At 45.7% G+C, this 66664-nt stretch overlaps 1 protein-coding gene across 1 annotated transcript; it reads right to left on the bottom strand.

The window, feature by feature from the left end:
- Positions 1 to 12289: 12289 nt before the first annotated feature.
- TTC9 (tetratricopeptide repeat domain 9) lies at positions 12290 to 47163 on the bottom strand. The gene is made up of 3 exons (XM_082733363.1): positions 46031 to 47163; positions 18727 to 18909; positions 12290 to 16523 (listed from the first exon to the last, which is right to left on the bottom strand). The coding sequence occupies exons 1-3, from the start codon at positions 46440 to 46442 to the stop codon at positions 16444 to 16446; spliced, it is 675 nt and encodes a 224-aa protein (XP_082589489.1). The 5' UTR covers positions 46443 to 47163; the 3' UTR covers positions 12290 to 16443.
- Between the last annotated feature and the right edge of the window lie 19501 nt (positions 47164 to 66664).

The raw sequence follows: 66664 nt of genomic DNA, 5'->3' as shown, positions 1-66664 counted from the left end.
TCAAGGAGGGCTTCACTAAGAGGTGTCTTTTGATTAACCTTGAAAGAAGCTATAGTGCTAGCCATGTTATGAGATGGGGGAGAGGATCCTAGACAGAGGGAGCAGCCAGTGCAAAGGCCCTGAGGTGGGAACCTGCCTGCCTCCACGAGGGAATGAATCGGAGAGAGGCCAGTATCGCTGGAACAGATAGAGAATGGTAGCGATGAAGTCAGAGGATTCGAAGACCAGATCTTCCTGGATCATGTAGTTCATAGTAAGGACTTCAGCTTTTACTCTGAGTGAGAGGGAAGCCATTAGAGGGTTCTAAACAGAGGAGAATCAAGTTTTTTGTCTTTTTTGGTTTAATTTTTTTTTTTTTTTTAGTATATGGGCTGCCGAAGCGAGCACTGTTTAATTTTTTTTTTAAGGTTTTATTTACTTATTTGACAGACAGAGATCACAAGTAGGCAGAGAGGCAGGCAGAGAGAGAGAGGAGGAAGCAGGCTCCCCGCTGAGCAGAGAGTCCGATGCGGTGTTTGATCCCAGGACCCTAGGATCATGACCTGAGACGAAGGCAGAGGCCTTAACCCACTGAGCCACCCAGGCGCCCCGAGAATCAAGTTTTAACAAAGACACTTTGGAATTGACTGAAGAGGTCAAGGACAGAGGTAGCGCGTCTAGTTCAAGTATTGCTAGGGGAGTAGAGTTCATGTCTTAGACCAGAGTGGTCATAACAGGACTGGAAAGAAGTGGTCAGAGTCCATATATATTTTGCAAGTATCACTGACAGGATTTACCCGGCTTAACTACTGCTTTGTTCTGCCAACAGTGACATAAATTCCAATTCCGGGCCCCAGAACGTCCCTTGGCACATGGGCCTTCTTCCTGCCAGCCAGTCCTTCCAATGCGTGTCTCCACAGGCATGTTCAGCTCCTTTCGAGCTCTGAAGGCCTGTGAAATTCGTGCAGTGCAAGCATTTTGCTATCTGAGATATTTACTCCTCTGGATTTGGCTTCTCAGAGTCCTCATTCTTCTAAGTTTCACTTACTATAAATCCAGAGAGATAAGTGAATGACATTTTTGCAAAACGGCCTGATGACAGAGAGGATGCCTTTGAGCCGGGTGACCAGGCTAAGCCCTGAAAAGCTCATCACCCTCCTGCCAGTGGGCCTCGCTCGGGAGCCTGAGCTAAACACACTCATCTCTGAAGGGAGAAGGAGTGAGTCAGCAGAAATGAGGGGTGAGAGAAGGTGACACCTGCAGAGTTTAGTTTCCGCATTCCCACTTGTCTTTATTCTCATGTTTCTCCTGAGACTTCTCTGTAAGCTCCAGGGCTGTATGCATGACGTCTAGGCAACAGAAGAGCGACTTTCGGTTGCCAAGATGCCGACCCCTCTGTTTCTTGGGCATCACATCCCCTCACTAACTCTGCTGGGAGCCATTAGCATAGCAGGAGGGGCTGTAGAAAAAGAACTGGAGCTCTCCTCACTTCAATAGGGGTGGGGTGTGAATCTCTGCTCTGTGGCAACACGGGGCCTGTCAGATGTCTTGAAGCCAGCATGGGAACTATATTCCTTCAAGCCAGTGATGAGAAAACACATATTCCTTTTTTTTTTTTTTTTAAGATTTTATTTATTAATTTTGGGGGTGGGGAGAGGGCAGAGGGAGAGAGAGAATCTCAGACAGACTCCCTGCAGAGCACAGGGCCCAACGTGGACTCGATCTCAGGACCCCAAGAGGATGACCTGAGTGGAAATCCAGAGCTGGCCATTCAATCATTCAACCACCCAGCTGCCCCTAGGATAGCTAGTTCTTTGGCCATTGTCTAAACCTTCTGTGCATGAGAACCTTGCTTTTGTTTATCTGGCAAGATGCTCAGCTGGTTAAAAGACTTGGTTCACATACTTATGATGCTCTTATCCCGCTCGGTCAGGCTTTTCCTTCTACATGTCTGTGCTAACACATTTTTTTTGGCTCTTTGTTCTTATACATAGGCTCTTACTGGTGAGGCAGCTCTGGTTCCCAACCAAAGAGATAACAGGGAGATGTTTCAGAAGATGATAAGAAGGGAACTGGCTCTTTGTCTGGGCTCTTATTCCTTGGCCCATACCTATGATTCTAAGGCACCCCCAGGTTCCCAGCCCTCACACGTCTCCTTTCTATTCTATCTCATCTAAGATACTTCTACTCAAAGGTAAAAAGCATAAACTCATCCTGGATCCCTCTTGCTGCCTGAAATTTGCCCCAGAGCTGAATTTGCAACTGACTTCTTGCTTGCTTCTCTCTTAGAGGAGCAGCCCAGGTCCCCATAACTCTGATAAGCCAAGGAGTTGGAGAGTGAAGAGCATTTCTTGGTGAACCACACAAAGAAAATGGGTGGAGCTGCCAGGTCACACATTGGGTTGACGTGTGGCCTCCCCAGTAGAGCTCTAGGTTTGGGTTCCCTTTCCTGACAGTGCCCCAGAGATCAGAGGCCAGATTCCGAATGACTATGCAGCAATCCCAGAAGGAGAAACTGTATGGGGGCCTAAGTAACCAAAAGAGCTGGTGGGGGGAGGAGGGAAGGGAAGCTATGCCAACTGGTTCTGCCAAAGTTGGAAGTCATAGATTTCCTCTTCTTTAAGTGGTATCTGGTGGGATTATTATTTTTACTTTTAGAATACTCATTTCAGGAAAAATCAACCTGCACGGCCAGGTGCACAGGGAAGACACTATATATTAAACCTTCTTTGTCCAGCCCTTTCTCTTAGATTTGGACAAAAAACTCACGAGGATAAACTAGGGTTCTTGCAGGGACATCTCTCTCTGACCCCAGGGGACCTAAACGTGTCCTTTTCCTCCTCAGTGTGTCATCAACGGACATTTATTGAGTAACAACAACATGCAAGCATAGGTCCCCCTGCCCAGAATCCCCTTCCTTCTCCCACTTCCCTTTCCAGCCAAGGCCTGATAAGCAATCATTATCCTTCAGACCTAAGTTCCCTGAGACTTCTCTCCCTTGATTAAAACTGCCTCAAAAAACTCATGCATGTGGGGTCACTAATAAGTGCTTTCACATCTTTCCCTAAAAGCCACTTTTGACGTGGAAGGAAAGGAGGTTAGAGAACAAAAGGAGACAGAAGCTCCTGAAGAGAGTAGAGGAGGGGGCTGTAAGGTGGTCCCAAGGAAGGTAGCAGGCAGGCTCAGGAAGGAGAGGCTAGAGGTGTCAGAGATCACTGTAGCCAGCTTCTCACGTGCCAAAGATGCTCAGTACAGGATGGGATTATTTTGGAGGGAGGAAAATGAGACTGAAGCAATTTGGAAGTATGAATTATAAGAGATGAATTGGGGGTGCCTGTGCAAAAGAAGGACTTCGGGGTTAGCAGAAGGGGTTGGAGGTAGAGGTGGACCGTGGAGTCCTTTCCTGATTCTCAAGACATTTGGAGAAGTGGGAGTACTCAAAAGTCTCAGTAACACTTAAGAATAAGGTAGTTTATTTGTAAATAATATGTGGCTGGATAAACATATGGTCAGAACGGGTATCTGAACACAGGGCCAACTAGTTGACTCTGCAGACTGGCTGCCTCTGCTCAGGAATCAGACTGTGCTGTTCTCTCCCTACTCAGACCGTGGTCCATGCTCCGGCTGCATAGCTTCTCCTGGAATCTTATTCAAAAGGCAGAAGCTGGGGCGCTGCTCCAGACCTACTGAATCAGAATCTGCCTGTTAGCAAGATTCCCAGGTGATCTGTGGGCCCATGACAGTGTGAGAAGTACTAGTATTCCCAATCACCGAGCTCAGTCCCAGACTGTCCCACGGCAAGCTGTGTGAGCTGCTGGGATTTTAAATCTCTTTGTTCCAGCATAGAGCACCATCATGTGATGCTAAGAACCAGATTCCATTCTAAATTTAAATTAACTGTAAATTAACTTTATACTTTAGTGGGCTCATCTTTAAATAAAGTCTTTGTAGATAGACCAATGGCAAGAGGGAACCACATCACCGATATGCCTTTGACATATCAAATATTCCTGCCTTGGCTTATAGACTCAAGTTAACATCAGCAATATTCAGTATGAGCTTTTTTTTTTTTTTTTTAAATCACAAGACATAATTTCTCTATTAGTGGATTCACTAGACATTCCCTAATGGATAACTTCTATAAATAGTCTTATTTAAAATTCACCTATTGCCACCTGCCAGGGGATACAGGAGGATTCAAGCAACCTCCAGCAACTCTGAAGGGAGATCTTGAGGTCTCTGTGCAGTGAATCCCTGAAGGAGCGAAGGCCAGGCTGGCAATCATGGCTCCTTGGACACATCACTGCTCTGTGCCTCAGTTTCTCACTGGCAAAATGATCAAGATGATTGACAAAGAGGGCTCATCGAACAGCTCTCAGCTCCTTCACCTCTTTCCTTTTATGCTTCCTTTTTTGGATCTCAGGACATGATTCAACTAAGACGTCAGGTTCTTTTAACTAGAAGCTGGTATAAGCCCAAGCAAGTGCAGGATGAGACCCAGGCCAGGACAGCAGGGCTTAGTGGCTCAAAAGGTAGCTGTGGTCTCGAGGTGGTGGAAGGGAAATGGAGGAAGCAAAGGAATTTTGTCCTCCTATAAGCTCAAGGTCAGTTCTCAGAGTACCTGAGAGCCCTAGGTTGCCCAGGGGTTACACAATCCAGGCCACTAGTGATGAGGTGTTGGCACCTTCCTTACACTGAATTGTGTACCAAATAGGGATGCTGGTAATGCTTTTTTAATTTCTTCATTCCCTTATCATAGAAATTTCTACCATGCCTGATGGTCAGACACCCCAGTGTCTTTATTTCTGCCCCTCGATGTTCTCTAAAGCTTCTCCTTAAAAAAAAAAAAAAAAAAAAAAAAAAAAAGGCTTTCTTATCTTTTGTTAATATGTTTATTAACTCAAGCAAATACATGAAATAAGTGCACGGATCAGAAAGGGCCAATTCTGTGTGGGATCAGCAAAGATATCCTGCTACATATTTATAGACTATTAACACAATTGAGTGATTCCCAAATATCAGTCTCTGAACAAGTAACAGAATTTTAGCTTTTAAAAAATGCCATTTCCTGGGGGCGCCTGGGTGGCTCAGTGGGTTAAGCCTCTGCCTTCAGCTCCAGTCATGATCTCAGGATCCTGGGATTGAGCCCCACATCGGGATCTCTGCTCAGCAAGAAGCCTGCTTCCCCCTTCTCTCTCTGCCTGTCTCTCTGCCTGCTTGTGGTCTCTGTCTGTCAAATAAATAAATAAAATCTTAAAAAAAAAAAAAAGCCATTTCCTGAACCCCACTATCTGTATTTTTGAAAATGCTGGCGGGGTGATTCAGAGACCCAGAGAGATTTCTGACCCACCTCCACCCATTTATAGATGGGAATGAGGTAGTGGAAGCACACCGCAGACTCAGGGCCCTGCAGCCTGTGAAGGCAGATCCTGTGTGGGTCAGGCCTCCTTATTCACAGCTCTGTGATTCTCTGTGTTGCCCAGCACACGTGTGTGTCTCATCCTATCATGCTGAAAGTAATCAAAAAGTAAAAATGCAAGCAGCATTTTGGTAAGGTGAACATCATTGTGACAGAATCATGCCCTGGCTGGAAGATGAGAAGAGCCACCATATGTCAATATCCTTCCCAACAGTGCCAGCCCCAACCCTCCGCCTTCGCTCAGCCTGGACCCAAGGCCTCACTCACTGCTTTCGAGGTGAGGCAGCGAGAGGAGAGATGAAGAGTTCCTGCCATTTAACAATCGTGGCAAATTCTAAATCCGAGAAAATCATTTTCTTTGCGAGCTGGCAGACTCCACTTAGGACTTACCAAACAAACAAAACAAAACACAAAAACAGACCTACCGATAACCCTAGCTCAGGACTCCTGAGGCAACCATGGAAATTTCACTTCATGGCCCTCTAACTCCAGGTGACTGACCAGGCCCTGGGATCGCCTCCCTGGGAGCTCTTATCTTCCCCCTCACCTCAGTGGTCCCAGCTATGCATGTGACCTCAGACCTTCCTCGGCATCTTTGCCCTCTCCCAACACATATGCCGCTAGAATGTCCTATGGCTGCCTCCTTTTTTTTTTTTTTTTTTTAAGATTTTATTTACTTGAGACAGAGACAGGGAGAACACAGACGGAGAGTGAGAGGGAGAGGCAGACTCCAGAGAGAGGAGAGGGAGAGGGAGCGGAGAGCTCCCAGTGGGACTCAATCCGAAACCCTGAGATCATGACCTGAGGCTAAGGAAGATGCTTAACCAATCCACTCCCCCCAGTGCCCCACCTCCCTCTTTTTTTTTTTTCCCCCAACTCCCTCTTTCAATGCATTCCAATGCGATCCTCCCCACCCACATGAATCATCTTCCCATGCCTCCTGTTGGCCATTGCTCCCACTTTGTGGTCAATCGCCTAAGCTTGAAAATTGAAGGGAGGGTTCTAGTTGTGTGCTGCTGCACTCTCCACCTGGTTTTATGCCAGATTCAGGACAGAGGAACTGTTGTCCAATCTGTACATGGCACGAAATTGGGGAAATCAGCAGATACGGGTGACAGAATCATGATGAAAGCACACATTACAAGCTGGAAAGGACAGACGGAAATCCATGTAGTTAAACTGAGTAGGAATAAAACTGTGCGTGAAGATAAAAATACAATGTCACCATACTATATTATTCCATTTATATGAATTTCAAAAACAAGCTTTGTGTTTTCAAAACTTATCTACAGGGCTAGTGTCAGAATCCGTTACCTCCAGGGTTTCAGGAAGGAGACTGTTGGGAATAGCGCACGAGAGAACTTTCTAGGGTGAAGGCAATGTTCTATATTATGATTGTCGTGCTGGTTGCAGGAGTGTATTTATTTTTAGGATGTAACAACTGACACTTGAGGTCTGTGCATTTTATATACAGAATTATAACTCGATAACAAAAAAATTTGAAATCAGTGGTATAATGAGAAGATGGGGCCACATGTGTACCACTAGCCAGCTGTGAAGTGACCTGATAAAAAGCTAGGCACCTTTGCAGTCCAGATGTAGAGAGACAGTGAGGGTCCCCTGTTTTCCTGCTGGCCAGTATGGTTTTGTGTGTCGCATTTTACGAGGAACATGAATAGAAGGAAAAGCAAGGGCTGGTGCTGGACAGCCCGTGAGGGAAGAATAGTTGAGGGAACTGGAACATAGAGGCCAGAAAATAGAAGACGTTAAGAAGAGTCCAGATGGGGGAATGTCATTTTGGAGAGAAGACCTGGCTGGCACTGAAGAGGGCCAAAGGCAGGTCCTGGATGGAAACTACTAGAAGACAGGTTCTAGCCCAATATAAGAAGGTGGGTTCCAGGCTTGTTTGGGTGAGGCCCCGCAGCCAATGGCAGCAGGGCTGGGTCTCTGCACTTGTGGGATGGGGCCTGCCTGGGCAGCACGGAGGGGCGCAAGCCTCCGCAGGTGGGGACATCGCCTGGCACAACTTCAGTGTAAGACTGTGGGAACAGGGGCGCCTGGGTGGCTCAGTGGGTTAAGCCTCTGCCTTCGGCTCAGGTCATGATCTCAGGGTCCTGGGTTCGAGCCCCTCATCGGGCTCTCTGCTCAGCGGGGAGCCTGCTTCTCTCTCTCTCTCTGCCTGCCTCTCTGCCTACTTGTGATCTCTCTCTGTCAAATAAATAAATAAAATCTTAAAAAAAAAAAAAAAAAGACTGTGGGAACAGTCGTCCACTTCCCTGTCATGGGGCTGACGGACTCGCTCTTCCTGTGGGTGGGCACCACACTGTACCTGCACAACCTGGCCATGGTCATGTGCAACAGCTAGGATTCCATCCCCATGTCTACCTTCCTCTTTGGAGACACTTCTGACATGACCTCTACTGGCTTTGCACCCCACTTAGCCAGGAAGACCAACAAATAGGTCTTAATATAGTCTAGATACAAATATCAGATATATGACTGCAAAAGTGGGAGATTCTCTCCCATAGTGTGGGTTGCTTGATGGTGTCCTTTGAAGCACCAAAGTTTTTAATTTTAATAGAAAAAAAGTTAGTTTTATCTACTTTGTCTTTAAAAAAAAAAAAATTTGTATTTGTGCTTTTGGTTTCACGTCCAAGAAAACATCACCTAACCCCAAATCACAAGGATTTACACCTCCGTTCTCTTCTAAGAGTTAGAAAGTTTTAGCTCGTACATTTAGGTCTTTAATCCATTTGAGTAAATTTTTTGTGTGTATGATGTAAGGTAGTGGTCAACCTTCATTCTTTGGCATGTGGCTACCCCACTGTCTCAACACCATTGGTTGAAAAGACACTTTCTTCCTCCATTGAAATATCTTAGTATCCTTGAAAATCAATCTGCCATAAGGGTGAGAGCTTGGGGCACCTGGGTGGCTCACTGGGTTAAAGCCTCTTCCTTTGGCTCAGGTCATGATCCCAGGGTCCTGGGATTGAGCCTCACATCGGGCTCTCTGCTTGGCAGGGAGCCTGCTTCCCCCTCTCTCTCTGCCTGCCTCTCTGCCTACTTGTGATCTCTGTCTGTCAAATAAATAAACAAAATCTTAAAAAAAAAATATGAGAGCTTATTCCTGAACTATCGTTTCTGTTCCATTGGTCCATTATTTACCTTTATGCTAACACCACACGGTCTTGATTACCATAGATTTGTAGTAAGTAAGCTTTTGTAATTAGGAATTGAGGGTCCTCCAACTTTGCTCTTCTTTTTTAAGTCGTTTTGGCTATTCTGGGTCCCTTGCATTTCCATACAGCATTTAAGAATAGTTTGTAAATTTCTGTAAAGAGGTCAATTAGGACATGGATAAAGATTGTGTTGAATCTGTAGATCAGTTTGGGAGGTTAACATCTTAACAATATCAAATCTTCAATTCATGAACATGGGCTATCTTTCCATATAGTCAAGTCTTCTTTAATTTCTTTCGACAGTATTTTGTCTTCAGAGTTTAAGCTTTGTACTTCTTTTGCTAAATTTATTCCTGAGTATTTTTTTAAATTTAATTTTATTTTTTTCAGTGTCTGAGTGTTTTATTCTTTCTGGTTATTTTCTTAACTTTATTTTTGTTCAGGGTATATTATTAAAAGTAATTTTTCTGCCTTCTTTTGCTTTTTTAAATGCGGCTGCTAGAAAACTTAGAATTACTTAGGTGGCTCACATTTCATTTTGCACAGACAGCGCTGCTGTAGAGTAAGAGGCTGAGATCAGAGGAAAGGAAAGAACATAGGACAATGGGGTATACCCAGGGCACCCATGATATATGCCTCTGGAGGTACATTTGTGAAACGTGATGTAGAATTTCTGCCTGTTATGGAAGCCACAAGTCTTGAGGCGCTTCGGACTGTAATCACAGATAGCATATGCAGCCTCTCATCCCAGTCCTGCACAGAGGGGATTTAATCAGATACAACCTGTAAGGTCTTCTGTGACTTCTCAACCCTTGGGCTTACACAGGTGGTAAAAGTGACATTGACTGAGCCCAGGCTTGGAACACTGGGAAAAGGGTGAGAAAAGATAGCGTGTGATGACTGTCTCAAATCCTTTCATAGTATATCCAAGAAAAGGAGCAGTAGAGCCTTGCCATTGACCCTGAAGTTCACTCATCTCTCATCTGTTCTGCTCTACTAGCCGATACCCCCTCAGGAAAATCTTCACTGTTCCTAGGATTGGTACAGATGCCTCTTCCATGTATGCCCTTGGCATACACAGATTCAGAGTTGCCTCTCTATTTTTCTTTTTTCTTTACAGACTCAAAGCTTCTCAACCAAGAAAAATACTTCGTTGACCTTGGAACCACCTATAATGAAGTGAGGGGAATGATCAATACCGAGTGAATGAATGAATGAATGAATGTGTACTCTGTTCCTTCTTTCTCTAGAAGATAATAACTTCACAGCACTACTCTTTTATTTTTATTTTTTTAAAGACAGGTGCTGTGTAAGTGTATGTTGGCTCTGTAGACAGAATATTACATTTGTTGTCAGAAAACTGACCCAATTCCAGTTCTGTCTTTGTTACTGATGAGCTATGTGACCTTGAGCACTCACCTTCTCTGGACTTGATCCCTCAGCTGTAAGATGAAAGGTTAAACTAGTGAGCTTTCAGGTTCCTCCTGGTCCTAATACGCCGTGAGATGCTGAAAACAGGGCAAACTGGCTTTCAGCTGTGGGCTTGCTTCCAGATAAGCAATTCAACTGAACAGCTGAGATCCCCAACCTTTTGCAGGGGCCTCTGCCTTCTCCCCCTCCTCCCTGTCTTCACAAATATTAATAGCCAAGTGCCTCACTGAGTGTGGTTTTTAATAGAATCCAATTTCAGTCCATTTAGAGTGGGACTTTTCATGCTGACTTGGTAATTTGAACTCTGTCATGCCTGATGGGCTGAATGCTCTTTCCCTGTCTGTGTGGTCCGCTCTGGGCTGGGGGGAGAGGGCAAGTAGATATTGGGAGCAGGACACAGGGGCACCTTAATCAGAGCAAGTGCAAATCCGCTATTTCTGCCTTACAGCCAGTTTCGTCTTTCCTGCCCTGAGGCAGGTGAGTAGGATCCCAGGGCATTGGGAAGAAGCTGGCAGTGGCTACTCTGTTTCCTGATGGTCGTCTTCCTCTTGCAGCACAGAAGGCGCTGGCCTCTGTGTGCTACCACAGGAGGAAAACTAGGTTGATCTTTGGATGCGACTAGAAAACACTTGGTTCTGCCAACCAACAGAACTTTTCCAAGTGATTGTTGGGGAGTCTCTGACATGTTGGGAGAAGACATGTGAGAGAGTATGTGGCTTCCTCTGCCCCTTCCCCCCAACCAAGTCCTTGTCCTGTTTGATGAGAGAGTAATTCGCAGGCCTGTTGGAAGGTCCTTCCAGGGTGGGAAAACGGAGGATGAATGTCAAGGTATTACCTTTACCATAACTGAGGAACTGGGGGCTCAGGAGACGGGGGGAAGGAAATGAATGTTTATTTCATGCTTACTCGGTGCGGAGTACTGAGCTAGAAACCAAGTTATTCCCTAATCCTCCCAATAGCCCATTAAAGAATATAAAATTATCCTCATATATAAGGGAGGAAAACGAGGATCAGAAAAGTCATGCAACAGCCTCAAGGTCACACAGCTAGTAGATGTCAGAGCTGGTATTCAAACAAAGCTCTATCAGTCCACTCCTAGAAATCACATGGTTAGAAATGCCAGGTGCTCTGCACTGTCTGCTGGTCTACCTCACCGTACTCTTTTACCTGGTTGGTCATCAGAAACACTTCAGGACATTTAAAAAACTATAGTGTTGGGTGCCTGGGTGGCTCAGTGGGTTGGGCTGCTGCCTTCAGCTCAGGTCATGATCTCAAGAGTCCTGGGATCAGGTCCCGCATTGGGCTCTCTGCTCAGCGGGGAGCCTGCTTCCCTCTCTCTCTTTCTCTCTCCCTGTCTCTCTGCCTATTTGTGATCTCTGTCTGTCAAATAAATAAATGAAATCTTAAAAAAAACAACAACTATAATGTCTTGAGAGTCTGAACCAATGGGTCTAAGGCAGGGGCTGAGATTGTGTATTTTTAAAAAGCCACTCCAAGTGATTCTGATGTTCTGGAAAGCACAACACTGGAGCATGTGGCTTCTCTTCCATACCGAGTCTCCTAGGGTTTCTCGGTTCTCAGAAGCACAGATCCAGTCCAACCCTGCATTTTCCCCAAGTAGCATTTGCTGCTGTTCATTTGCCATTATTCATTCGTTTCAGACTCAGGGCTCAGTGGCATTTATCAGGCACTTATGTGTGCCAGACACTGTGCTCAAGATGCTGGCTGCAAAGAATAAGTAAACCCCAGTGTCTGCCTCAAGGAACGGTCAGCTAGTGGCAGAGACAAACATAAATAGGAAGTTCCAGTTCCTTGGAGCAAATGCTATGCAGAGGCAGGCTCATGTTGCTTTAGGAGTACCAACCATGGGGTCAAGCTAAGCTTTGGAGCAATGATTCCTTGGTCGAGTCCCATAGGAGTTAGCAAGGCAAAGAGGGGGTCGGAGGGGTGAGGCTTGGCCTGCTAGGCAGAGGGAACCTCATGGAAAGACCCAGAGACCCAGAGCGATGGGTTTGGGGAATGACAAGGAGCTGAACAATGGTGAAATGTAGGATACCTTTGGAAGAGGACCAGGAGGGAAGCCAGGAAGAGTCCGCGGGAGAAATTACATGGAGGACCTTGTGTGTTATGCTGAGTTTGACCTTTATCCTAAAAGTGGTGAGGAGCCATTAAAGATATTTAAGACGTGGAGTGACAGAATCAGAGTGTGTTGAGAGGGGGAGCTCTGACAGCAATGAGAGGGTGACCCATAGGCAGAAGGAGCTGGCAACAGAGAGCCAAATTAATTGCAGAATTAAGAATTTATGTGTGTCAAAAAGCACCATAAACAAAATTCAAAAGCAAAACACTTGGAAAGCATATTTGCAATGTTTCTTGACAAAATTAATATTCTTAATAAAATTACATATTGGGAATAAAGGTAAACATACCAATATCAAATAAACAGAAAATCACAAGGAAACAAGTACAAAGGGTCAATCGGCGTTTGAAGACGTTATTCACTCATAATCAAAGAAGTGTGAGTTCCAGTGACACTGACATACTATTATTTCCCTACCGGGCTGGTAAAGGTTGGTAAGTGACTATATCCACCGTTAGTGAGGGTGCAGGGAACAGGGCGATCTCAAGCCTTCAAAGAGGAGGGGGCGAAGTTTAGTACAAACTTTTCTCAGGGCAGTTGGCAACATATATCAAAATTCTTAAAGAGAGCCAAGCAATTTCCTTCTTGGATTTTATCCCAAGGAAACAGCCATAGGTGTGTGCAAAATTTAGCGACAGGAATGTCTGCTGCAACATTATTTACAATAAAGAATGGGAATGAATGAAATAATCCGTGTAAAGAGACAGGCTACCACGTGAGAGTCCGTCCGTATAATGAAGATGCTGTTGAAAAAGTCCGAGTGACACCCGCCCAAAACGTTTTGTTCATGATCGAGTGAGTGAAATAGCACAAGAGGCAAAAAGGTGTGTCTGATAGGCTACCATTTGTGACAAAAGAATATATACACATATATTCGAAAATGCATCAATGTTTCTGAAAGAATATACAGTACAAGTATTTGGAGGGAAACTGGATGCTGGCAGACAGGGTGGGAAGGAGATTTATTTCTTACTCTAGAGCTTTGTGTCCTTTTTGAATTTCATTACCTGTGTGTGTCTTACATATTCTAAAATATAAATACACATTTTGAAAAGTAAGTTACTAAAGAGTATTTACAGTGTAATCCAGTTTTTGTTAAAAACAAACAAACAAACCCTGCCTGTGCCTGTGTACATTTATACCCCCAAAGAACTGAAAGATAAGTCTAAAAGGACAGCGGTGTTTGTCTTGGGTAGTAGGACTACCCACCCCCCACCCCCACTAAATTTCTATAATACACATGTGAGGCTTTCATAACAATAACAAGGAAAGTATAATTTTTTTCCCCAAAGAGTCTATCACAAAAGTCCAAGCAGGAGATGACACAGCAGGTCAGATCCAGGATTAGTCTCCAGGTCAGCAGTGACGTCTGCAAACAAAGGGTGTCTTGAAATCACAGTCTGTGTTTTGAGGAGGGATGGGGGGCAGGAAGCTGAAGGTCATCTAAGGTGAATAGACCTGATCTTGCTTAACAGCTTTCTGAAATTGTTGTCGGACAAAATGCACAGCAATTTCAATCCCTCCACCCCAAACATCGGACAACACTCCCAGGCAAATTTTTTACTTTGGGAATCACTTAACGTTGGGTCACAGCTGAACGGATTCCAGTAAGCAAGTGTACGCAAACCCACCAGACAGGCAGGGGATCTGTGCCCAGGGATGTGCTCATCTAGTTCCGGGTTTCCACCTTCTTCTTTAGAAGGATGGCGACGGTCGTATCCACATCTGTCCAGCTCTGCCCCAACTTACTCACTGAGGCAAGACCTCTCTCCTGCTCTGGTTTGGAGATAGTTAGTCTGAGTCCTTCCCGATGGCAAGAAGATGAAAGGAAGACCCTGCTGATTTGAACCGGCTCTGCCTCCCCTCTCTGAAATCACCCGCATCCTTCAGACCCTGACAAGCAGTTTGCCAACTCCAAGCTTCCTGGGCTGGAGGCTTGGGAACGGGGGAGACTTGCACATATGCCTATGCTGTGTCTGACGCAGGATGGTTCTGAGTTGGGTAAATGTGAACCCGTTCTGGAAGAAAAGGGCAGAGGGAAGGATCTGGTGGGGAGTGGGGGGAGAATGTGGCAGCGATACCAGCATTTTCCTTTTCCTCTTCCCCAGTAGTGAGCTATAGACAGGCAACTGCGGGCCCCTGGGTATTTCTTGCACCTTCTTAACACCCCTGTTGGAAGCCTTTCAGCAGCTATGGGACTATAACCTGGACTGCTGGCTTCTGGGCCTCTCAGCAGTGATTAGATCCTGCAGGGGTGGAGTCTCTGATTGCACAAAGAACCCATAATTAACTTTGTGTTTCCTTTCGATCTCTACCTATAATTGTGAACCTTCCCCAAGGCTGGAGGAATGGCGGGTGGGTTTGGATATGCGCTGACATCAGAAAGTACAATGAATCATACACAGAAGTAACTGCTAGGTCTCAGCTGTCTTTTCTGGCCTGTCACTGCCTTGACCACTAGGGAGTCGGCGTTAGGGACCTTTTTAAACCTTGGGCTAAATGCAGAGGCAGCCCACATACCATCATTGGCCTAGTAAGGCTTTTCAACGGAATACGCACTGTCCTGCTCCCTAATGGTCGTAACAGCTCGATAGACTACTTCGTAGAGAGCAGCTAACTAGGGTAGTTAGCATTTAGAGCTCTGGGTAGACAGACCTGGTTCAGATCCTAGCCACGTCACTTAAGGCCCTATCACCTTGGGGGAGGGAATGTTTCTGGATTTTAAGTTTCCTTACCCACCTAATGGGAATAGTATCTCAGAGGGTAATTGCAGGAAAGAAATGAGATTATACATGTAAATGTCTGAGGATAGTGCATTTAATAAATGCTAACTATTAACATTATTGCATCTGTATATATTTTAATTTGTACAATCTTGTCTCACTAATCACACAAAAAAATACACGAAAGTGCTTTGAAAAATTTAAAGCATCATATAAATCAAAGGTGTCATTGGTGGTAATCTCATACGAGTATTTCTCAACTCTTCCATCCCCTTAAAGACCGGGACGGTGTCCTCCGTCCCACGGCCTATTGCACAATGATCGGCAAATGATAAGCCCTCAGTAAATGTTTCTTATTTGACTAAAGCAACACGGCAGAGCGTAAAGAGCATAGATATCAGGAGACTAGGCTGGGCTAAAATTAGTTTAAGGCAGGAGAGCTAGTCTGCAGTCATAATTTATTCATTCAACAAATATTTGTTGAACACATTCTAGGTGCTAGATATTGAGTCCAGATAATTTCATCAAAAGGAGGCTCTACAAGTTCCCACAAGGCCAAGTTCCCGGCCAGTCTCCGCAAGGCCAGCCCACTCCAACGCACAGAGGCGGCAGCCAACATTGTTTACCCCTGGACAAATGGGCCCTCGCTTTGGGGGAAGCTGTAAGTAGCTCTGACTCAGAGTTGGGGGAGGGAGTGACAGCGAGGGAGTGGGTTGCTTCCAACAGAAATGACAGGAGCTGTTGCCTGTGAATTTATTTTTATTTACACTGACTGAGTCCACAGTTCGACGCCGCAGGCTAGACAATGCTCCTTCCCCTAGAGGTCATCTCCCCTCCCCTCCGTCACCTACGTGCTCCAGCCCGTGGCCCTCCTCGCCCTGTCCCTCTGCTGTCACAGCGGCCTGCTGGGTGGGAGTATGGGAGAATGGTATTTGTGGTCACCCGAGGGCACTGAGAGTGGGTTTCAGAGGCATGTGAATCCTGGCAGTCTCAGATCCCCGAGGGGGGAGGAGAAAGCCAGGCCGAGACAACAAGTGGAGGGAGGGAGGCAGGGGCTGAGGTGGTTGGGGTGGGGGGTGGGGGAACCCAGTGTACAAATGCCCCGTCTTTTGGCTTAACCTGATGCTTCTGGTGTTTGTCTCTTCCCTGGATTGGTCACGGTGGCCTTGAGATGCTCTGGTCTGTCCGGAAAGTGTGCAGGGGTCCAGCCTGTGGGCTCCGTGCCTGCGACGGCACATCTCCCCGGCTCTGCCTGTGTCAGGAGCACTGGCCGAAGTCACTGCTGCATCAGCGTCCTGGGCCCTGTAAGAGTCCTCTCCAGCTGTCCCCGCAGAAGTGCGGTCCCTCTCAGTAGCGGACCTGCTAGAGAAGGGGTGTCTCCATGGCAGGCAACCCGCCAGGTTCCAAATCTGCCGCTCCTCCCTTTCCCACTGGGAGCAGACAGATTGCTGAGGGGCAGCCGGAGGAAGAGAGGGGGAGCTGGCAGAAGTGGGGAGAAGGGAGCAAAACCCAGGAGGGGCCCTTCGCCGGGGGGGCTGCCTGGAAGTCCGGCCTCGGGGGCGGCTGCAGCTGTCACATGGCTTCCTTCTCTCTCTGGGAGAATCGGCTGAGCTTCATCTCCGTCAGCTGGATGTACCGAATCACGTTGGTGTCTGCGAGGAGAGAAGCACACCTTAGGGAACGCCTGGCAGGCGTGGGGAGGAGGGCAGTCAGGTCTACACAGGAATCCTACGTAGGGCCACGCTTGTTCCCATCTTCATCTATTTCTACCTCATTACAATCATGCCAAGTCCGGATCCTGGTCCTCACTGTGACAGAGGGAGAACGGAGCCCCTGGAGAGATGAAGAGGCCCAGGGATGCCCACGGTTAAGGGGTGAGCCTGCCTTGGTGGTCTCCCACCGCCGGGGAGCGTCTACCTTCTTCACAGAATTGCCGTGAGGACCAAGATAGAGAAGTCCAAAGGTGCTTCATCCAATGAGCAGTAAATACTAACTGAATGTAAATGTTTTCAATGTTATTAATTAGCATTGTTAATTAATTAATGTTAAAGTTATACTTCAGGAAGCAGAAACAAATACTAACACTCAGCAATGCCAGCTCTAGCATCCAGCAGTGCTGGCAGATAGGACGCGCTCAAGAAAATTCTGTTAAATGAGTCCAGTTCTTAGTTCTCAAGTTGCTTCGAGTCTAGAACACATTTATATACAGAAAAAAACCCCAAAACAAAAACAAAAAGCAAAACTGTGACACATAAAAATAAAGATGTGGGCAGTCCTTAAGAATATAGAAAAAAGTATACATTTGGGTGTCTGCAAACTGATCGTGAAGTTCTTAAATTCTTCTTGGAAGGAGGATTGGATTTTTTAAAAAATCAGCTATGTGAACAACAATGGTAATACCAAGTTCAAATTCGTTGTTTAAATGTTACCTCCTCAAAACAGCATGGAGGTTCCTCAAAAAGTTGAAAATAGAGCTACCCTATGACCCAGCAATTGCACTACTGGGTATTTACCCTTCGGTAGTCATCCGAAGGGGCATGTGCACCCGAATGTTTATAGCAGCAATGTCCACAAAGGCCAAACTATGGAAAGAACCTAGATGTCCATCAACAGATGAATGGATAAAGAAGATGTGGTATATATACACAATGGAATACTATGCAGCCATCAAAAGAAATGAAATCTTGCCATTTGCGACGACGTGGATGGAACTAGAGGGTATTATGCTTAGCGAAATAAGTCAATCAGAGAAAGACAACTATCATATGATCTCCCTGATATAAGGAAGTGGAGATGCAATGTAGGGGGTTTGGGGGGGAGGAAAAGAATAAATGAAACAAGATGGGATCGGGATTAAGAGACTCTTAATCCCACAAAACAAACTGAGGGTTGCTCGGGGGAGGGGAATTGGGAGAGGGGGGTGGGGTTATGGACACTGGGGAGGGTATGTGCTATGGTGAGTGCTGTGAAGTGTGTAAACCTGGAGATTCACACACCTGTACCCCTGGGAATAAAAATACACAATATGTTTATTAAAAAATTAAATAATTAAATAAAACACACACATACACATAAATAAATGTTACCTCCTCAGAGAGGCTCTTCCTGATCCCCTGGTGTAAAACAGAACCCCCTTTACTCCTGATTCTTTTACTCTGCTTTATTTCCTTCCCGGCACTTACCACGACTAAATATTTTCTACCTATTTGTTTTTTGTACTTCTATGTATTTGTTTCCTGTCCCTCCTCCTCCGTCATGACACAAAGTCCTAGAAGGCAGCAGCTTCCTTTTGTTCCCCGCTGTCTACCCAGCTCCTAGAGCACATCCAGACCTGCTCAGTGAATGTCTGTGGGATGAATGAGCCGCTGAGCTGGTGGACAGGAATTTGAGCGAACGGTGCAGGAAATGCAGGCTCTGAGGAAGGGGAGCTGACCAGAGAAGTCAGAGCACCCTTCCCGCAAGTTGCTGAGCTCAGCACCAAGAGTATCCATCTGCATTCTGTCTCGCCAGCAGGACTGTGAGGTCCTCACGAGCCGGGACTCCATCTTCTCATCTACATCCCTGGCACCCAGCACGAACTGTGGCACAAAACTAAGAACTCAATATGTATTTATTGAGTAAGTGGGAAGAGTTGGCTTCTGGATTGGGAAAAAACCCCAGAGAATTCCATATTCTATTTGAAAAGAGGTGCCCAAGCTCCCTGGAACCAAGAGGCCAGGCAAATGCGTGGACTGTCCGTGCTCCTGGTTTCAGGTCCTGGTCCACACCTGGCTGCGCCCGCCATGACAGTTGGGCGCCATGATGGGGAGGCTGCCAGACGGACTGCCAGTAAGAAAACAGTAACTGCCACCTTACCTGTTGGCTGTCGGGTCCTTGCTTCTTTCAGGTAGTAGAGTGCTTTGTCATAGTCTCCAAGGTGGTAGAAGGCTACACCAGACCGGTAAAGAGCCTTGAAGTTCTCTCCTTCCTTCTTCAGGACTTTGAGGCAATATTCCTTGACTCGCTCGTAGTTCACCAGCTCAGCCTGGAGCAGGCAGGCTGTGGAGGAAGGAGAGAGAAAGGAAAAGGGTTATCATACAGCAGACTCTGAGTGTCTCTCTTTGGTTCTTTCTCCTTGTCCAGAAAAGGTGGAGTAGTGTTGGGGCTTTATGTTGGGGTGTATTGCTGTGGGATTTGTCACCGAGTGATCTAGGGTTCCAGGACCCCCCTTCATTGCCAGCAAGCTGTGTGACCTTGAGTGAGTTACTTAGCCTTGTATTATGTGTTGAATTGTGTCCCCACCAAAAAGATATGTTGGAGTCCTGACTCCTAGTACATCAGAATGTGACCTTATATGGAAATAGGATCTTTACAAAAAAGGTAATCAAGTTACAGTAAGATCCTTGGAATGGGTCCTAATACAATAAAGACAATGGGCGTCTTTATAAAAACGATACTACAGGGACGCCTGGGTGACTCAGTCAGTTAGGGTCTGCCTTCGGCTCAGGTCATGATCTCAGGGTCCTGGCGTCTGCTTCTCCCTCTCCCTCTAACACTCTCCATTGCTTTTGTTCCCTCACACACTCTCTCTCAAATGAATAAATTTTTTTTTAAAAATTCTTTTAATTAAAAAAAAAACCATACACTATAGACTGATTGTTTATGTTCCCCGAAAAATCCGTATGTTGAAAGCCAGTCGCAGTGTGACGGTATTTGGAGGTGAGTTCTTGGGGAGGTGGTGCGGTCACGAGGGCTGGAGCCTTGTGACTGGGATTAGTGCTCTTATGAGGGAGACCTTAGCGAGCTTCCTTGGCCTTCTGCTATGAGGACACAGCGAGAAGACGACTGTCTGTGAACCAGCGAGCAGACAATCCCCAGATGCTGAATTTCCTGCCTTGATCTTGGACTCCCCCGCCTTCAGAACTGTGAGAAATGAATTGTGTTATTTGGGCCGCCCAGTCTATGCTACGGACATAGCAGCTCAAACAGACAGACACACAGAGGAGAGACGATGTGAAGAAACACAGGAAGAAGATGACCGTCTGGAAGCCGAGCAACGCCAGAGGCCCCACAAGGTGCGGGAGAAGCACGGCACCGACTCTCCCGCACAGCCCTCTGAGGGAACCGAACCTTCCAACACCTCCGTCTTGGGCTCCTGCTTTCCAGAACGATGAGACAATGCATTTCTATTGTTCAAGCTGCCACTGAATGAGACTTACATTGGGGTGACCCTAGAAATAAGCCACAAGAGGCCCTAACAATGCCAACTGTGGCTAACACTTGTTGGGTGCCCACCGGGTGCAGGCTATTCGTGTCATTGCTCTGCTTGCATTCCCCGACATAACCCTCAGAACAACACCATGATGTACGGCCTACCGTTATTCCCATTTTACAGATGAGGAAACTGAGGCCCGGTAAGATTAGGTCATTTCCCAAGGGCACACAACATGACAGAGGCAAGGCTGGGATGGATGGATGGGTGGGTTGCGGGCTTCTTAAAAGCTTATTTATTTATTTATTTGTCAGAGAGAGAGAGAGAAAGCAGAAGCAGAGGGGAGAGGCAGAGGGAGAAGCAAGCTCCTTGCTGAGCAGGGAGTCCGATGTGGGGATCGGTCATGACCTGGGCTGAAGGCAGATGTTTAACCCACTGAGCCACCCAAGTGTCCCAAGCCTGGGACTTACATCAAAGCCGCCTGGTTCCAGTGCCCAAGTTCTTTATCGAGTTGTTGAGGAGATTTCCCAAAATAATGGCCATGAAATATTTAACATAGGGCTTGGCACAGAGTAGGTCACCCCAAGTGTCATTTAATATTATTAGAATTCTTTTCAACCCTGTGCCCCTGCCGTGACAACTGCCTCTCATTTTCTTCAAGTTCTCATTCATGCAAGTTTGTCTTTGCAGTTCTGGGGACCAAGGGCCTTCGGATGGGGCCAGTGCAAAAGCCCGCACAGAGCATATCTTGGGACCCTTGTCCTAGGCAAGAGGAAGCTGAGGCTGGCAGGTGCCTGTGGTGGGTCCCCCTCCTATTGTCCCTCAGCCATCTCTGAGTAAACCATCTCTCCTTGAAGAAGCTCTCTCTCACCAGCCATCAGCTGCAGGGCCAGAGCCAGGGCCAGAAAGCTCATGGGACCCGAGAGAGTGATGCCCCCTTTCCTTGGGTGCCCAGTGGCCTCCCCTCCCTCACCCAACTCCCCGCCCTGCTGAGCTACCTCCCCCTCCATGTGATCACACAGATGTTTAGTAGGCACTGAAGGAAGATTGTGTTATACACCTTGGAGGGATTACCAGAAAGGGGGAGGGAAGAGGCAAGGAAAGGCACCCCTCTGCTTCTTCAAAGTGACTTAAAAGAGATGTAGGAGGCAAGGGTACTTGGGTGGCTCAGTGGGTTAACTGTCTGCCGTTGGCTCAGGTCATGGTCTCAGGGTCCTGGGATGGAGCCCTGCACTGGGCTCCTTGCTCAGCAGGGAGCCTGCTTCTCCCTCTGCCCCCCTCCCCAGCTCATGCTCACTCTCTCTAAAATAAATAAAAATCTTAAAAAAGATAAAGAGAGAGAGAGAGATGGAGGAGGCAAAAGTGCTCTTCCCGCCAAGACCAGACTGGACGGTGGGGGAGAAGCCTGATGCCTGCTCCTGGAGAATCCTCCCACATGGGAGGAACCGTCCTCTCTCTGGGATACAGGCGAGTCACTGATTTAAATCTTCAGAGGTCTAACTTCAGCTGTTTTGATCCCTTAAATAACTTCCCAGGGATAAGAATCGCTGATTAGGAGATCAGCCCTTTCATTGGCCATTTTGGGGAAAAAGAAAAAATACTCACCCACATCCTTTTGGCCGACGGAGGGGGAGGTGTACCACACAGTCTCGGAAGTTGAAGATGTGAGAACCAGGAAGTGGAAGTGAATCAGCCCAGATCTAGAAACTGACCCATCAGGTTTCACAGGCCCCAGGGCAGAAAGCCAAAGGAGGAGACAGAAGCGAGGGACTGCTACCCCCTTGGGCGTGGGTGGCTGTAGTCACAGAAAACCAGGCTGGGCTGGCAGCCGGGCATGGGGCTGAGCTGATGCCACCAGCCCCCTCTCCTCCCCTCCCTTGGCTGTGGGGACCTCGTCCCACCCCCCAAGCTGCTGGATCCTGTCCTGGGGCTCACACAGCTCTGTGGACGGGGAGAGTTTTCTGTCAAGAGCGTCCTGTGCATGGACCTCCCGGGCTACCTGTGTGGGTTTTGGCTCCAACACTGGCTCCCAGGGCTAAAGGATTTCCTGTCAGGCTCCCATGTGCCTCATCTGCTGTCCTCTCTGCCCAGATGGGCAAACCTCTTCCCATCCATCTTCAGATAGACACTTCTGTTGGCTGACCTGAGCAGTGAAGGAAATGGACCTTTGTCTCTTTTAAAAACAGCTTTTGAGTGATTAAAATGAGGGTGGGGTGTGGGGACAGGAAGCAAAAAGGCCTGGAAATGGAAACAGATCCTCCTCCCCTAGGGGAGAGGAAAGGCTAGCCATCAGATTCTGGGAACCCTTCGCTGAAAATGTTTTGAATTCCCCTGTGGCTCCAGATCCAGTGGCGACGGGGACACCCGGCAGCAGCCCAGGTTTCAGACCCCGTGGGAGGTGAGGCAGGCAGGCTATAGGGTGTGGGGCCCCTGCTGGCACCACAAGCAGAGCTCAGGAAGGTGGAGCTATCTAGAGCCAGCGTGGGTCCAAACGAGCCGCCATCCTGAAGGTTGCTTGCCGGGCCGGGGGAGGTTGGGGGAAGTCAGGCAAGAAACCCCGGGGTGTTAGCCAGAGCTCCTCTGAGGTAGAGGGGGTAAGTGAAAGTCTGGAAAGCTACCCTCAGCCCTACCTGTAGGTGATTTTTAGGCATCCCTGTAGTTTGGGTGGGGAGCTATTTGGGATCCACATAACAAGCCTAGGGGAGAGGTAAGATGTGACGTTTGTAGGCACGTCCTTAGAGTAGAGAAAGTTCAGAAGAAGAGGTTGACCAGCAGTCTCTGAAGTTCCTGCTGCACCCCTAGGCCCACTACCCAGGGCCTGTGGGCTGCGGTCCCATCATCCCAGTGCCCTTGCTTCCTCTCCGCGGTTAATCCCTTACCCTGTGTCAGAGGTGGCATTTGGTACCTTATGGACCTTATACCTTTTCACGTTCACGGTACCCATGAAACAGGTTCAATGTTGATCCTTCTCTTACTGGCGATGACACCCGTTCCAGAGAAATTAAGTAACTTGCTCAAAGTCGCTCAACTGGGAGGTGGGAGAATTATGACATCCACCCACTTCTGCCAGGATCCCCAGAGTGTGCTCTTGACTATGGGTCTCTGTGGGTCTGCGTCTGAAGCCTTCCAAAACCAACGTAACCCGTGGTAAAAGTCACATCGCCTGTGTAAACTACGTTTCTCTGTGCTCCAAGATCAACAAGGTAAAAGGCAATGCCTAACTTCCCTGGGCACTGGGATCAGTTGTGAACAAAAACTCCCCTCCGCCCTCCGTCCTAGAGCAAATGGGCTGGTGGGGGAGGCAGATGTTCCAGTATCTTGAATACTACCCTGTGTCAACACTGACAAGGAGAAGGGAAGAGAGGGAGCACACGGACAGAGGGAGCCCTCTGCCAATACAAAGTATCCCGGGAGGGCTTCATGGAAGAAGTGGCATTTAAGCTGGCTCTGAGTGTTTCTCAACCTTAGCACTTTAGACATTTTGTTTATTTATTTATTTATTTGTGATTTTTTGGTTTGTTTATTTATCTGACAGAGAGAGACAGAGCACAAGTAGGCAGAGCAGCAGGCAGAGGGAGAGGGAGAAGCAGGCTCTCTGCTGAGCAGGGAGCCTGATGTGGGACCCGATCCCAGGACCCTAACCTGAGCCAAAGGCCGCTGCTTAACTGGTAGTTCCCCTACTATAAACATTTTAGGATGATAACTTTTTGTCACAGGAGGATGCCCTGTGCTGTGCATTACATGGCGTTTAGCAACATATCTGGCTTTTACCCACTACATACCAGTCATGACAGCCAAAAATACATCTCCAGATATTGCAAAATGTCCCGGAGGGGGAGGTAAAATCCTCCCTGAGAACCAGTGATCTAGGTGGAAAGGAGAAAACACTTTCTAGGCAGAACCAACAGAGGAAGAGATCGGGGGTGGGGGAGGAGGGGGAGGTTGACTTACTTGAGGATTTTTGAGGAACTATGCCTGGCTGGAGCAGAGAGACTGAGGGAAGGGTAAAAGGAAGGGAAGGTAGAAACGCCAGAGACCACGCGGACACCTGCACCCTTCTGGTTCACGTTAAGGATCTGGGACTTCATTCTTGGTCACAGTGGAATGATGAAATGCTTTGACTGGCTTGATTGAAGCAGAGGCAGAAAGACAGGGGAGAGGGAGCAGTTTAAGAGGCATCTAGGAGACAGAACTGACTCGCAATAGGGAGCTCCTGAAATATTTTCCCTCTCCTGTTACACTCGTGTGGCAGAGCCCTTCATCCAGGAGGGCTCAGACTACCATTTTGGATTCACTGATGATTCAGAAATTTCTTCCACGTTGTTGTAACCTGGTCTGAATTTGAATTAGGGTTTATAAGACGACAGCCTATGTGCTCTGCTAAATGGAATGGGTCCATATTTTAAAGAGTACTGGGCTGGGAATCAGGGGAGCTAGATTCTAGTCCCACCTTTGCCACTAGCCAATAGTGTGAAAATCAGTTTCCCTTTCTGGGCCTCCGTTTCCTTTCTGTAAAAGGAGGGACCTCCACTTGGCTGAATAATCTCTACTCTCCATTGCAATCGAACATCCTGTGAATACAATTGTTGGCCACTGAATAGAAGGACAACATTGTTTTCACCGGTTCCTCTTCAAAAGGAACTCTGTTTTCCCTACTACTTATGGCGAGGCATCTTCTGTTGGAGAGGGCAGTGATCAAAAGGGCTTCTGTAAGACAACTTTCTGTCTACATAGAGACTTTTTTTTTTTTTTTTTTCACAGCACAGATTTGAATTGTGCAGTGTCCCCAAGGCCAGGCTCTAGGGCAAGATCTTCCTTGAAGGGAGTAAGGTCTGCCTCTGCCTGTCAGTTTCCACAGAGAAGGCTGAGAACTCAGGAAGGCAGGTCTCCTGCTGGATGGAGAGGGAGCTTGTTCCCATCCGTGGCCTTGACTCTGGGTATATATTTGGATTCAAAGATGCAGTCATTGGGTGGCAGAAGGGGTACGAAGTGGGGAGACATGTCCACAGTAGACATGTGAAGATGGGCCTGGGCTCCCAGACAACCACACCCAGAAGCCCTTTTGAGGGAAATGTTATGGACCTTCTGGTCTCTGAGTCTTCTGACATGTTTAAATAAATGCTACAGCCTGGAACCCGCCGAGCCATGGAGGATTCAGACAGGCTGCTAGTCATGGCTGGGAAGAAGGACTAGAAGAGAAAAGCCTTCCCCAGGTCCCTACAGTGGTGACAGAAGTGGTGGACAGTGCAAGTTACAAGAGAAAAATACATTTGGGGGACCAGAATTGGACTGCCAGTGTCCAACCATCCTCGCACGTGGAGATTCCTCTTCCATGGTCAACTTTGGGTGGTTAGGGTACGGTTTTATAAAAGGAGCCCACAGGCTTTCTTAGCTCTGCAAAGGGGTCTGTGGCAGGAAAAAATCAGAGAATCAGCAACTGAAAGAAACCCACTGCACGGCTGTGCGCTCGGGACAGTGGAAATCCTATGTTGGACGTTCCCCAACAACCACACTGAGACCTCAGGCTAAAACAAGTCAGGTTCTACTGGCTCTGGCACCTGTTCTGTTTTTGTTTTTCCTGGTGCACGCAGGGCATCGTGACTGCCTGGGCAAGGTGCCGCTCGTTGGCAGGAGATGAAGGGACACTGGATGAGACCGGGAGAACAAGTTCATACAAACACTGGATTTCTTCCTCCGGTGATTCGCTACGGTTTGCCCGTACCGGCTGTCCAGAAAAGCAAAGCATGGGCTGGATGTGGGGGAAGGAAAGGCCAGATTGGGGCCAGGAGTGAGGAGAAGCAGGTTGCCTCACTTTATGGGTTGAACTGTGTCGTCCCCCAAAGAGATGTTGACATTCTCATCCTCAATATCTAGAATTTGATTCTACTTGGAGAAAGGGTCTTTGCAGAGAGCATTAAGTCACCATGAGGTCACTAGAATGGGCTCTAAATTAAATACCACTGGTGTCTTTATAAAAAGGAGAAATTTGGACACAGAGATGGACACACACCTAAGAAGGATGATGTGAAAAGACACAGGGAGAAAGCAGCCATGTACAAGCCAAGGAACCCCAGGCCACCAGAAGCTAGGAGAGAGGCATGGAACAGACTCTCCCTCACAGCTGGCAGAAGGAACCAGTGCTACCCAAATCCTGACCTTGGACTCCTAGCCTCCAGAGCTGGGATAGTTACAGACACCCTTAGGAAACTAACACACCTTGCAGGTCATTCCTTTGAGAGGCAGGCTCGGCAAGTGTCTGTCACTTACTGGGGAAAATTTTCCATGAAGGGGACAAAATTATTTGGTTTTCATATTTATTTTAAGGGGCATTTGCATAGTAGTAAAGCGGATGGAGTTTGGTGAAGAGAGGTGACACTGGGCATATCTAATAACTGGGTCGGTCACAGCCAAACTGAAGAGGCAAGGAGTATCAAGTCAGTTTCGGGGTGTCCTGGCTGAACTTCAAATGTTGGGTATGGAGATATAGTCCCGGGCCGCCGTCCAAGCTCTGCCACCTACCAGCCCAGGCCCTTGGGTGTGTCACTTCATGTCCCTCGGCCTCGGTCTTCTCGTGTATTAAATGGAGATAATAATACCTATTTTGTGGGAACGCTTGTGATGATAAAATGAGATAATTAATGTATGTTCTATGCTTCACACAGTGCTGGGCACAGAAACGGGTTCTCTTTAGGAACCCATTAGTCAAATACGGTTTCCCCAGCAACACGCACATTCACCAGAGAAAATTTCCATTTTGAGTCCTACACAGAGGGTATGACACATACACAAAGCTAGAGCTGGATTTAAAGCAGATTTTCAAGACTAGGTCAGCGACACGGTGGAGGGTGATCTAGAGGGTCTTTCTGCGGCAGAGCAATGGGAATGTGACCTGGGCAGCGAGAGGACAGGAATCTTCCTCGTGTGGCTCCACGTCCAGGTCTGCCATGGCCCACCCGATTCCGCCCTTCCCCGAGAGCGCTGATTTCCCCCTCTGTGTACACAAATGCTTGCATCCAGAGTTCTGAAAACAACTCTCTCCTTTGGATTTCTCATTTTGGTTTCATGGTGGGGATGTATACAAACTCACACTTGCTCTGAGTGTTTCCCAAACGTAGGTTGGACGCTTGGTTTTCCCGGACCCTTTTCCTTTTTGAAGATGTGTTTTCTCTATGGGAAGCAGCTGGGGAGATGCAGAGAACATTACAGAAGGAGCTTTGCCGCCAGGAAAGGGGGCTTAAAGGAAAGAATGGCGTGGGGCTCGGGGGTATTTTCTTCTCACACAGGAGCCGGCCTCTGAGTCAACAGGTGGTTTTACCCTCAAGCCCTTTACACCCCCAAACAGCAAACGGGAGTGCTGCTTGCACCTGTTCTCTCACTGCCATAGAGGAACTGGTTCCCCAGGCAGCATCTGGCTGACAGCTTTATGGACGGGGAGGGGATGGACCCAAAGTAGCTGAGCTCCTCTGGGGGCCTAATAATTCAGGAGAACTAGGAGCTCAAAACGCCAGCAGTGGCAGGAAAATGAATAGGCCTGGTTCCCGACTCTGTAGGGCTTTAGAGAGTCTGGGAAGGGAAGAGCGAAGTATTTTTAGCAGAGAAGTTGCTGGCCAGTTTTGGTGCCTCTGAGCTAGTTGATTCGAGACAATGTCCCTGGCATTGGCATTCACGTGTGCGTCCTTGGGATAAAACACTTCACCTCTCTGGATTTCGACTTTCTAGTGCATACGCATAAAAATAATTATGGTGGCTATCTACCTTTTCCTTGAAGGCTTGCTGGCAGGACGCAAGAAGTCTGACATCTGGTGAGAACCCTACAGACAAATGTTTCACGTTAAATCATCTGTGGAAACGTGTTTAACACAGAGATCCTAGACCTCATGCCCAACGATGAAGATTCCAAAGGGCCGGGGTGGAGGCCAGTAATACACATTTTTAAGAAGTCCCCAGTGGGTGTCTGTTGGGGCCTTCACCTCCTGAGCTGGTACTCTATATTCTAGCATTTTGGATGTAGGTGTCTTAAGGACCACGCAGTCGGTTCAACCAACTGTGAGAGCCCAGGAAAGCTGTGAGCTGCATCAGGGTCACCCAGAAGGCCAAAGAGGTCCCCGATGGCCAAGTCCTAGAGCTGGAAAAAAATCTGCACATGTGGGAAAACAACAGTTCTCAGACAGATGATCAGCTTGTGACATCTTGGGGTTTTTCTCTTCTTAGTCATTAGAGACTTCTGCGTGGAGAACAGCAGCCTAGGCCAGGGAAATGGGGAAACAGAGCAGAAGGCCTGAGATGCTCCAGGGTGAGCTCAAGAGAATCTGGTCCTGTAGGCCATGTTCATCCATCCCTCCAGAAGAATAAGAACAGATAAGTTTTATTAAGCCTAAATGGACCAGGTGCTGTTCTAAGCGTTAATTCATTTCATCTTGATCACAACCTAGGGATAGACTCTAGTATCTCACCCATTTTCTAGGTGGGGGAAACAGAGGCTTAAAGAAGTTCAGTCACTTGCTCAAGGTCACAAAGTGACTAAGTGTTCGGGTTAGGATTTGAACCTAAGCCATCCGGCTCCTGAGACTGTGCCCCTAAAGCATTGGACCCAGTGTCCCCCCCAGGATGCACAACTACCTAGAATGCATTTGAACTCGTGTTTTTCATGGACAGACTCGAGGTGTGAGGTCTGCTTCTCGTGAGGCACGAACGTGAGGTCCTGCGGTGCCAGACTGTGCTCTCTTCACATGAAGATTTCTCATCTGGAAGCTTCCTATGTAACTCTCTAGGACCCTCTACCCTCCTTGTTTCTCTGCATCGAAGAGGGAAACAAACAAACAAAACCACGTGCAGGGTTTCCACCAAGGTTTTTTGTTTTGTTTTGTTCTGTTTTGAAGTTCCAAAACCACCAGCATCTCCAACTCCATCCAGAGTCTACGAGTTAACCTCATAGGGCTGACACGACAAGTCTCAGCCTTTCCTCCTGAAACAATCCCCAACTCAGCTGGCGTTGGTAAGACTAACCCCCATGGTCTGATTTTTTTAATTGAAATTTTTGTGGCGCTAACTGTAGATTCACATACAGTTGCAAGAAATAATACGAAGAGCTCCCCTGTACACTTTACCCCGTCTCCCCCAAATGGTAAGTAACATCCTCTAAAAATATCGTGCAATACACTGACCACAAGATGGACACTCATACAACCCACAGATTGATCCTTCCAGCTTTGCTCGTGCTTCTGCGTGTGTGTGTGTGTTTGGTTTCATCCATTTTATCACATATGTAGCTTCCTCCGTCTACCTCCAAAGTTAAGTTACAAAGCAGTTCCATGACCACAAGCATCCCTCCCATCTCCCTTTTAGAAGTACGTCCATATCCCTCCTGTATCCCCAAGTCTACTTTACCCCCAACAACCACTCGTCTATTCTCCATTTCTAAAATCTGTCATTTCAAAGTATTTTATATATATTATATTACATATATAATATATAATATATATATGCTCAACTACCTAGAATGCATTTGAACTCATGTCTTTCACAGACAGATTCGAGGTGTGAGGTCTGCTTCTCGTGAGGCACGAGATTATATATTATATATTATATACAGTATATATTATATATTATATTATATATAATTATATATTATATTATATATTATATACAGTATGAAGCCTTTAGGAGCTGGCTTTTTTTTTTCCCACTCCACATAATCGCTTTGAGATGCATCCAAGTTGTTGCATGAATCGATAGTTCGTTCCTTGTACTGCTGAGTAGTATTCAACGGCGTGGACGTAGCCATTGTCTGACCATCCACCTGAGGAAGCACATCTGGACTGTTCCTGGTTTTTTGGTTATTGTGAATAATGCTGCTATGACCAGTCGCAGACAGCTTTCATTTCTCCAGGACAGATGCCCAAGAGGGCGATTCCCAGGTCAGGAGGGAAAATGTTCAATCACTCATCATTTAGCTTGGTGTTAGCTGTAGTTGTTTTCTAGAGGTTCTTTATCAAGATCCGGTAACTTCCTTCTATGTCTAACTTGCTGGGAAATTATTGTTTTTCTAGTACCTGATGGTCATGGCATCACGCTGGGTAGTCTTTTCCCAATGAGGTCAGATCTACAGGTACCACCATCAAATGGATCGTTTAGTTTTCCAAAGAATAAAATTACTTTTCACAGCCACATGCTCCTGTCATGCCCGTCACTGTAGCTCTTCATGAAACACGGTTCCTCTGTCCTTATGCCCTCTGCATCTTATGTTTGTTTGTTTGTTTGTTTGTTTAAGTAGGGCTCCACCATGGAGCCCAACTCGGGGCTCACACTCAGGACCCTGAGACCAAGACCTGAGCTGAGATCGAGAGTCAGACATTTAACGGACTGAGCCACCAGGTGCCCCTGTGCGGGGCATCTTTCAATCCCCACACGGCAAAATGGCGTCACTGTGGTTTGCATACAGTGTATGCTCGGTAAGCAGCAATACCTAACATTTTTATACTGTTTAACAATTCACTTGACCTTCATGATGACTGTGGAAAATAGGTATGATTAGCTCTGCTTCCAGAAGCAGAGGCTTAAGGAAGTTAAGTGACTTGCTAAGGCCATCTGACTTGTAAGGAAAGGGCCAAGGTTATCTAAACCCAGGTCCCATGTTGGTTCCACTCCAGCTGGGCTGGTGGGAAAGAATGGAAACCTGGACTCCATGATATCTAAAGGTCTTTTTCTGAATGCAAGGCCCTGGGAAGCTCTAAGAAAAGCAGGAAGACAGCTGTATCTGTTCACACCAGACTTGCCCTACCTGGTGCCCAGACAAGAGCTCTCTCATACACTGATGCCGCGACTCCCACTACCATGAGTCGTGTGACTCTGTCTAGTGGGCTGAACGTCCCTTGACACCATCACCTTCACTTCTGACCTTCTGCTTTTCCAATCCAGCACATGCTTGCATTTGATTCAAACAAGCACTGCCAATGATTTCTTTTGTTTTCTTTGTGTAAGCAACCCTGTTTCTGGAGATGTCTGCTTTGCTCATCCTTTGAGTTCTTCATGTGGATGTCCCCAGTGGTCAAGGGATGCTGCATCCCTCTCGCCATGGCTATACAATGTTGGGCAGAGGCTCTTAGTAAACGTATTTGATAAAGATTCATTCATCATGGCCCATGCCATGGGAGAGGAAAACGGAGAGCGTTGAAAAGATCCTGCTCTCTTCCAGGAGCACATCCTCTTCTTTTCCACCTTTTCTTGGCCAGCACTAAGGTGGCGAAGCTGCAGGTGAGAGAGCTAAAGTGGAGAAACCAATAGAAAATCCTATACATTGCAGGCTCACGTTGGCAGTCCTTTAAGGGACATCAGAGTATGGTCCATAGGACAGCAACGCCCAAGCCTGGGGTCAGTTCAGGTTGTCGGTGCTCTGGCAGCATGCTAACAAGTCATCCCTCCCCTGTGGCCCCTATCTCTCCCTCTTGACCTCATCGTGGTAGACGCAGAGAGAGAAGGGAGTAGTAGGAAGAAAGCAGTACAGGATTACTGCTTATTGGAGTCTGCATAACACCCCTTCGTTGGGCTGGAAGTGGGATTTGGCGGGGCCAGTTGGGTCACTGAGAATGTGGTGATGAGAACATACCCAGCAATAGTAGAGATCCATCTTCACCTTGCTGACGCTGGCCAAGCAAGACACATGTTCATGGTTACTGGCAGGAACTCTCAGCCAGGATGAGGGGAAATCTCAGAAGCCAAATTCCCAGCCTGTTCTCCTTTTGGACTTTAAAGAACGTTGTCCCTGGTCTGATCACCTCCCCAGCCACCCCTTCGTGACCCAGCAACATCTCTCCTATTCCTATGGCCTTTCCCTCCATCCTTCCATGGCACCAGTGCAAACATCACCAGATACTTTGGGGTTGAGTGACTTAACAGGCACACATGTCACTGAAAAGCACTTTGTGGCCTCCCTGTGGCTGCACCACGTGTAATAGCCGAGCGTTGGAAATAACCGAAATATCCACCAGCAGGAGACTGGTTAAATAAATAATGGGACACAGGTACAATGGAACATGACACAGACATTGACATCATGCTGAAGAAAAATGCTTAGTGATACTGACAAAATGTTTTTAGTGGGAAATACTGGTGGAAAAATCAAGGTGGTAAACGTTTACGTGGTAGAAGTGGAACCTTGTGAAAAATAAATGTGTTTGTATCACAGTGAAGAGTTGTAATAGAAGGCATCAGGGTTCTTCTTAGGGAAGAAAGTATCCTTTTTTTTTTTTTTAAGATTTTATTTATTTATTTGACAGAGATCACAAACAGACAGACAGAGAGGGGGAAGCAGGCTCCCTGCTGAGCAGAGAGCCTGATGCGGGCTCTATCCCAGGACCCTGGGATCATGACCTGAGCTGAAGGCAGAGGCTTAACCCACTGAGCCACCCAGGCACCCCGAAAGTATCCTTTTTTAAGAACACCTTCATCAACTGCTCTAGGGGGTGAGGTGAAGCTTTGAGAGCAGTCGGAGGCAAATAAGGTAGGTAAAAAGATAAGCAAACTGGGGCGCCTGGGTGGCTCAGTGGGTTAAAGCCTCTGTCTTTGGCTCGGGTCATGGTCTCAGGGTCCTGGGATGGAGCCCCACATCGGGCTCTCTGCTCAGCAAGGAGTCTGCTTCCTCCTCTCTCTCTTCCTGCCTCTCTGCCTACTTGTGATCTCTGTCTGTCAAATAAATAAATAAAATCTTTAAAAAAAAAAAAAAAAGATAAGTAAACTGCTCTGTGTTTGAAATGACCTGAATTTGAGAGTGGAAGAGCCTAAGAGACAGAGCAGGGATGGAGGGGGTAAAAGAGTCTGAGAAGCATGGCACGTTCTTAGAACCTGCCAGAAGTTCAGCGGTCCGTAAGAAACTCCTGGTAGTCTGCCAGCCAAATGAATGCTAAGAAGAAGAATTTAAAATATTCAGTTTTTGAGATGTAAACTCCTTGGGTATCCCATAACCTTCAGGAACTCTACAACCCCAAGTGGTGGTACCGGGGGTGTGAAAGTGAAGGGGCAAAAAGAGGAAGCAGAACTGATTCCCCCCCCCCCCCACCGGCAACCCACTGGGGAGAATGAGCAACATCCTGAGGGTACCGGGAAGGAGACTGGTGGTGGTCCCAGCACAAAGGACCCAAACTCCTTGTTTCCTAAATAAACTGGAGAAAGGTAGACCTTGAAGTGGACTAGCTGATACATATTTATATGGACAGAGAAGAAAAGACTGGAAGGAAATAAACCCAAATAGGGAAGAGTTGGCTGGATGGCTGGATAACAAGTGACTTTTAGTTTCTCCTTTGAATTTCTTTTTAAAAGATTTTATTTATTTTTTTGACAGAGAGAAACAGTGAGAGAGGGAATACAAGCAGGGGGAATGGGAGAGGGAGAAGCAGACTCCCCACTGAGCAGAGAGCCCGATAAGGGGCTCAGTCCCAGGACCCTGTGATCATGACCTGAGCTGAAGGCAGACGCCTAATGATCAGGCCATCCAGGCACCCCTCCTTTGAATTTCTTTTATCTAATATCTTCTATAGTTACAACATCTTACTTCTGTAATTAGGAAACTATGTTAAAACTCCCTTCCGCCCATTGTGTCTTCAAAGAGAGCGCGGTGGATGGAACTTGGCATTAGGGCTGCAGAGAAGGGTCTCCTAAGCAAAGAGCATTGCCTGTTCCCGGGGCCCCTGCCTTGGGAAGACCTGGGGGCCTGAGAGGGTCCTGGGCATCGTGGCAGAGGCACACCCGCAAGGGCGGGATTTACAAGGAGGCTCCAAGGGACACACCTGCTGGTGCTTTCGCTCTCAGGACACCCAAGTAAACCAAGTAAGCCAAAGGCTCTCCTCTTCCGACACCAGGGAGGAGGCTCAGGAAGTTGGTGCCACCAGCATGCAGCACAACAGGGTAGGCAGGGCAGGCACCAGGCTGCCGCTTCACAGCCTCTCCCTTGGATGGCTCCCTCTCAAACAGGCCTTGCCTTCTCCCAGTGCCCCTTCCCACCAGTAAGCTTGCTTGCTTGTGAAGCTCCCCAGGGAACCCAACTGAACATACCAGGTCGGAAACACCCACACTGAAGGCTGTCGGGTTACGCCTCACTCACCTCCCCTGCCCTGGAGTCATTGATGACTCTTTTGTCCTTCCCCGTGTGCTCCCTTGCATCCAACAGTCCCCCATAACCTCCTTTGCGGAGTCCTTTTTCCTCCCCTCTCACATGCTTTGTTGTCTTAGTACCTTCTGGTGTGGGAATTGGATTTACCGAGACCATCATGCATGAAGCGTTTCTTGCGTACCAGGCTCTGTGCAGGCACGTGAGCATGTATCGTTTCATGTCGATTACCATCACAATCCCGTGCAGGGCACATCATCGCTCCCACCCTTTACCAGAAACAAACTCCGAGAGAAGGACCCGTCCGAGGTTAATGGCGGAGTCAACGGAAAGTCAGGATTCAAACCCAGACCTGCTTATGCTAAGCAAAGTTCTCTCCCATTAGGCCACGTGGCTCTGCAGGGTTTCTGCCCATCTGTTCCTCTGTGCTCTCCTTCTTCCCTCCCATCCTCATTGGCAAACTCGGGGTGACAGGCCTCCTCACTCTCTAGCTGTCAGGGACGGGTCCACACACGTTCCCAGTGACCCAGTTCCCTCCACAGCCCGAGGGTGCAGGCCCATTAGAGGAAGGAGCTCAGTTCTCACTCGGGGAGAGCAATAGGCCCAGAATCATATCCCTAAATGCCTGGATGTGGCTGGACTCCTGCGGGATCTTTAGCTTTGGGCCACGGGTGGCAACTGTCTGAGACACTCTTGGCAGGCACCTATTGCCTGTAACTTTGGCCTTGACACTGTTTCTTTCTTTCCCCTCCCTCCCTTCTTCCCTGCCTTCCCTCCTTCCTTCTGTCCTTCTTTCCTTTCTCTCTTTTTAAAGACGGTGGGGGGAGGGGCAGAGGGAGAGAGAGAACCTCAAACAGACTCCGAGCTGAGCATAGAGCCCGATGGGCTCCCTCTCACAACCCTGAGATGGCAACCTGAGCCAAAACCAAGAGTCAGATGCTTCGTCAACGGAGCCACCTCGGCATCCTGACCGTCTGTTAAAAACTTTTATTTTTCTTGCCATCAGGCCTTCCTAGCCTAGTCTAACCAGCACTGCCAGGTTTCTGATGGTGAGTGACTGCCTGCTCAGGATCCAAGCCTGAATTTTGAAATCATCTGGAAATATTAGCAGTAATAGGTAATATTTGGTGACATCAATTTAGATTCCAGAGCCCACAGAAGATTTTAAATAGCCCTCCAATCCTTACTCTGGTTTCTTTCAGAGACGCTCTGTCTGAAGCTATCATCCTGGGAGGTTGTGAGGTCGCTTACTTCGCTTGACCCTCCCTATTTGCAAGGGTTGCCTTGGAAATCTTAGTTGGGATGTTTTAGCGATTATTTGTCAGCACATACCAGTAAACTAGAATAAAAGCGAGCTTGTTGCTTGTCCCTTTCCTAAATCCGGCTGCTCCCAGAAAGAGAGGCCAGGGAGCGGAGAGCTAGAAGGTCTTCAAAATCCTAAACAGTTCAGCCCTTGTGAGAGGACACTTGGAGGGCAATGACCCAACCCCCACTCTTTACATTTGGGGAAGCTGAGGCTCAGAGTGATGGGACTTGTCCAAAGTCACAGAGCAAGTTAGCCCCAGATTCTGGACTAGAACTCCAGTTCCCACTACACCTGTGCCATGTTTGAGGAGAACAGGGAAGGTTTTGGTTTGGGCTGGAAGAAGCCCAGGAAAGTGCACAGGAAAGATTCAGGGAATAAGCAAGTTGCCTTCCCATGCTCTGGCTGCTGTATCTGAGGTACCAATGGCCAGGGTTTCAAAATTCAGGGGCCAGTAAGAATCTTGGACACTGATGGCACATGGCACGCCTTCTTCCATACCAGAGGCACATTGCTAAAGCTCAGGATCAGTTCATATCACAAGATATGACCGAACTCCCTTCCCTGCCTCACTGCCAGATTCGAGCTGTCACTAACGTACTACTCAGGGGCATTCTCCCACCGGGGGGGGGGGGGGGGGTTCCAGGCCATCAGGATTTAGCTCTGTGTGCCGACTGGGGTGGCAGCACTGCAGAATGGGGGATGAATCCCACTGTGGGATATTAAGAGAAACTGGGGGGTCTTGGGATAATTTTGCTTGACATCTTTGGTGCCACTGCCTGACGAGGCTAGACAAGACCGAAAATATCTATCATGGCTCTAAAAACCATGTCTATGAGGTGGCTTTTCTTCAGGAAAATAAAAAAGAAGAAAGCCAGATTACCCATGATTTCTCTAAGCGATAACCCTGTCATCATTTTTCTTAAAAAATAATAGCCATCATGCATATATATAGTTAGAAAAGTCAAATACTACAGAAAGATTTAAAATTAAAAAGTTAAAAAAGACATGAAGGAACCTTAAGTGCATATTGCTAAGTAAAAGAAACCAATCTGAAAAGGCCACGTCCTGTATGATGCCGACTCCATGACATTCTGGAAAAGGCAAAACTATGGAGACAGTAAAAGCTCCGGGGTTGCAGGGGTTGTGGGGTAGGGCGTAAAAATGAACAGGCAGAGCACAGAGGAATTTTAGGGTAATGAAAACACTCTGTATGATACCCTCATGGTGGATACATGTCATTATACATTGGTCCAAAGCCATCCAATGCACAACACCAAGAGCGAACTCTGATGTAAACTATGGACTTTGGGTGATTACGATGTGTTGGCGTATGTTTGTCCTTTGTAACAAACACCCCAATGGGGGAGGTGGTGCACATGGGGGCAGGCACTGTATGGGAAATCTCTGCACTTTCCCCTCCATTTTGCTGTGAATACTGCCCTACAAACAATAAGGTCTTAATAATTTTTTTTAAAAGTTAAGGTTAATTTATCTGCCCAGTCTCCTTTTCAAGTGAGGTTAACAGCTTCACTTGAATGATTTCAGATGATCTTCCTGACACAGATACATTGATGCTAGCTTGTATCTACTCGCACAAGAGACTTGTGTTAAAGAGAGGCCTTCCTTCTGCCTTTTCATGTCATAACGGCTTTTGGAGACTGGTATGGATCTTCACACACAGAACGACCCAATCCCGTGTTATGACCACACAGTTCAGAAAGTGTGGCATGAAGACAACCTTTTTGAAGAGCTGGCAAAGACCTCAGAGAGCTTGGAATCCAACCCTAGTCTTTGTAAATAAGAAGACTAGAGCCCAGAAGAGAAGAGTCTTTGACACAAGGCACCCGTACGTGGAGAACTTGGGAGTCCAAGTCCTTGTTCACCAAGCCAAGCTTCCATTCTGTTCTCAAAGGTAGGGATGTCAGAAGCAGGGAAATCTTAGTTCAGAGAACACCCCCCCACCCCCCGTTCTCATTAGACGGTTTTTTTTAAGCAAGTGTTTTTGTGTGTGGATTATGAAGAAACCAGTATTTGGGGGACTATTTTAGTATGTGTGTTTGAAACACTATAGGAGAGTCAGTGTGGATAGATATTTCATACAGAAACCGGGCATCAAGCGAGTTTTCCTAGTGGATACTATCCAAGTATGCCTTTTATCCCAGAATTATTAACATTGGACGTGAGCATCTTCCTTCATTGGGCAGATCTCACTTTTTATTTCTCCTCTATCTTTTTTTCTCCTATGTATCCCTACCCACTTAAAATGCTAATTTACACCACTCATACTTTATAGTTGTGGAAATATATTCACGTTACTCCTCGCCCGCACCCTGTGAGTCAAACCGGCATGATTATACCCATTTAATAAGAGAGGCAAACCAAGGTCAGATTAAGTTCCCGTACGGCGAATGTGCCACCAGCAGTCCCGTGAGTCTGCCCCAGTCAATATTCCACGAGGCACAGGGCCACTGGTCTCTTTGGTGCTGGCTTTGGGGACTCTCTGTTTTTGTTTCTTGAGAGATGAACTTTGGCCCACAAAGCCAGAACCTAGAACCAGCCAGTCATAAAAACACAAACGCAAACGTAAGTATTACTTTCCAGGATGTTAGGAGAGCAAATGTTCCACACCACCCGGAATAATAATGTGCCCAGCTTCATTTGGCATTAAAACGGAAACATGGTTTTAAAGGATGGCGTCCTGGCTCTCATGACATTAGAACCGACCAGGTCTAGAGTAATGCATTTGGACAATTCCAGACGTTATCCATCTAGTGGATCATCTCTCCTCACCGTGTCTGCAGAGCGATTACTGAGACAGTAATGGCTGAAGGGAATTCCAGCTCTTAACACTTCCACTCAAATTTCTCAGGACCTCCCAACTGGAATTCACACGCTCCAAAGCAAGGGGGACAGAAAAGAGGAGGAAGTGTGGTGGGGCTCCTGCAGCGTCTCGGCTCACCGGAAATCAGGGCTCACCAGCTCCTCGCACTTCTCTGCCCATACGAATTCAGGTCATCTTCCTGGCGACCAAAGGGAAATTCTGACCCGGTTACAGAACGCAGGACACTTGTCTCTTAACCGCCCAGAATGGTCATGTTAGGGGACTCTTGATCACACAAGGCACAATCGCAGTAAGAGGATGTTTGACCTACAGAATACAAGACTGGACGAGGGGAAACTGAGCTGCCCTGAAAATGCCAAGGCTTGTCCTTGTTACACGGGTGATGAGATGTAGTCTGTGTTGCCCCAAAGGGTAGACAGAATAGGACTAGATCAGGGGCACTTGGGTGGTTCAGTTGATTAAGCATCCGGCTTTCGATTTCAGCTCAGGTCACGACCTCAGTGTCCTGATATCGAGCCCCACGTTGGGCTCCCAGCTCGGCATAGAGTCTGCTTGCCTCTCCCCCTCCCCCGCCCCCCACACATGCTCTCTCTCAAATAAATAAAATAAATAAATAAAATATTTTTTTAAAAAAGGAGATGGATGGATCAATAGAAATTTCACAGAGGTGAATTTTAGTATTTAAGGAGGAAACTCCTAAAAATGGAGGCTGCGAGGTGAATGGTTAGGACCACATGCTGTGGAACTACAGAGTGACAGATGAGAAATCCCTGCTTGCCACATACTGCCACGTGACCACGGGTGAGTGACTTAACTGCTCTAAGCTTAAGCTTTCTGTCTCACGAAGTGAGAGCAAACGAAATTATATATATTAAGTATGTATATTTATATGTATAAATTATATATAATTTTATATCTTCATGTACATGTATGTATTATATGTATAAGTTTGTGTGTGTGTATTCATCAAAGGCGGGGACCTTGTCCTTCATGTTTATTCCTGTATACTCAGGCCCCATGCCCAGCATCTAGCACGTATTAAATGCACAATTAATATTAATGGCATGATTGGATTTACAGGATCTTTAATATGAGACAGCTGCTGGAATAAGAATTTTCGTTCATTTCTAACTCATTCACGAAACATCGACTGGGTGCTAGGAACTGGGCTGGTTGTGGTGGTCTTTACTGCCACTGCTGTTCCTATAATTGTTACTATTATAGTTGTTTTCTGGGGGTAGTTGTTAAATGGGTCACTTTAGGTGGTGGTAACTACCTCTACTGTTGGAGGTGCCTAAGCTGATGCTAGAGGCCAAGCTGGTTATGTTACCAAGAAAATTCACACACCTGTGTGAAGTTTGGGGTCACATCCGAATCTGAAATGTAACTGATTACATAACTCTAGAGACAGCTAGTTATTTAGCATCACTTCTCACTTTTGTTCTTTACTCACAGAAACACGATGGAAGGGAAACCTTTGCCCCTGAGCTTGCTCCATGTCACGTCGTCTATAGTTGGAATGTTCTTTGAAAGTCTTTTTGGCAGAAAGGGAAGGGAAGATCCACTCGGATGCATTTCAACCTGAGATTCAGCTCAGCTCAAATCAACCTTCCTCGGCACTACACATCCCACCTCCTTTTCAAAAATATTTGGACACTGTTGGTTTGGGTCCTACTAGACATGGCATCATTGTATGGCTGATATGAAAATGTACATGTACAAGAGAAAGGTAATGAATGAGCTTTACATTGCTAATGAATGATTTCCAGGCCACATGAATACCACCAGGAACTAAACTCCTTTCATCTTCGATAGCATTATCTTTGGCTTTTTCTTTTTTTAATGTCTAATACCATGGCTGGTGCTAGAGGTTTCTGCTATGTGGTTGGGACAGGACTAATTATCTTGGTGAAAATGGAAAACTCTGTTCCCAACTGAACCTCTGACCCCCCAAAGTCACCTGGGAATTAGGCACTTGATGGTTGGTGGGTTGAGACATTTGGTTTTCATCCTAGCTATCTGGAGAAGGCACAGGCTGGGGGTAAGAGAGAGTAGCTATAAGAAGAGACTGTCCCATCTGGAGGTCACTCCCAACTTGCAAAGCTCTGGGAACAGCTTTTGGCTGCTCCAGATCTTGGCCATCCTGTCTTCACTGCAGCTGCATCCCCTTCTCTTGGATGGGACACTCCCATGTATTGTGGCTGTAGGGACGTCCTAAAGAGTTTCTGGCTAAGAACCACCCAGTTCACTTCCCTTGGAGGTAGACTAAGGACCTTCAGAATCTTCTTTAGAAACTTAGCCAGAAGTTTATGTTCAGAATGTTCTTTCCTAGAAAGCATCCTACAAGTTTCAATTCTCACATGATCCTAGAAGCCACATTTATAGGCAGAGATTTCTTGGCAAAGGTGCTGCCCAAGGAACAGCCTTGGATCAACAACGGCATGGCCCGTCAAGCTCTCTCAGATGGCAAGATCTTGGCTGAGCATCTTAGCATGAAGTCCTTCTTCTTTCCCCTTCTTTGACCAGTTCTTACCTCCAAAACTTATCTTCTAGCTACTGGGTTACCAGTTGTCTCTAGTCTTCATGCTTGATTCTCTGGTTCCACACCCCTTTCTGTTGAGTACCCTTGGTCTTAGAACCTGCCTCAGAGTCTGTGTCGAATTTTGTCCACCTTAGGTGTATCTACCCAGTCAGCTTCTGGTATCCCATTGGGGGTGACTTCAAGGATGGGTGCCTTATGCGGTCAGAAGGGCCACATAAGGGTATTTGGTTTAATGCTCTGTTATTGCTTCCTTGAAATTCCTAACAATTTTATCTTTGGAGCTGTGTTTTGTAAGTGAAGTTTGATGGGATGGTGGTGCACGAACATGAGCAGAAGAGAGAGGCATAACCATTCTTTGCAACGCCACTTGCACGTAGCACTCAGGGTGCCCCATGAGCACAGAATTCCAGTGGACCCACAATGCGTGAGAATTCAGCAGGACCCAGCTTGAGTATGAGGTAAGACTGTCAGGTCCATGATTAAAGTAAGCAGGCAGACATGCTGACAGCCCCAAGGGGTATGCTTTCCATTCAACCCAGAAATTGCTTCAGATACAGAAAGAAATCAGGAAGAAGCACAGATGACCTAAAGCCCCATCATATCCTCTCCTACTTACGTTTCTACCCTGCACGAGCCAACTGCTTGTGCTGAAAATGATGATATAAAAGGAAAGAGTGGGGTAAGAGTAGGGAATAGTGCCTTTTCCTTTCCTTACTCGGTAGAAAGCCAAACTTGGTGGAAAGTGCCCCATAAGGAATGCATGTAAAGAAATGAAATAAAAATAGTTGGGTTTGTTTTTGTCAGCATTTCCACTGCTCTAGGAAGAAGAGACTACATATGCATGTATAAGCTACAAGATGTGAATTGTGTAATTTATGTGATTTCACATAAAAGGTAAGTCCTTTCGTGTTTCCACTTAAAACTAGCTTTGCACAATAGAAAGGTGAACAGTAAAATTCATGACAATCATTTAAAATTTTAATTTTCTTATAATGACATTAAATAGCAAATAAAAGCACCATGTCAAATCGAGAGGGAGAACGGTCATAAAAGAAAGGAGAAAAGCTTTATCTTTCAACACCTTTTATGACACCTCTCCCCATCCCACACACATTTTTTGAATAAGGAGCTCCCCATTTTCATTTTGCACTGGGCTGCACAAATTATGTGGCCAGCCCTGGTCCCATGGCTTTAAGACATGCCCATCCCAGACCTTTTCCCAGTGTGACCTCTCTAGGCCTTGCCATACCCTTGTCCTGGAGCTTCATATAGGATCAGTGGGTACTATCTATCCCTTTGGTAAAATAAACAACAAAAAATCTCTTAAACATAGCCATAATTGGATGGGAAAATGAACAAAATGACATGGCAGGGGCTTAATCAAAGTCACAGGGTATGCCAGGGATAGAGGCACAAGCTGACTCTCATCTAGATCCAATGCCACGGCCTGTAGGCCCTCATCTACACTGTGGGCATTTGAGTCTTGAATGTCATTTGAAAACATGAACAAAGTCATTACAAGTTGTAATCTTTTGATCACACCCAGCTGGGGCCACCACAGCCCCATGGGAACCATGGGGAGCAAAAGGCTCTGTCTTTCAAGAAACTCTGCACAAAACATTCCAGGGCCCCAGGGGAGTCCTGTGTCTTGTTCAAGGTCAATAGGAGTCGATCAACAGGCTAACACGCGCTTCCTTTGCAGCTTTGGCAAGGAGTAGAGTCCTACATTGCCCTAGTTAGGTCAGAATATCTTTTCGATCACTGTATCAATGTCATTCAAAATTCTGAAAGAACTTCCCAATTTTTTTTTTCTTAATTCCATTACGAATAAGACAGGTAAAATCAAGTCCAGGGGTCTTGCAGTACTGGTCAGATCCCTCCTAATCAGGAGGAACTCCAAGCCAGAACAGACCGCGACCACGGGCACTCTGACAACTGTCTACACATCCTTCACATGACCCCCTCAAGTCATCCAAATGGATTTTTAGATGAACATCTCTTAGTACATTGCACATCCCCACCACCCTCTTGCTATCCTCTTGGAGACTTCTGTGAAAAGTACCAGGGTCCAACCAGACCTAGGTGTTTTCCAGAAGCCTCCCAACAGCCTTTTGTTGGGTGCTGAGCTGCCCTTAGCAACATAGCCTAATCCTCCAGGTACTTCTGGGCTGGTCCAAGTTCCATCCAAACCCCAAATGTGTCTCTCTATGGACAGCTGTGTAGAAGGACAGATCTTTGAGAGCACAAACACTTTCAGACTGCTCCCACCAGGAGCAGGCTGGGCTGCTCAGTCGGCACTGTAGCCCGGATGGAAGGGTCAGTTGCCTTTCTGCCAGAAAGAATGTGCAGCTGCTGTCTCCTTATCAGCAGGCACGAGGTGGGACAGGGTATCTTATAGGCTTCACGGCACTGTTCTGGCTCTTACAACAGTAGCAGTGATCTTTTCTTCCCTTTCCATCAAATGGTCATTATAAACACTAAAAATTTTACGTCGCCACTTCAAATAATCTTCACATTTAAAGAAATGTAAAAAACGCTTCTGAAAATAATGGTAACTGGGAATAAAAGCAGATACAGGAGGTCCTGGCTTTGAAAACAGTTCACATGAATGTCTAGAGAAAAACACAGGGAGGAAATATATCACGAGGGGTGTCCTTGGGTGGCAGGGTTAAGAGTAATTTTGCATTTTCTTCTTTAAACTTTTTGATATTTTCTAAGAGAAAATATACTTTAAAGGTATGTATTACTTGTGCTGTCCAACAAGAAAGGATACTTTCCTATCAGCTAGGACTTCTCAGACAGTAGTAAGAGATTTTATGCACTATCCCCGAGGAAACCAACATTGGGCTTCTAGTACCAGGATCCTATCTCCCAATTGAATTTTCTACCCAGAATACAGATTTTGGCTTTGACATGACTGCTCAGCTTGTAATTACTCTTCATTTTTCTTTCATTGAAACTTGAAAATGTTTAGGAAGAGCCCTATCAGGGTTTTGAATTAGGTTCTGTGTTTCTTTCTCCTGGTTCCCAGGGCTCAGGACTCCAAACGGAAGCCCACCTAAGACTGGATTCAGGGAGCCAGATGCCTAGAAGACACTGAATTTGCGCATCAGGGTGTGATGTCGAGAACACTGATCACTGATTTTGGAGTTGGATGGCTCTGGAACCTTGGGTTTTGTTTTTGTTTTTTTCTCTCTGCAGCCTTTCAGCAAGTTGTTTTAAAGGTTAAAAAGCGCATTGCACATAGGGTGACTAGCACAGTGCACACAATAAATTATTAATACGAAGAAGGGGCCGGCGGCTGGAGAAGGCAGCAGAGGGAAATCCATCCGCTCGCGATTGCCACTCTCCATTCTCTGACCGCTGAAGTTTTCCCAAGTTGCCTGCGTGGTGAGGGTGAGGGTGAAGGAGCTGGTCGGATCTCAGCCCCGCCCTGGCCGGGCTTGCCTGACCAAGGACACATCTTTGGTTTCGCCATGGAAATGTAACCGCCTCTCGGGTTGGCAATAGGCAGTCCTAGCCACAGGCCAGCGGCCAAAAGCGTGGGGTGAGGGGCAACCCTAGAATGCCCGTGGATAAAACTAAATATAAAACTCCATTACCACTCTGAAATCACCGCATTAGTGATCCAGACGGCCTCTCCTCCACCCACGCCCACTCTGCCCTTTAACTATTCATCAGGCAGAAGCAAGTATGCCAGAGGCTTACAGGAAATAAAGAGAACCAAGCTGTGCACGATGACGGATTGAGATAGCCCATCTCTGCTATACAACTACTTTACCTACTGCCATTATTACTAGGACTGCTATGGGCACCACCATTTTTCCAACTGCTACTACTACTGGTCTATTAATCCCTTCCATTTGTAAACCACAGTTTATAAAGTGGCTGGTTTTGCCTGATTGAAGGTGATACTGGGCATGGCCTTATGGGAACAGAGAGGCAGGCTGGCACAAGACGCCTGAAAGGGAACACAGCAGCATTATCGATATATATTTTTTCATCCCCCAACTTCCTGTGCCCAAAACACATTCACCTTCCGCGGCCACACCCAGTCCTTCTCCCCAAGCTACTCTTCTCCAACTGTCCGGAGCTAGTTTAGGCAACTTCAAGGGTTAGGGACTAGGAGTAATGGCCTTTTACTTGGCCGTTGGATTGGGCATTGGATGGTGCCCAAATCCCACCAAATGGGGTGAGAGGAGTACAGAATGCCTCTCCAAATGTAAGGCCATTGCGCCTGCTCACATCTCCCACCTTCTCACAGGAAGGCCCTGGAAGGACCAACGCTCTTCCTTTTTTTTTTTTAAAGAGACTTTGATTTCCTGTGGCAAAGTTAATTTTTTTTTTTTTAAATGCCTGACGGTGACCTAAATCCCCAAAGTGAACTCTGGAACTCTGGAATGAATGTACCTTTCTCATCCCAAATGTATATACTTTCTCATCCCAACAGAAGGGCCTCCGGTCCTGCAGTCAGCTGGAAGAGGACCAGTGAAGGAGCAAGGAGGTGGCACACAGCTCAAGCCCAACCATGAACCAGCTTCCCTTTGAGCTCGCTCCCTTCACCTGGCAACCGGGGGCCCCAGCAGAGCTGAGAGAGAAGAAAGTGGCATTTTGGAATCCATTTTGCTCAAGATGCCGAAGGCATCGTGGCAAACTGCCCTTTGCTACCGAGGCCAAGGGAACTTGGGGCAGGAAGGACCTTGCCCAGGGGGATGCGGTCGGTGGAGGGCAAGGTGAGGGCGAGCTCTGGTGCCAGTGATACCTGAGGAGAGCGGCCGCTGGGCATGCGTTGAGTGTGGGTGCCCACCTGGGCGCTACTTCCCGCGTTTGGACCCAGGTCCACTGGTGGGCAGTAGCAGCAGCAATCGCCACCAGGCCAGCCCGGGCTCGTTCTGTCTGACCAGTTATTTTTAGGTGAGATTTACGATGGACGAGGGGGAAGGGACTCGGGAGTGTCCACGGGGAAGGGACGAGTTTGGGGAGGTACAATCCTAAAAGTCACTTTTTCCAAAGCGCCCCCCTCGCGGGTGCTCCTTCCTGGAGCAGCACGGTGCCGGCGGGGAAGTGGGCAGCGCGGGCGCGCCGCTGCGGTCGGCTGGGACCCGAGGGCCCCGGTCCCTCGCCGGGCGCCGGGCGGGCAGGGGCGGAGGGGCCGGGCGCGGCGCGGCGCAGCTCACCTGCCAGGCTGTTGTAGCAGTCGATCTCGATGGCTTCCACCGTCTTGCTCTGCTCCTCCGAGAGGCGGCCGGGGTTGGGGGCCCCGGGCGGGGAGGCCGCGCGCGAGTCCCGCTCCTGCTCCCCCGGCGCCGGCAGCAGCCCCTTCAGCTCCAACAACGCCCGGTGGTATTTGCCGATGGCTTCGCGGAATTTCTTGTCCTTGTAGCACTGCGCCCCTTGGCTCTTGAACTCGTGCGCCCGCCGGATGAACTCGGCGGGCTCGGCCGCCGCCCCAGCCTGGCCGCGCGCCGGGACCCCGCCGCCGCCGCCGCCGCCCGGGACGCACAGTGGCGGCGGCGGCCGCTGCGCCTCGCCGGCCGCGGGCGGGCTCGGGTTCCCCTTGGCCGCGGCCGCCGAGCCCTTCCTCTCCATCCGGCCGCCGCCCGGCGCCCAGCGCGCTCCGCGATCCGCCCGCCGCCGCCGCCGCCGCCGCCGCGCCCGTCCGGGTTTAAAAGCGGCGGGCGCCGGCCCCGCGCCCGGCAAGCTCGGCCGCGGCCGTGACACCCCGCGGCGGTCTGGCGCCCCGCACTCCCATTCTCCTCGCCAGCTGCGGGAGGCTGCTCTCTCCTCCTCCTCCTCCTCCTCGGATTGCCGTCCCCTCCCCGCCTCCCTCCCTCCCCCTCTCCCGCGCCGCCCGCCCTTCTCCTCGCCCTCCTCCCCTCCCGCAACCTGCGGGCGGTGGCGACCTGGCCCCCGCGGGCGCGAGGCTAGTGGGATGGGGGGACCGCGGGCCCGACTGGGCTGGCGGTGATTGTCGCTGACCCGGAAGAAGCTTGGCTCGCCCGAAGGAGGGGAGGATTAATGACAAAGACGGCCCCGTTCTTTCCCATTCAAGCCAACCCTCGGAGACGCGCCTAGTCTGAGAGAGACGAGTGGGGGAAGGGATGTGCGTGTGCGTGTGCGTGTGTGTGTGTAGGGAGGGGGTCCGCCAGCGACCGGACACATGCAGACTCACCCTCAATAGATTGCTTGAGAACTAGAAAGAAAGGTGCGTTTGGGAGCAAGGGGCGTAGGCACAAGCCAGAGCTTCTTGCTCTTTGCAGTCAGGCAAAGAACCTATTTAAGGTGGCAGGGCCTCTTTTTTGTGGATCCAGGTTGTCTCCGGGTTGTGTCTCCGTGTGTGGCCGCCCAGGCGTCCGGAACACTGTGCACTTGCCCGTATGGGGCGTTGTATTCTAGGAGCCGCGGACACCCCTGTGCGCGGGCAGCTGTGCGGAATGAATCACCGAGGTCAGAGATGGAAAACACCTGTTACTGTGGGTCATCCGGCTGGGGCTGCATGCGTTCCAGTTTCCATTTACAGGACAGTTCCGTGCCCTTCGTCCCGAGGTTCCATTCCGTCACTCACTCTTCCAGGCAGCCTGAGTGTCCGCTGTCTGCTGGGAACGGGCTGGGGTTAAGGGGCAAAGATACTAGACCGTGAGAAGCACTGCGGTAGATTGGTGAAGTCCGGAAAGGGAAGGGACCCCCAACCCTACCCTTCACCCACATATACTCTTTGCTGATATTTTGATGTAGTCCCCACTCGTTTTCTACACATCCTTATTTGTACAAAGTGCCCTTTTTATCAGGCATGAACGGTATGGGGATGATAGATACAGTTTCCTGCTCTTTTTACTTTACATTTCATGAGGCTAAATAGTCTTTTAAAGTCTCGTGGCTTCATAATATTCATTTTATGTCCATACCATGGTGTACTTGACCATTTTTCTCTAGTCAGACAGTGACTCCAATTATTATAAATAGTGCTAAGACAATAAAAATAATGGATACCACTTATATATCATGCTTTCTTTGTGCCAGGCACTGGGTTAAGTACTTTATGTATAATAATTCATTTAATTCTCATAACTCAGTGAAATAGGTACCATTATTATCCCCATTTGGACACCAGGTGGCAGAAACTTTCCCAAGGGCACACTGCTGGTAAGCAGTGGAGCTGGGATTTAAGTCCAAGCAATCTGTATTTGTACTTAAAATTTTGTCCTAATTTATTTTTCCTTACAAGAGATTATGTCGATTTTTAAAAATGTCTTGAAACATGTCATCTATTTGTTATTTAAGAAAGGTTGTACTAACATGAACTCCCACCAGCAATGTAGTATTTTCACAACATCCTTGCCAACAGTGAGGGTTAAACTTTGAAAAATATTTTCTAATTTGATGAATGAGAACTGGATATTGAATGAACTGGGGTATCTTTAATTATAAGGGTGAACGTTTTTCACATGTATCGTTGTCACTTGTATGGTATGGAGGACTTTTATTTGGACATGATCTTAATGTACTAAATGATACCTTGTATGTTGCAGTATCTTACTTTTCTAACTGCGTTAACATCTTTAATCTCGCTTAATCCTCACATTAGCCCCTGAGGAGGAAAATGATTCTTTACTCATCCTGGGAGTTTGCCATGTTTTCTGACAAGTGAAACATCGTATTATTGTCGTGGTTGAGAGGCTCTGTCCTTAAGAGATATGCTGGGTATCTATCTGGACTGCTTCCTGGATGTTATTCAATTTCTGAAAACTTCAGATTCCCTCACTTATTATATGGGAATACTACTTCCTTCATGAGGTTGTTGTCAAGTACATTATAAGTGCTCAGCAGATGGTAATTTAATCATTATTCATTATATCCTGTCATTATTGGGTCCCCTAATAATATTATGGCAGATGCTTGTTAACCCATAAATACTTGTCAGCCCCTGGCCCTTTTTCCTATAAGGGATTATATCAGGTGGAGCCAAGAGAAGAAATTGGCGTTGAGTGCTCTGAGTTTTTATCGTTAATTTCATACTCAGGCACATGTTGGATGAAGATCTAGGCCTGGGATTTTGCTACTGTTGGAGATAAGGTATGAATTGGGTCATGACAGTCAGAACTGTTTAAAGGCGAGAAATACTGATGTGACAAATTGCTTTTTGTTAGCCTATGGTGTCCCGGCTTAGTGGTGCATTGTCTCCTTCTTAGATTTTGGGTCTGAGGACAGGGCTGCGAGAGACACGTGATGCAGGGGTAATAGCCTGAGAATGATGTCAGCCCAACACAAAAGCTTCATAGTATCTTGGATGGAGAGTGCGAGTGAGGAAAGGAGAGAATATTATGGAGGGGGGGGTGAAGTGAGAGGAAATTTACTATGTCCATCTGTCCTATGCAGTGGAGCTGTGCGTGTATGTCTAGGACTGTTTTGTTTGGTTGTTTTCAGTGTGCTTCTGTGTCTAAGCCACTCATTGGTGAATGGGTGCTGGTTTCTCAGAAATGGTCTCCCTTTACATGGAATTAAATAGGTGCCAAAGAGAATTTCTCAAACATCCTTTCATTAACTATTGACCATATGCAGAGCCCTATTTTTGGAAGCAAGCAAAAATCAAAACGACAATTTGGGCACGGATTTGGAAACTCGGTATTTCTCAGACTTTAATGTGTATATGCATTTATTACAATGCAACTGCCAGATTCCCTTCATCTAGGGTGGGGTCCCAGATTGTGCATTTCTAACAAGCTGCTAGGTGATGCTGTTGCTGCTGGTCCAGGGCCCATATTTTGAGAAGCAAGTATTTAGAGGAAAGGGTAGTTTTATGTCTCCCCTTCTCTCCAGACTTTGCTTTCTCCCAGAGAAGACGTGTTCATTAGCTCGGTCAGATTCCAGGAAATTAACTGGACCGTATTTAACAAGGGCAGGGATAGGAACCTCCATGTAGCTTTTTCTTCTACTTTATGGGGCAGGAATAGGTATGCTGAGCCAAGGCCCCCTCTTGGGATCTGGTCATCTTGTTTTCTCTTTCTCCAGTGCATAGGTGAGCATACTTTTTATTGCTTCCATTTCTGATCCAGTGTGGCAGACGGAGGGTGAGAAGATTTCAGTGTGTAGTGGGGAGGGAAAGGCTTGGGGAAGCCTTTACTGTCGGCTGCTTGCTCTGACCTTGTTTTTACAAGAGAGCTCTGCGCTAAGAAATTGAGCATCTGTTCATGGGAAAATAAAGGAGTATTTTGATTTCTCCTCTGTTGATGGCTCTTGACTGTATCACGTGCTCGTGAACCTCACAGGGGAGAAAGATGACTGAGCCTCAGTAGGTTTCCAGCACTCGTGGTCCTTGGGCTCAATGTCATCAAAACCTTTCCTTTCACTCCTAACAGGCAAGCTCTGGGTGCAGGTCAGTGAATCCTAGGAATGACCTTACCACGAATGGAAGGGCTCAGTCCTGCTGAGATACACAGGGAGGTTTCTTAGAGGAGATGTGTATGGAACTATTCTGATGGCAAGAACTTGGTGTGGTGCAGAGCGGAAGTCATAGTGCTCCTGCTGGCTTTACAGGTCTCAGACTGTCTGTCTGTCCTGGGTTCTGACCTTATTTCTGTTTCTCTGAGTATGTGCCTTTCTCACTGCCTACTGGTCTTAAAAGACTAAAACCCCTTTTCTTTCCAAACTCCCTCAGAAGCTTGCATACCTCCTAAACAGATGGCATGAGCTGCTTTCCTCTTCCTTCAGCTCAGTTTCCTAAGCATATGCAAAAGACATATATTTGAATCTCCTTTATACTAATCTAAGCTGTTCAGGGTTTGGTCACATGCCAACCAAACCAAAGCTATTTTGGGGATGTTTTTCTAATTGCGTTCAACTTCACAATTTACCTGAGAAAATTACAGCATTCCCATCACCAGTTTTTATCCATATGCAATCTTCAATCATCCTCCATGGAAGCGTGGGAGACGTTTAACCACTTCATGCCTGGATGTAGCGTTTGCTGTAGGAGGCTAATGTGAGCCTCGTGTTTTCATTCTTCCCACCTCTGTCCACTCACCCCCAACCCAACAACAATTTTCTCTATAATTCTAGTGTCCAGTCCAGTGTAGCCTGATTTAGAAAAGTAAAGCCTCTCTGCCTATCCCTCTTCTCTCCTACTACTCAGTCCACTCTGCACCCCACAACCTTCTCATCTCCAACATCAGCTGTGGCTCTCTGTGGAGCTGTGACATCAGCTGTTTCAATTAGCCAGCATCCCTCCCTTCCCCTACTCCATGTGGTCCTGGTGGAGCTGTCAATTTTGGTGTCTGTGGTCCTTCTCCACCCCCTCCAGTCCCCACTTGCTACACATTATTCCAGGCTTGGCCAATCATATTATTTCATCTCCCTGTCCTACAGTGATTGGTTCAGGGAGGGGCACATGACCCAAAGAGAGCCAATCACAGACTTCCATGAGATTTACAGTCTTTAAGATGGGAGAGAAAAGCTCTTTAAGATGGGAGGATTTGAGGTACAGGCTTTCAATGGTCATCTCACTCACCACCTGGAGGAGTATCTGGAAAACGAATTTGAACAGAGACAAAAAGGATATGAGGAAAGACAGAACTCTGGGGGTATCAATAAAGTTCTTAGATCCACTAGTTTTTAATGCCAGGTACACCCTGTCTGTACTCCTGTATGTGAACCAATGAATTCCCTTTCCTCCTTGAGCTAGTTTGAGTTGTCATTCATGATTAGAGAACTACTGATTTATGTATTTCTTGTCAGGTATTTAACTACCCCCCTCCCCCCGCACACACACACACCTATTGCCACCCGAGTCTGGCTGCTGTTACCCGTGGTTGGCAAATATCGCTATGCCCCACTGTCTAGAACCATTCATTTTAAAAATTCTTTTATACTTATTAAAATTGTTTATTCATTTATTCTTAACTTTGTATTATGGAAAATTTTAAGCATAGAGAAAGAACAGTATAACAAATCTTCAAGAACCCAGCCAGCATAAACAATTACCAGCAACCGATATTTATTGCCATTTTCCGTATGTGCCAATCTCTCTTATACCTCTATGCCTTTGGACTTGAATTTCCTGAGTGTTTCATCTCTGCATTTCTCTTTTGCATGTTCTTAAAACATTAGGTCTTTCAGCCAAAGTCACTAGATTTGCTTCAAGATTTAGCACAAGGTGTCACCTGTCCTGGGAAGCCTTAATGACCTCCATATAGAAGTTCAGTGGTCCTTATGCTTTGTTCTGGCAGTTCCTTTTTCATGCTTTTCTATTACATAGCAATTATTCATTCAACAAGTATCTACTGAAAAATTTCACCATTTCAAGCTTTGGACATCTATCAATGAACAGAACAGGCAAAAATTTTCATAAACACCAGAAATAAATAAGTTAAATAGGATGTTAGAATGTGATAAATGCAACCAAAAAGGGGGTCATTTAAGGGGGATTGTGTATGTGTGTGTGTGTGTGTGTCTTCAAATTTTAAATAAGAAAAATCAGGCCGCACTTAACTACACTCCATAATGCTTATCTACTTGCTTTTTGTCCCTGCAACCAGACTTTGGCTACTTGAAAGCAGGGATGGTATCTTAATTTTTTTGTAGCTCCAACACCTAGTACAGTAGAAAGCATTTTAGTAACTAATAGTTGCAGAATAAATGGAATAAGCAGCAGAATACAAGACACCAACTAGAAAGACTGTTGGTATCAAAGGAGTTTTTTTTTCAAAGATAGTACATATGCAAGGGGGAAATTCCAGCAGTCCTCTCCATAAAAAGAGCAAATAATAAAAATTAAATTTTCCTTCTACTCTGGACTCATTCCTCCAAAATTCTTCCCAACAGACATTCGCTGTTACTTGTTTCTTATCCATCACTCCAGAGTTTGTCTACCTACCTACTTATCTATATTAAATTATAAGTGTTATAAATCTCTTTACCTCTGTGAATATTATTTAATTTCACCATGACCCTATTAGGTTATTATGACACTCAGTTCACAAAAAAGAGAGCTGAGCTTTCAAAGGTTAGGTAATTGGCCCAAGGTCACATAGTTTGGAAGGCCAGAGCAGGGTGGTTGGACCCCAAAAGCTATGCCTTTGGCATTTCTGGACTTCTGCTAGGGATGAAATAAAGACAATTTTCACAGATAGTCTAAGGACTGTCTTAGATAACTTTTAGGGTTCTTTAAGAATCGGGAAATGCTTTAATGCTGTACCACCCCACCATCCATTCTTTGCCCCTTTCTGTCTGTCTTTGTACCCTGGGGGGACCGACTCCTGCACCAAGTGAGCTTCTTTGTCCTCTCTCTGGGGCTCAGCTTTGCCCAAAGGAGAGCACCTGCTTCATGAGCCTGGGGGATGGGGCTGGAGAGAGATTTAATACATTTCTTTTCCATTCCCTCCCTGCTTTGGCACCATGGTTCTGGGGGTGGCTATGTCTTCTTGTTACAAAAGTTATGACTGGTTGCCCCCTACTCCTGGGATCCACCTGTCAGTGGACTCTCTTAATGCAATTTCTGCCTTTTGCCCAAATATCTTCCATAGCTTGCTAATCGCTGGAAGATTCAGCATTCTTTCCTGGTTCCTATAACCATGCCTCCACTTTTGTAAATAGTCTCCAGGGTAAGAGTCTCTTTAGACGCATCATTGGAGTTAGCTTTTGTTTCCTGTCACGGCCTTATTGTAAATGCTATTTTAAGATGTTATGCCTTTCAGGAGACCTTCGAAGACCATCTACTGTAAGTCCCAGTGAAATTTATCTCTACTAGTGAAATTTTAGGATAGTAGGGAAAGCTATTTGGAGCTAATGTGGGCCCTTTTAAGAAAAAAAAAAAAAAGATTTTTATTTACTTATATGACAGAGAGAGCACAAGCAGGAGGAGCAGCAGGCTCCCCGCTGAGCCCAATGTGGGACTGGATCCCAGGACTCTTGGATCACGACCTGAGCTGAAGGCAGACACATAATCAACTAAGCCACCCAGGCATCCCTAACAGATCTACAGTCTTTTAAAATCTAATCACAAAAGTGATATACGATCATTGCTGCCTTATTCTGTTGGTCACACAGACTAACCCTGGTACAAGGTGGCAGGGAAGACACAGGGGCATAAATGTTAAAGGAACATTTTGGAGGTCGGCTGCCCCAAGAAATGGGTATTATATATATATTTTTAAATTGTACCTAGCTATACCCTCTACTACTCTGCTAATAGGAAGTTTCCATAAAATTCCTCAGTCAATTGCTACCTTATAATTTATTGGTTATTAGTCTTCTGGGGGGAGAGGCTGTGGACTGCTTGGACAAGCATTGCCAGCGACAGAATTAGGAGTAGGGGTCGGGTGGCAGTGTCTAGTGTCTTGTGGTGGTAGCATGATGCCGACTTTGCGCCTTTATTTCATGGCATGAACTGGGGGTATTGTTCTTGCCTGTGTATCCCTGAATGGAGCCCCAGTGATTCTGTAACCTACCCCATACCAGGTTTTTGGGCAGTGTTTCACTTATTTCTATTGGCAAATCTTTGGGAATATTATGTAATGGATTGTGAATGTGCTCTGTCAGGGAAAATGGAACACAATTTATTCTGAAATGAATTCATTGATATAGTCACACTTATTATTTTGGACTTAGTGTCTTTTTTTAAATTATGGTACAATACACAAAACATAAAACTTATCATCTTAACTATATATATGTATACATTTCAGTGGCATTAAATACACAAACACTGTTAGACAACCTTCGCCACCATCCATCTCCCAAACTCTTTTCATCTTGCAAAACTGAAACTCTGTTCCCAATAAATGCTAACTCTCCCCTCATCCCCAGTAGTCTTTTTTTTTTTTTTCTATTGTGGTAAAAACAACAAGAACAACAACATAAAATATAACCTCTTAATCATTTTAAAATCTATGTTCAGTTGTGTTAAATATATTCACACTGCTGTGAGACAGATCCCCAAGAACTCGCTCATCTTGCAAATCTGAAACTCTATACCCATTTAAAAAAACTCACCTCCCCCTCTTCCCAGCCACCTTTCCACTTTTAGTTTTATGAATCCGACTAGCTGTCTCACAGAATATTTTCTTTGTGGCCATGACAATTACATAAAACATCTTAAAGTTACAGCATTCTATTTTAAACTGATAACAACTTAACTTCAGTTGCATATAAAAATTCTACTCTTTCACAACACCCCCCCTCCACTTTGTTATTTTTGTCACAACTTCTAATTTTATATATTATATACCTGTTCACATACATTTATAGTTATTTTTAAATGTTTTTGTCATTTAAATTCTCTGGATGAAATTACAGTAGTACAGGTTTCTATATTCATCCATGAATTTACCTTTACCAGAGAATCTTCTATTTCCCATACATCTTTGTGTTGCAGTCTACTCTCCTTTGATTTCAACTCAAAGACTCTTTTTAATAATTCTTGTAGAGCAGGTCTAGTAATAAATCCTCTCAGCTTTTGTTTATCAGAGAAAGTTTTAATTTCTCCTGAATTTTTGAAAGACGGTTTTTCTGAACTGAATACAGTATTCTGGCTGACAGGTTTTGTTTTTGTTTTTGTTTTTGTTTTTTTCTGTTCTGGCCTGTAAAGTATCTGCAGAGAAATCCATCGATAATCTTATGGAAGCTCCCTTGTATGTTACAAATTACTTTTCTGTTACTGCTTTTAAGATTCTGTCTTTGTCTTTGACTTTAAACAACTTGATTGTAATGTGTCTCACGGTGGTTCTCTTTGGATTTATCATAGTCTACTATGATTTATTTATTCGTTGAGATAGAGTGAGAGAATGTGCGCACACAAGTGGGGGACCAGGGGCAGAGAGAGAGGGAGAGATAGAATCTCAAGCAGGCTCCATGCTCAGTGTGGAGCCCAATGCGTGGCTTGATCTCAAGACCCTGATATCACGACCTGAGCCGAAATCAAGAGTCAGACACTTAACTGACTGAACCATGCAGGCACCACCTTATAATTGGACTCTAAACTATTTGAATCTGTGTCCATTTCTTTCTTCATGGTTGGTATGTTTGTGCCATTATTTCTTCAGGTAAGCTCTCAACCCATTTCTTTGACTCTTCCTCTGGATTCCCTAATATGTCCATTAGTTCATTTGATAGTGTCCCAAAGTACCTTGTGTTTTCTTTGCTTTTCTTCACTCTTTTTTCATTTTACTCCTCTGACTCAATGATTTCAAATGACTCATCTTCAAGTTCACTGATTCTTTCTTCTGCTTTATGAAGTTGGCCGTTGAACTCCTTCGGTGATTTTTTTCAGTACTATTACTATATTTTAAAGCTCCATCTTTTCTATTTGGTTATTTTTTGTACTTTATATCTCTTTGTTGATATTCTTATTTTATTCATTTTCCTGATTTGATTTAGTTGTCTGAATTCTCTTTTAGCTCATTGGGTAGCTTCATGATATTTATTTTAAATTCTTCATCAGACAACTCATAGATATGGTTTGGGGGTTGGTTGTTGTTGTTTGGGAGTCAGTTTCTGGGGTTTTATTTTTGTTTCTCGATTGGCCCATATTTCTTGTTTGCCTTATAATCTTTTGCTGGGATTTGGGCATTTAAAGAAACAAACACCTCTTCCAGCAGTATTGGTCTTTTCATATTGTGCAGGGGAAGACCTTCACCCATCAGCTCCAAGGCAGGTTCTAGGACATCTCAAACCTTTTCTGATCTATTGCTCCCCCTAGTGTTTCCCTGTGGTTCTGCAGCTCTGACATCCTGCTCACTTGTTTTCAGTGACTTCCACACTGGTACCAGTTTCTTAATAAACGGTCCAACTCACTAGTCAAGATAGGAACTAATCACCCAGGCATTCCCCAGACAAACTAGAATGATGGAAACATGGTCCACTCTTTTGTTTCCATCATGATGGTCTGAGGGATTTCCTCCCAGTTGCTCATTCAGCACTGTTCTGCTTGAGGGAAGGGCAGGGACAAATGATCCAAATACCACAAATTTTCCCACCCTTTTTGTTGGAACCCTTCCTTGGTTTAGTGTGCTTGAGTGCTGTAGCTTACTGACTGGTCTCTAGAGTTCTTACAGAGGTATTCTTGTCAGTGTACTGTTAACAGAGTGTCTCTTTGGAGAAGGATGACCTATAGTTTCTTAGTCCATCATCCTGCTGTTGTCTTTCTCTCCATCCACAGCCTTTAATGAATCCCTTCTTACTCAGATCAGTTGAATTTGAGTACCTGACTCATGCAATATTGTTCTCCTGGCATCATGATGTTAGAACCAGGGAACTATCAATTTTTGATGAATGAATGGGGCATTTCAGGCTAACTGAGAACAGTTTTTTGAGCAGGTAGCTGTCTTCATGCACTTCAGCTCACACCTCCATCCACCATTTACGTTTGGATGTGTGGGACCACACTGGTTGCCTTACGATAACTGTGAAGTGTGGGCTTAAAACTGTGGAGCTGCTGAAGACGGCCAGAGTTTCTTCCCTTTCTCTTGTACTGAAGATCGCTTCAGATCTGCAGAATTGCATCTACGCTCCTGCAGATTCCGCTGCTGTTGCAACAATATGTCACCAGCCAAGCTCATCATTCATTATTTATTTCCTTTTCTTACATTCTGCCCCAGCTCTCCCACTCACAGGCTGCAGAGGCTCTGTCAGTAAATTCAGGGCTGAAGTGAGAGCCTGGCAGGGAGGTATTTAAACATAGGGTGGGTAGGGCGGAGAAAAAGAATGAGGATGAATATACAGCTTCATTTACACCTGTTTCCCAGATAATCTAAAATATCTGGCTATCTAAAATATCTGGCTTATTAAGCCCAGAGATTCACAGCTCTCTGAACTTCCTCAGCAAATCAAAGTCCAGGCTCACTGGTGGGGATTCAGGAAGCTTCTTAAGTCTAATATTAGGAGAGAAACATGTGAAAGACATATCAACCATATAGAGGAGTTTATTAACAGTTTCTCTCTTTTTTTTTAGGGAGACAGAGAGAGAGAGAGAGCACACGCAGGCAGAGTGGCAGGCAGAGGCTGAGAGGAAAAGCAGGCTCCCCGCTGAGCAAGGATCCTGATGTGGGCCTCAAGCCCAGGACGCTGGGATCATGACCTGAGCCAAGGGCAGCCACTTAACCGACTGAGCCACCGAGGTATCCCAACAGTTTCTCTTTCTTCTTCACTACTTTCCTTTTTCTCTCCTTCCAATCTTCCTTTACTTCTATTTACCAGCCACTAAGTTGTATTATAGTTGATACATCTGTTCTACAGTCATCAAGGATCTTATTGTGCTGAGAAGGAAGGCACTACGTTGTTTTGAGTTGGCTATTATTGGCAAAGTACCAGCATTAACAAAACCACCTTTGCAGGAGGCAGAAGACAGGGAGGGTCTGGAGGAGAGTTCAGAATCAAAACAGATAGACCTGAATTGGGGCAGGGGAGAGGTGGAAGGGCAGGACAAAGGTATTGTGGGAAGGGAGGATGATCAGACAGCTGGGGTACAAGTACCAAAAAAGCAGGCCAAATGTACATTTCCACGTCTAGTGCATTAGCTTGAAGACATTGGGAGGGGGCAACATTCTCAGGATCACTTAAACATTTTTTTGGTATTGCAGTTGCCTGTTACTAATCTTCTCTCAGTTTAAAAAAAAAAAAAGTCAGAGAAAGGTAAAATGTTGTCTTATTTTGGTTGTTTGTTTTGTCCTGGTAAATCTGGACTCTGGAGTTCCTCCTGAGCGCTGAGAATAAAATTGAGCCAGTCTCTTGTTTCTGGATCCAAAAGAGCCAATAGGATATTGTTTTGTGAAGCAGAGACCTCTGCTGGCAAAGGTGGCTTCTAGTAATGGCAAAAGCACTAGGCTCTCCCAAGCTGTGGCGTGGGAAGCTAAGACAGCTCTTTCTCTGCACCTTCAGGGTTGAAAAATAAATCTCACTACCTCAATTGGCCTTGGGCCGAACTGTGACTGGCTCCACCTGTTTCCTCCTTAGCTACTTCCAACGCTTAAGCAAGACAAAAACTTGTTATACTAGATGAACACAACACAACCATTCAAAACCATACCTTTAATGATGTAACTTACTTGAAATATAATGTGATAAGGCTCTCACATCACAAATATAATGTGATAAGGCTCCTGTACAGAAACAAATCACTGAAACTTTGAACAGGTGGCAGCAGGAGGTTGGGTGTTGGGAGAGGGACCTAAGAGGTTACCCCAACCAAAGTGTAATGATTACCGGTGAGGATTCTGAGGTCCGCCTTTTGTGTTCAAATCCTGGTTCTGCCACTTGTCACCTGTGTGCATTCAGCAGGCGATAACTTCTCTGGGCTTCAGAATCCGCATCTTAAAAGTGGAGACAATGGTGCTCGTAAAACTATTGTGGGGATGAAATGCCAAAATCTATGTAAAGTGTTCTCATTGAGTTTTGGGGGTATAATAAATGTTTGATACATGCTAATTACTTTTGTGGAAATTATTGTCATCACCAGGGTTAAGATAATAGGTAGAAAATGGGAGCCAGTATAGCGTTGCTAAAGAATGTGAGCTCTGTGACTTTGGGAAGGCTATTTAACTTCTCTCAACTCCAGTGTCCTCTCAGAGGATTATTGTGAGGTTTAGGTTAAAAACAAAAGAAGTCTTTCTTTAGCTCAGTATCCGACCAACTGAGATATAAGCTGAGATACAGAGGGGTTTGTTGTCCAACTGGAAAACCACTTCAGTCATCTAAAAAGAAGGGGTGATCTAGAAGAGGTTGGGGTTTCCAAAAGCTCAGTAAGGTTTGAATTCAAAGGCCTAATACTTATGTTTCAACAAAAACTACCTTCATTCTAGTCTAGGCTGGGTCTTCCCTGGGAGAACGCCTAGGTCTTTGGGATGAGTTAGGGTTCGAGAAGGCAGTCGGTGGAACTGTGTGTCTGTGGCAGCTATAAAGGATGTTAGGCACCACTTTTTTCCAAACACTTAAAAAGTTAGTTGTCCTTGTTTGTGTTATTCCCAGACAATGTGACCTCCGTTACCATGGTCTTCGAGTCCCCTCTCTGTAACGTAGCTCAGGGAGCTGCCTGAAAAAAAAAAAAGGATCTTGATTTCAGCACTTGGAATCTGCATCATGATAAACACCTGACTTTAAGGTCCTTATTCAGCGAACATGGCTGAGAAGCCAGGACAGAAGATTAAATCAATGTAAGCCCATGATGGGATAGTAAATATATCCACCAAACCAGTTTCCTTTAATATTTTGACACAGCCCCTACACTGAGTGGGCTGCTAGAGTGCCTAAGCTTGCCTATGAGACTCACAGATTTTCCTTGGTTTTATCTGCTCTGTACACTTCACTTGTATAATTCATCGGCACTTCAAACACAACTGAAACAAAACCCAGCTATTCTACCCCGTTCCCCAAACTGCTCTTCCATATGTTTCCTATCTCAGTAAATCGTTCACCCAACTGCCAAGCTAGGTTTCTTGAATTCTCCCTCTCCTCATCCTGGGCTTTTCACCAATTCCTATCAATGACACCTCCTACATACAGTTCATTTCTTACTATCATTTGCTTAGCATAGGTCATCATCTTTTCAGGCTTAGATAATGATAACAAACTTCTAAATCCAAATTTGACTCTGTCACTGGTCTTCTTAGAATCTTCATTTAGTATCTCACTGCTCTCGACCTCTTGAGGTAGTTTTCAATAATCCTGCCCCCGATCTCTGCTCTACGCTTATCTCTCCCAATCTTCTCATATATTCTGTGCTTCAGTCATTTTTCACTTTCTTCTTCTCTCTTGCCTCTCGGCTTTGGCTCATGCTCTTCCTTCTGCCTTGCGTTTTCTTACCTCCCTTGCTCAGTTGGTGAACTCCTACTCCTCTTTGTTGCCTCGGCTTAGATATCCCCTTCTCCAGGACGCCTTCTCCCATTTCCCTCATGTGTTTTATACCCTCATTTCATGCTCTCACACTACTTTGTTTTCTCCATCATGGCTCTAATTCCACTGTAGCTTAATTACCAGGTCCACACTAGACCAAAATGTTGAAACCATCTCTATCTTCTTCAGTGCCAATGCTCGGTCACCTCGTACAGTGATTGGCCCAGGATGTTACATTCTATATATATTAAATGAGTTATGAGTAATAACACAAAATATCATTTTTGTATACTGCAGCTCTCTTAAGGTAAGATCGGTTACAGTTGGTGATATCAACATGTAATTGAAAATTGAAAGATCCTGAAGCTCTCTTGATCTACATCTTTGGCAAGTCCATCATTGGGACTTTTCATCTCATCACATGCTCAGTCCAGTGCATGTAGCCTAAAGAAAAGAGAGAGTGAGCCAAGTGCTTGATTCAGGGGTGTTGAAATGCTGACTGTAGTAACAATCAAAAGTTTCCATCCCTTACAGATTCAAACACCTATATAGTCTCTGGGTTTCTTGTTGAGATATTTAAGAATGACATTTGACACATGAGGCTTACACTGAACAACCAACAAATATTCATTGAACACCTACTATGTGATGGACTCTGTTCTGAACATCATACAAAAATCCTTTCAGGAGCTTTCATCTTTGAAGCTTACTGAATCCTCTGACAAACTAAACCTGCTAAGTCTTCATTACTAATCTTAATGTAGCATCTGTGGGAAACACTTTGTTAAACTTGGGACTGGATTTCTAAAAACCTGGAAAAAGGACAATTATTCCTGTTTCTGGGACCTTTGTGTAGCATAGCTAAACTGATACAGAATATCTTTCTAGGAAATTTCCGTTATTGGTCTTTTTTTTCCTGTTCCTCCTATGAGTTCCCCCGAATTTGTTTCTGATAAGAATTCAGAAGCATTTTCTTTTCCAAAAGACAGAATATAAGTAGAAAAAGGAAATGTGGCTGGAAAATGGATGTTCAACAACCAAAGCAGCCCTGGGAGACTGTGTAAGAGAGACCAGCAGGCAGCTGAAAAGACTTGAGATTCTTCCCCAAAGAAGACAAGGAACAAAGTCACAGTCTGTTTTTTAAATAATCATGGGGAGCAATGGGAAATCTTATACTGTGCAGGTGGGAGTGCAGAGTAGTAAGTCACTTTTTTGGTAAAAGATTTTATTTATTTGACAGAGAGAGAGAGAGATCACAAGTAGGCAGAGAGGCCGGCAGAGAGAGGGGGAGGGAAGCAGACTCCCTTCTGAGCGGGGCTCGATCCCAGGATCCTGAGATCATGACCTGATTCAAAGGCAGAGGCTTAACCCACTGAACCACCCAGGCATCCCAGTAAGTCACTTTGATAACAGTTTGGTATTTTCTTCTAACGTTGAATTCATGTATACCCCATGACTCAGAATCCCTCCTGGAGCTTTATATCCTACAGGAATGCATGCACATGTGCCCCAGGCCTCAGGTTCAAGAGTGTTCATAGCAGCATTATTCAAAATAGCCTCAAAATGAAAACAATCTAAATGTTTCCTGACAACAGAAAGAATGAACTGTGGCATATTACCACAACTGAACACTATTCAGGAATAAAAATGAGCAAAATACAACTATAAGCATTTAGATCAATCGAAAACATAAAGTTGAGTAAATGAAAACTGAAGATATGAAAAGAGATATTGTATGAGCTCATTCATATAACCTCCCCCCTCCCCCTCAAAAACGCAGACCCAATCAATTATGTTTAGGTATGCATCGTTAGGTTGTAAAAATATAAAGAAAAGCAAGAAAGCTATTATCATAAAAGTCAAGATTGTGGTTACCTTCGGTGAAGAGGGCAGAAGTTGGGATGAGAAGATGGGATAAGAAGAGACATGATGTTCTATTTCTTGGTCTAGGTGGTGGTTAAATGGCATTCATTTTGTAATTATTAAGTTTTGTAACTTTTTAATATACACACATATACATATATATATATATATATATATACATACACACATGCACATGTATATACATTCCTCCCCTCCAGTGAACAAAATTAGAAAGGTAGCCTTCATGGTTCGGGACAGTCAATATCAGTGGTCAAGAGTGTGAGCCTTGGAATTAATCAGCTTGGGAGTCAAACGTGCCTCCACCACTCACCATCTGTGTGGCTTTGAGCACTCTAACCTTGCTCAACCTCTGTTTCCTCCTCCGTAAAATGAGAAAAACAGTTAACATCCACCTTATAGGCTTGTTATATGAGTTTAAGTGAAATTATTTCTATAACACTTAGTCCACTGCCTGACACTTGCTAAGTGCTCATAAATGGTAACTATACCAAAAAGACAATTCAATGCCTTTTTTTTTTTTTTTTGCTTGTATAATGTCCCAGGCCCAGTGGATTTCTCTTCATAGCAGAACAGGGAGTATAAGTGGAAACTGAGGCAAAGAAAGGAACTCCCTGAACATGCTGTCATCATGAAGTCATACCAACCACTCTAGGTAGCTTCTTGGATGTGTTAGAAATGGACCTACTTAGGATATATTCACTATCAGGTGCCAAATATTAATACAAGCCTTCAGCTAAGAGTTTATCTGTTCAAAAAGGACCCATAGCAATTTTTTTTTTTTTAAGGAGGAACTTCAGAAGAGAAGAGATATGGGAATTCGTCTGGTTCCTAACATGTGATGGAACACAAATAGACACAGTGAATATAATAAAACAGTAGAAAGAGCATCGTGGAAGATGGAATGATTAATAAACTCAAAGGAATGGCCACTTTGAGAACCTTATGGGAGTTATGGACGCTTGTCCTGGAAAAATGTACATAGACCATGACACACACACATTTCTCATTCAATTCTAGGGAATTCACAGTCTCTACAAAGCCCTTCTCCAGACAGTATGGGTTCTTCATAGGGTTCTTCATAGAACCTTCATAGGATTCTCTAGAAGGAGAGCAATCACAGCCAGAAAGATCTGGTAAGAGCACAGCATGGAAGGCTTAGGAAGAGGAGTGGCTTTTGATAAGAGCAGGGTTTCACAAAACTACATCCAACAGACATGGGAAATCTTACTGAGTACATTCTTAAATATATATATGAAAAAGCTAAACATATTTATATGTTTTTTATATTATCATGTGACAATCTGGCTTACAGATATGGTGTACCTTACCTGATACTACATGCGAGATAATACAACCGACCAATGCATGGTATTGAAATGCACGTTATTGGCAGCATTTACTAAATATTCACATTGACAGATGTGGCTTCCTTGATGATAGTTGGTTTGTGCATTTTGTCAATATCATTATAAGTTCGTGATATTAGCTAATGTTAATTGTGTATATGTTATGATGCTATACAAATTCATTCTCTATGATTCTGTGACTGAAAGAATGGATTCCTCTTGACGGCCATTTTCTGTAGTCTGCCTTAGTCACCACACAATGAGGATATCTCATGAGCCGCTGCTGGAGTTCTTCTGACTCTTAGAAAACGTTGAGTGCAATGAATGCTGTGATGTACCCTCAGATATCCCTTCAGGAATAAAGGGCTTAAGCTCAGTTGTTGGGACAACTCTGGAGGGCTGTCTCAGTTCCAGAGCTTCTCCTGGGGCTGGCTGAGCCCATTTCCAGGCCAGCATGACAGCTCAACTTTTCCCTCAACTGACTCCTGCTTCCTTCCTCTCTTTTCTACAGGAGTTGATTCCGAGAGTATCTGCTCGTAAAAGCCATGTTTGTTAACCACCTCAGAGGTTATATCCTTGAGAATTTCCCCCTGCAACACTAGTTCAAGAGCTAAGTTCTCATGGAGCCTCTCATGGTCTCAAGCATCCCGGTTCTTAGGAAAGAGTTTCTACTATGACCCCTGCAAGGCATCCATGACGCCTGATCCACATAAGGCATAGCTCCCCCTACCCCTTTCCTCAGCCCAACTGGTACTAGAGACTCTGGCCAGCAGAACTAGTTCCAGACTCTACCCATTGGTTGAGATGTGGGTTACTACCTGGCTTTGGTAAGATCAAATAAGGAACTGCTCAGGCTAATGAGATGAACTATCATGGCTGATATTTGGGCTGGGAATGAGACTGAAAGCAGTTTCTCCCTCCTCCCCTTTTTTCCATTGTTGGCCCCTTAAGTCGTCTCTTTAGATTTTTTTTTTTTTTCCCCTGTAGTCACCACCCCCATGATTTTTTTTTAAAGGAGGGAAGTGTTTTTTAACAACTTCATTGTGATATGATTCACATACCATACAATTATCCATTTAAAAGATACAAATCAATGGCTTTTGGAATATTCAGAGTTGCGCAACTATCACTTCAATCCATATTAGAACATTCCATCAACCCCAACATAAACCCTGTTCCCACTAGTTGTTACTCCTAGCCCTCCACCTTCATTTCTCCCAGTCCTGGACAATCACTAGTGTACTTTTTAATTCTATAAATCTGCCTTTCTGGACACTTCATATAAAAGGAATCATATAATATGTGGTCTCTGTGAAATTTTAACAGGGCTGATATATTATATATTTGTTTATGGACTGCATGTATAGCGGTGCTTTATGACCAAAGAGGGTAAGACTTTTTTATACCCCCACCAGTTTCCATTGCCTACTCTGAGAAGGCGTGAGCCAAGGTGACTGTGCCTCCACAGGATTTTCTTAACCAGCTGCAGATACCAAAACTGTGAGTCATTTGTTGACAATACATGATTATCAAAATGCGGTCTTTGTGTAATTGGTCTAATTACTACCACCACCTCCGGAAACTGGCTACAAGTGAACTCTTCATGAGCATAATAGAAGTGAATGCAGTTTTTCCTGAACAAGCCCAAATACTACTTTGTAAATGGAAAAATCTGTTCCTAAAAAGTAGCAACCTGCACTTGTCTTTTACCTCCCTCTGCCTTTGAATGGACCTACTGAAAAGTTTCAGGTGTCCTGCCTGCTTTCGCTACAGAGCACCTGAAGATGTCACCAGAGTGATCAGATCTGGCAGTCAAAACTCCCAGACTCTGGAACATTCTAGAATAACATAATGAATTTGAAAGAAAAAGATGGTAGTCTAGTAAGTGGTTTAAATCCCTTTGACAGAAACATAATCTGAGGTTTTAAAAACATTCCTATTTCCATGAATAACATTTTGAATAAGTGTGAAAATATCTGTAAGCTTCCCTTTTGTAAGGTTTTGTTTGTTTGTTTTTGTCTTGTTTTGTTTTATGTAGTAGCTGTTTTCTTCCTATAAGTTTATATGTTTTGTTCCTCTTAACCATTGGAAATTTCTTCTGGGTAGAGAGTATCACAAAGAAATCAACCCTGCCTCCTGTCTACCTTGGATTATTGTGAACTTGACTACGAAAATCATCTCAAAAGTCCTTCTCTACAAAATTAATTGATCCAGACCTGCAAGAACAGTTGGCTCTATTCTGATAAGTTGGGGATGGCTCTTTACAAATGACTTGCCAAGAACTGATAATTAGGGAAGAAAACCTGGTCAAGGAATTAGACTGATATTAGCCAAGAGTCTTGAGTTCCGTTTTCAAATGAATCAAAATATGTACATCCCTTTCTTCCTCTTAAACTGTGTTTCTCAATCCTGGCTATATGCTGGAGTCATGTTGGGATCTTTAAAAATGATGATGCTCAGGTCCCTTCCCCAGAAATTCTGATTTAATTGATTGGGACTGTAGCCTGGGCATTAGGATTTTTAACTTAATTACATAAAAATCTCTGGGGTTGAGTCTCAGCCGTCAGTACTCTTTAAAGGTCTCCAGGTGACTGCAGCACGCAACCAGGGCTAAGAGCCGCTGCATAAGCCTAGTTCATCTTGAGCACATAAGTCAAGACTCAAATTATTCCTCATTGATGAATTAATCATGTACAATGAGAAATCCTGGGTTTTATTTCCAGTCTTGCTCCTAACCAGTTGTGTAATTTGTTCCCTTTCCTG

Source organism: Mustela nivalis (assembly GCF_964662115.1).
Source record: "Mustela nivalis genome assembly, chromosome: 6".
NCBI lineage: Eukaryota > Metazoa > Chordata > Mammalia > Carnivora > Mustelidae > Mustela > Mustela nivalis.
This window is presented reverse-complemented; position numbering and strand designations above follow the sequence as displayed.

Coding starts and splice junctions, on each gene's coding strand:
- TTC9 (XM_082733363.1), bottom strand. CDS start 46,442: ATGGAGAGGAAGGGCTCGGCGGCCGCGGCCAAGGGGAACCCGAGCCCG. Junction 18,910..46,030: donor CTGCTACAACAGCCTGGCAG/GTGAGCTGCGCC, acceptor CTTCCTCCACAG/CCTGCCTGCTCCAGGCTGAG. Junction 16,524..18,726: donor AAGGACCCGACAGCCAACAG/GTAAGGTGGCAG, acceptor CTCTCCTCGCAG/ACACCAACGTGATTCGGTAC.